At 36.2% G+C, this 72,089-nt stretch overlaps 3 long non-coding RNA genes across 7 annotated transcripts in view; 1 reads left to right on the top strand and 2 right to left on the bottom strand.

Annotated features, from left to right (window-relative positions):
* Nucleotides 1-11,008, bottom strand: part of LOC128548882 (uncharacterized) — a 15,382-nt gene extending 4,374 nt beyond the window's left edge. Inside the window, exons 1-2 of the long non-coding RNA XR_008367307.1 lie at nt 10,847-11,008; nt 3,102-3,268 (exon numbers count right to left, since the gene is read on the bottom strand). This is a non-coding gene — a long non-coding RNA (uncharacterized LOC128548882). The remainder of the gene's footprint in view (nt 1-3,101; nt 3,269-10,846) is intronic.
* Nucleotides 11,009-23,319: 12,311 nt separating this feature from the next.
* Nucleotides 23,320-53,971, top strand: LOC123540288 (uncharacterized). Of its 5 annotated transcripts, XR_008367303.1 has the most exons (12): nt 23,320-23,435; nt 31,138-31,365; nt 33,381-33,506; nt 36,444-36,586; nt 37,103-37,279; nt 39,880-40,000; nt 40,806-40,935; nt 41,170-41,354; nt 41,883-42,090; nt 44,938-45,066; nt 50,842-50,999; nt 53,202-53,971. It is a non-coding gene; the product is annotated as an uncharacterized LOC123540288 (long non-coding RNA). The 5 variants fall into 5 exon arrangements; XR_008367304.1 differs by lacking the exon at nt 37,103-37,279 and having other exon boundaries at nt 41,219-41,354; XR_008367305.1 differs by lacking the exon at nt 37,103-37,279 and having other exon boundaries at nt 50,842-50,989.
* A 12,252-nt stretch (nt 53,972-66,223) lies between these two features.
* Nucleotides 66,224-70,819, bottom strand: LOC128548881 (uncharacterized). The gene is made up of 3 exons (XR_008367301.1): nt 70,735-70,819; nt 69,348-69,585; nt 66,224-68,682 (listed from the first exon to the last, which is right to left on the bottom strand). It is a non-coding gene; the product is annotated as an uncharacterized LOC128548881 (long non-coding RNA).
* Between the last annotated feature and the right edge of the window lie 1,270 nt (nt 70,820-72,089).

The raw sequence follows: 72,089 nt of genomic DNA, 5'->3' as shown, positions 1-72,089 counted from the left end.
TCTTCAGAAATACAGAGCTGTCAATGCTGCAATTTTGTTGTGAAATTCACAATCCATGTCCAAAAGTGCTTGTTTTTACTATACAGCAAAGAAGGAGAAAATTATACCAGCCGGACACCTATATGGCAAATTCAGAAAGTGGAATATCTCAGCAACCTAGGGATTACAGTCATGAAACTTCACACACTAGTAGCTGATAACAATACAAATCAGTGGCTAAAAGGATATTTCAAGGTTTGTGAAATTTGAATTTTATTCAAATTTTAAAAATTCAGTAGTTGAATTTTCTTTGAAATTTGAAGTAATAGTTGTCTCCTCTTGATTTGTCAGTCTTCTACTATAGTGCAAAGCCACTGAACAAGCAGGAAGCTTTAAAAAGGCTATATAAAAAGAAGACACATAGTTTTTCACTTTAATTTTAAGAAAAAAATATAAATTTAAATTTCTTAAATTTTTTTAAAAAAAATTTCTATTTCGCATAGCGTCTCTTTTCCGAAGAATTTATAAGTATATATATGTGAACATGTTACATAGTGCCGCAGTAAGACCGTGGATGAAACAGTGTCGTATGTGTGGAAGCTGTACATTTTGGACCGGATGGGTTTATAAATGAGGCTATAGTCGGTTTCGTAACAGGAGTCGGGAGACTGATTGCTTGTTGGGCCTGGATCTCGAACGGTCACGGTGTTATTACCTGATGTTAAAGCAGTCAGCAGGCGTCTCATATATGATATAAAGAAATTGCGTGAATTTTCGTTCCTTGCGTATGAGACGCATAACTAATATTACACGAAATAATTATTTTTCTCATTTCAGTCAAATCCAATGTGCTACCGGCATTTTGGCATTGAAGGACATTGCTTACCGGTGTGCCGAGTGCATTTGTCGGCATTATTAATGTATAACAAGTTTTCTTTACACTGACAGGACATTGGTTGTATTACACAGGGAATTACATGGAGGTTGCTTCAGTGTGATAAAATAGTTGTTGTTGTTGTTGTTTGTGTATTATTTTATTTATTCATTTGTTTTTTCTGTTTAGAACATATTCCGAGCTTTCAGCTTCAGCCCGCATCAGGCCGTCGTCAGATACATTCTGCCTTGAATGGGATGCTTCTATTCTGATTTGCTTTTCAGGTTACAACGCAGGTCTGTGTTACTAAGAAAATATTTAACGGGGCTGATTTCCTGGGTCGGCCTCGTGCAGTTTCCTTAATATGTATTTGTCCTGGTACCGACTGGAAACACAACTTGACGGTATTTGTATTTCAGTTTTGCTCGATTCATTCTACTTCATTCTTTAGATAGGACTTTTCCTGTTGGGACTTTTATTCATGTTTTTCTGTATGTTGTTTTTCATAGCATTTATGTGTTTCAATTCTTTTAAATGTGCATTTCAGATACTTTGTTGTCTGTGCCTGAAAGAGGTTGTCTGGTAATAGTTATTTTAATATTCTTTTCACTGTTTCAGCTAACATATATGTAGAAAATTATTAGTTGCAGTGTTTTAATGACAGACTTCCTGTAAAGTTCCTGAACCAGTTGATATCAGAATGATAAAGAAATGATAGATGGTACCAATCTGTGAATATTATGTCACTTTTTTATATAGGTGTTCCTGATCACACTTAGAACTATACACACACACTCAGCTGTTTCTCAAGAAAGGCCGACACCGGTTCACAATCTTTCTTTGGTCATTTGCAGGCGATGAATTCCATATGTCAGAAGGAAATTTAGAATCGTACAACCAGTCAGCAGCTACCCATAAACCAGACCAACCTATTAAGTCGAGCGGGCAGAAGCTGTGATTCCCAGTGTAACACCGCAGAATGACGGCTAGTTTTCGGTAAGCGATTTACATGTTCCACCGGTGCATTGCCCTCTGGTCCTAATGTCTTTAGTCAGAACTGTAGCCTAAAATGTCAGTAACTGCTTGACAGTTTCAGGGGTACCCTGAGCTGTGTCTGGCTCCAGTTGGAGTTCTTGACCTTCCGCACTTGCCTGCTTCCAAGATGGCGCGGATCGGCTTTGCATTTGGCGTTTCAGGCATTGTTCGGCTTAGCCGAAGAAATAATTCATTTTAAGATAGGCTGTGATGTATTGATCTGTTTTACTTCCAGTAATTGTCATAAATATAATCACATATTGGTCTTTGCTTGTGGGTTTTGGTCTTTCAATCATTAAAAGTTTCATTTTTCTGCAATTGTAGTGGGTAAATTATGCATTTTTTACTAAAAATTGCATATTTTTAAAGTAAATACTCATTTTGATACATCATTTTTCAAAATAAATAAGCTTAAAGTTACATAAAACATACTATAAGCATTAACTAGTGATATCACAGTTGATTTCATGAAAATCTGATTGAAATTTTCAGAAGGAAGGCAAAATTTTGTAATGTGCCTTTTTTCTTCAAAATTCGGTTTCCGAGCCAATTTCTCCGCAAAGTAGGTCTAATGTTTGAAATGTTTTGCGGGACAAAATTTTCTTTGCGATGACAATGTCTTGTGTAACTTTTCTCGCAAAACCCTAAGTTAAAGATTTTATGGGAAAAATTTGGCTAAATTAAAAATTTGATAAGATTTAGGTGTCACCCGGTATAGAAGTACTTCCGGGTCGTTGTATCCTAGAAAGTAGTTCTTTGAAATTTTGAAGTTCCCAATTTAACGCTGTCCCTACTTTGACATGTTATATTCCAAATGTATTTATTGATACTGTGTACATTTTTTGTCATTTCTGATGTCTTTAACAGTTGTTTTATGTGTGTTTTTCAGGATTACATTTCTGTGCGGAAGGATTAAAAAACTACACCAGACTGGTGGCCATGACAGATGTCAGTGGGAAATTTAAATATGTACTAGATACTTTGATGTGTAGCAAAAAAGTTCATCGTTGATGGTGGTGTTTTTCTGTGATATATTGACTGGGATAGTATTACTCTTCAGAAATACAGAGTGTCAATGCTGCAATTTTGTTGTGAAATTCACAATCCATGTCCAAAAGTGCTTGTTTTACTATACAGCAAAGAAGGAGAAATTATACCGGGCCGACACCTTCAGTGATATGAGTTACATTATTTGGTTACCATGGAAACTTACAAAGATCATTAATCTGACAAGTTGTGTACAAGTTCTCTCCCCTCCTTTCCTAGTGATGATATCCCACTTCTCCGTCGTGCACACGATCTGTGTGGCATTTATCCGTTCCTTGGTCACCTGAGAGCCCCCGTCAACTCCTCAACCTTCATACTATATCACTTCAGTCTCTATAATGTAAATTTGTAAATTTTAAATCATATGTATCATACAAAGTTTGTAATGGAGTAAAACATTTTGTTTTTGACAGAATATTAACCCTTACCCTGATAAATTTCTATAATGAACTTGTCCATTTTTCGATTTGGACAGTATCATTAACTGTTAAGGGGACGCTTACAAAAGATACTGACTGAAGTGCTTACAAAAAAGATACTGACTGAATAGCGGACAGTGCAGACCATGATCAGACTGTACGGATTTGCAAGCTGATCTTGGTCTGTACTGGTCGCAAAGGCAGTATCATTTGCTGTCGGCAGACTAAAAGTTAAAATCGTTTCTTTGAAAAGGTTCTGGAAATGAGAATTTTCATATATCTCTGTAACAGCACATTTAACATGCCCAAGAATTTAAAGTTTAATTTTTTTACTTTATCAATGCAGCCATTAAGCATGTTAGTTATGGAATAAGCTGAGCCGCACCATGAGAAAACCAACATAGTGGCTTTGCGACCAGTATGGACCCAGACCAGCCTGCGCATGCGCGCAGTCTGGTCAGGATCCATACTGTTCGCTTTCAAAGCCTACTGCAATTAGAGAAACTGTTAGCGAACAGCATGGATCCTGAACAGACTGCATGGATGTGTAGTTTCAATAAGGCAGTAGTAGGAATTGGATGCCTTTCACAGGGACAAATACTGTAAATTCATCCTCATTCAAGGGGAACAACTCTTTGTGGATTAAATTGTTGCATTAATTCATGTAGTACCAGTGAATTTTACATCTTTTGCATTAAACCAATGTAAGCAGGTTTTTTGCTCATAGCAATTTTATGTAACTTAACCAATTTTTTTTTCTTTATGCACTAAACTCTTAACAAATCTTTCCTGCATAAATTTTATGTCACTAAACTCGATCAAATTTTTCAATGGTTTCAAATATTTCCTGCAAAAATTTTATGTCACTAAACTCGAACAAATTTTTCAATGATTTCAAATCTTTCCTGCAAAAATTTCATCCATTATATTCCCCTTATGTTATATTACTGCCATGTTATAAACAAGAGGGTCATGATGACCCTGAATCGCTTACCCGAGTAATATGACCCACATGTTTAAAATGACAAACTGATGCTAAAATATTAAAAAGTAGGTCAGTAGGTCACATTCATGGTCACTGAAAGTCAGTTTTAAGACTGGTGTACAAAACTGTACATGTCATCCAAATTTCAAGGTTGTATCTAAAAGAAACAAGAAAGTAGGTCAGTAGGTCAAGGTAACAGTCAAGTCGCTTGGGGTCATCAGGTAATTATGATTAAACAGTGTAGGAAATATGACCTGATAATTTCTGAAGTATTTATTCCTATATATCTCATATAACAAGGCAGGGCCTCTTTTCATCCCAGGGGCATAATTTGAACAATTTTGTTAAATAGTGGATCTGAATTTATTTTATCAGTCTTTAAACATTTGTGATATCATACAATATGCATGTATTTGACAATTCTTTTGCATTAAAATGTTTTTTCTGCAATAATCCAGTTATAATTATTGGGGATTAGATATTTATCAATGGCTAGACAGGTAGGACTATGTACAAGAGTGAGTAATTAAATAAGAAGTTTCAGAAAACCATCAGTAACATGCTTGAAAATGATCAGATCAAGACTTAAGGAGGTAGGTTACCTTCATATTTGTATGTGTGCATGCCCAGCCAGAAGCTAACTTGACGATTTACGACAGCGTTTACGACAAACCAAATGTGTCTGTATATCCATTCGTCAGAAAAGAAAACATGTACCTGTCTCCGATCTGATGATTAATGGTTTAATTATGCAGAAATAATTAATAAATTGCCACAGAAACGCTTCAAAACATTGTTGCTTTAAAATGACGTCATTGACGTCATGACGTTACGTGTCAGTTACCGCGTAAAATTAATAGCTTTTATTTTTAAAGTAAGTAATTCTGTACATTTTCTTTCTCTGAACTATTTTTAAACAGCCATTATTTACTGAAATATTTTTTATGTATCTTTCGCTCTGAATAATAATCAATATTTTGCTTCTTGTATATAGTTAAATTGAAATGTTATGCGGAATGTAAGAAAATGGATGATGGTAACCAATGTTATTGGGAATATAGCTGAGTGAAAGGTTACTTGATACGGCCATTTTAAAATAAAACTTGGGAAGTTTGATTTGTAGTACCCATTTTTCAGTTTCCGTTGATAGTTTGTTACTTATATATTAAAACTAAGCTCTAAAATGTTCAAATTTCTCTAGAAAATTGTGGTTTATTGAATTGAATTGATGTTACCATGGAAACGAAGCCCGTGACCTATATATCTAAATGTAAAATTCAAAAGCGTTAACACTGGTCTATTTAAGGAACACGGCTTCAACATTTTATTTTCATTTCATAAATATCCATAATAATAATAGCAGCATGCAGAACGATTTTTCCATAAAAAATGTCAGACGAGGAGTACTGCTGTAAGTATTTTAAGCTGTGAAATTTGTTTAAGTAAATGCAAATAACACGAAAATATTACTTACGTTAGAATTGAAATGTTTTAAAGCTACATTAAAAAGAAAGATTATCTTATTTAATTTTTTTTACAAGAAATTATGATAAAAAGCAAGATATAAGCTATTTTAAACATCTCTGTTGCCATGGTTACTTTAAACTTTGAGAAAAATAGGGTACCATGTAAAGTGTTTCGTATTTTGCTAATAATATTACCCAAATATTTCATGTTGGTCATTGACAGAATGGCAGTAAAGCCGTCGAAAAACCCGTTTTCATACATAGTTGTTTAAAAATGAGAGAAAATGCATTACCATGGAAACACAAGCCCCGCGACATATATATTTTAAGCTTATATTAGAAAGCTAACGCGCATACTAGTAAAATTATTAATTATGCAGACTTGTACGGATAACAATGAAACCAAAATGCACTGAAAACTGTTAAATATACGTATTTTACTTCTTCTTTCTATATAAAATACCTTTAGAGGGTCATGTTCTTCAAATCTGTATAAAAATTGTACTTGAAGGGCCAGAGATAAAAGAAATTGAAATTGTAGCAGTCAAAACATTAAATTGCACGAAATACAAAAAATTGCTGCGATTAAACTAATTTGAATTTACCCTGGTAACAAGGTAACCTACCTCCTTAAGTTTTACATTCGGTCTTAAATAATATATATAAGCAATCAACGCTAATTTTTTTAATTGTTTTTCATAATTTGAAATTTTAGGTACTATCTTTATTTTATGGCCAGTCTTTGACAATATTCTGTCTATTTTGCAACCCAGTAAATTGAGAGGAAAAACTGGGCTGTTACACCTGCTAAGTTTCTGATACCATTTTCAAAGGCCTATTGTTTGGACTTCCTATTTTCCAACCTGTTTATTATCAAGACTTCAGAATCTGCATACCTTGACATTAAAAGAACATTAATGAGTCATGCCATTAGAAAACCAACATAGTGGGTTTGCGACCAGCATGGATCCAGACCAGCCTGCGCATCCACGCAGTCTGGTCAGGATCCATGCTGTTCGCTAACAGTTTCTCCAATTCCAATAGGCTTTAAAAGCGAACAGCATGGATGCCCACTATGTTGGTTTTCCAATGGCACAGCTCATTTGAATATGCCACTGGGTGGACATCTATAAAAGGATACAGTGGATATTACATTTTATGGCTTAAACAAAGAAATCATAGTTTTTCTTTGTTTGTTCTGGGTTTTGTTCTGTCTTTTTTCAACAGTATTTCAGTTATGTAACAGCGAGCTGTTAACCTAACCGGTGTTCCTGGATTCTGTACCAGTACAATTCTCCGCAAGTAACTGCAAACTTTCACACATGACGAAGGATTTCAGACACAAAGTATTTTATCAAATCGTCACCAAGAACATGCCAGTTTTCCACTACTAAGAAGAACTTCTCATGCAGAAAAAGTTTCTTATTTAGCATATTACACTTACATTTTTAAAGTTATTAAATTATCAGGCCAGAAGAGGCATTTTCTTCACATGCATATTATTTTTGTTATTTGCAAATTTTAATTGGTTTTCAAGCCACTCTATCATAATTTAGGTCATATGGCAATTTGTCTAGACTTTAATGGTAAAGACACCAAATTGCTTCAGGCATACGCCCACACCAGGGTAGAACCACCTACCTTTGGAAGTCAGCTAGATGACTTCCTCACATAAAGAATTCTGCAGCCAATGCAAAGTAGTTTTGGACTTACAATAATTTTTTTTGAATTACTTCCCTTTTATGTTACTATAAATAGCTTATTTTGAAACTCAGAATCTTATGAATGTATTATACCCTAAGTAGCGATCTGCATTAATTCCACTTTCGTTTATACCGGAAGTAATTCAGACATTGACGAATTAAGACTGACTAGTTGTTTTGATCGCTTGGTGATCTTTTTGAATATAAAATATTTGTTATCTGCCTTCATTTACATATTATTTATATAGGTTTTATTTATCTTCTACAAGGATGTAGCCTCGTAAGTAAGATTCTTTTCACACACAAGTCATATTAAACGTAGCCGACTTCCTATCGGATGATCACGTGAAATACTTTAAAAATACAGGTGGCATTGCTTGCATTTTGATAATAGATTCAAGCAATAGCATGAACAATATTTTCAATTAAACAAGGTGTTTTAGACTGTGGAGGTGGGGGAGTCTAATAAAAGATTTATTTTGCTTAACTTTACTCTTTGTCTGAATACTGAGTAAATTCTACTATTTCTACCATACGAAATGCATTTATTGTCAAGTGGATGATCCGTTTAACAAGAGCTGTCCATAAGACAGCGCGCTCGACTTTTCTCGGTGCTTGACTCTGAATTTGAGCTTTGCCAGTAAATAAAAAATCCAAGTTAAAAAGGGGCATCTCTGTTAAAATTCAAACTATAGTTATGAGAATTGTGTCTCCTGGTGTAGACTGATAGTAAATAACTATTTTGAGTTTCAAGTCAAAAGCTTTTATAGTAACAGAGATATTTGACTTTATCAAAAATTTTAACAAAAAAATCTAAGTTAAAAGGGGCATAATTCTGTCAAAATTCAAATCAGAGTTATGGAGATTGTTTCTCCTGGTGTAGACATTTATGGTAAATAAGTATTTTAAGTTTCAAGTCAAAAGCTTTGACAGTATACAGAGATATTTGACTTTATCAAAAACTTTAACTAAAAATTCTAAGTTAAAAAGGGGCATAATTCTGTCAAAATTCAAACCAGAGTTATAAGAATTGTGTCTCCTGGTGTAGATTTTGATAGTAAATAACTGTTTTGAGTTTCAAGTCAAAAGCTTTAATAGTAACAGAGATATTTGACTATCAAAAATTTTAACAAAATTTCTAAGTTAAAAAGGGGCATAATTCTGTCAAAATTCAATTCAGTGTTATGGGGATTGTTTCTCTTGGTGTAAACTTTGGTAGTAAATAACTATTTTAAGTTTCAAGTCAACAGCTTTGATAGTAACAGAGATATTTGACTTTATCAAAAACTAACCAAAAATTCTAAGTTAAAAAGGGGCATAATTCTGTCAAAATTCAAATCAGAGTTATGGGGATTTTTTCTCCTGGTGTAGACTTTGATAGTAAATAAGTATTTTAAGTTTCAAGTCAATAGCTTTGATAGTAACAGCGATATTTGACTTTATCAAAAACTTTAACCAACGCCGATGCCGGGGCGAGTGCAATAGCTTTACATTTTCTTTGAAAAGTCGAGCTAAAAAATAATATTCAACACTTTAAGCATTTTCTTTTTTTACTCAAATACATCTGAAATTGAATTTGAAATCCGAGTCAATAGTTCAAGTGCTGTCTGATGATTTTTAATTATATGCGGTTCGCACCTACCGAAAACAAGGCGATTTGTAATATATATACATCAATTTGGGACCAACAAAATTTTCTAAAGGTAAGCAATTAGTGGTACTTACTACAGGTACCGATGTCATCACGAAGCGAGGTACAATCTCGGCATGCTAATATACAAAATGACACGTCTGACAGCGACAGAAGCCTTTTTCGCACGTATTTATAATGAAGGCAATTAAGATAAACGAACATACTGGTTCTTTCATTTGTTTTTTTTTTTATTTATTTCTTATCTTACACATTTTCCCGAATATTCAAATAGTGAAACAGTACTGGAATAGTCATGAAGGAATATTCGAATATTCGTTGCCATCCCTAGTTTTTTCCTATATAAGTCTATGTAAAACTTGTGACCCCCTGGTCATTATTTGAACAATCTTGGTAGAGGACCAAAAGGCAATGCTACATACCAAATATCAAAGGCCTAGGTCCTGTGTGGTTTAAGGTATTGGACCCCTAATAGTAATGTTTAAAAAAAGGCATTTGCTCGGTATATTCTTAAAGTTGACCATGTTTCACATTGTGTTGCAAATTTTAAACAACTTTTACCGTGCCGTTTTTTGTAAATTTTGTATAATTTATGGTATTTCCACACGCTCAAGAAGAGACAAAATTCAATCTGGTTGCCACTATCTAAAACATTTGCAGAGAATTCATTACAGCATTAATTTTGATAAAAGAAACATCAAACTATTTTTAAACAATTATAAAACACAAAATAAAACTGTAAAAATCTTTTTTTTTTCTAGGGTGTCTCAAGTAAAAGATTTAATGAGACAGAATTCTAACTCCAACATTGAAAAATTAAGGTCGAATCCTGTGGGTCTGTTTTGAATTTTGCTCACTTCATTCAAAAATAACCTTGGGGCAATAGTAAAACATACCTGCATTTCTTCCACAATATGTAATTTAAAGAATGAAGGCAAAATAGAGAACTTTTACCGCACGTAACTCAGTATTTTTAAAGATGTCTAACTCTATCCCTCAGGATTCAGAGGTAAATTCACATTGAACAGCAAAAAAATTGCTTATAAAATGAAAATTTTCCACTTTTGTACAATACATCCATAATTAGTCTTAAAAGAAGTAAAAACTTACTAGAAAAAAAGGAAAACATGGAAAAAAAATTGGTCCCAGTGGGATTTGAACCTACGCCCCCCTGAAAATTGCAGTCAAAGTAGGTTTATGGTAGGAATTGAATACTCTTCAAAAAGGAGATACTCTATTACGGGTCCAATATCTTAAGACAATAAAATTTTTAAAGGTTTTTCCTATATAAGTCTATGTAAAAATTGTGATCCTGCCTGGATGGGGCCTCTTTTCACCCCAGAGGCACAATTTGAACAATCTTCATAGAGGACCATGAGATGATGTCACACGCCAAATATCAAGGCTCTACGCCTTGCGGTTTTGGACAAGAAGATTTATAACGTTTTTCCTTTTGGTTGCCATGGAGTTTTGTTGCATGGAATTCAATTCTTTGAACAATTTTGAAAGAGGGCCACCCAAGGATCATTCCTGTGAAGTTTGGAGTAATTCTGCCTTGTGGTTTTCAAGATTTTTTTAGGAAATGTTGACAGACGGACGGCGCATGCCGGACACTGAGCGGTCACAAAAGCTCACCATGAGCCTTTGGCTCAGGTGAGCTAAAAATTATAACAGTATTGCATAGTACCTCATCTGAATCGAAGGGTTGTGGTTAGTGCTGCAACATGTACTTACTCATATCCTTTTTTCTGTTTCCTGAACGAACCGTCCGGCAACTGATACTTCCTGTTTGCTATTAAGTAACTGAAATGTGTGAAGGACAGGTCCTCAAGGTCAAATTTACTCACAAACCAAAGCTAGCTCCTGTAAATATTTAGTAAATACATGTGTAAAAGCATACATGTGATACGTCCCGGATTGTCCGGGATTGTCCTGGAAATTACATACTCGTCCCAGTGTCCCGGACAGGGTTGAAATGTACCGGAAAAATTAAAAATATAGGAACAAATAAAAGTAATCCCAAAAGAACTTGTTTTAAATTGTTCAATTTTTACACAAAAAACAGTCCGCGGTGTCACATTGTTTATTCCTAATCAGTTTCATGCCCTTGAGCCGGGCACGTGTTGATTAAGCCCGCTTTGATCACGCGATGATCTTTTGATGACACTGATTAAGTTACAGTCAGTTATTATGATGACACTGATTAAGAACTGACAGGATTATGCAATCAATAACTGTTTTATGAATTTATGATAAATTAGGAAAAAAAGGCGTAAATCTCTTTGTTTTTAGCACGTTGGCGGTAAAGCTACATGTAGCCTTTATGGAAGAGATTACTGAAAACGGTCAATTAAACGATAATTATTTTAAAAGGTTGTAATCATTTAAGATCTAGATCGATTGTCACACATATTCTAAATTAAAATGTTGAATGCTTTGAATATTGACCCGACTCCATATATTTTATATTGTCGATTTTTATCTACAAAATTTATTTTATTCCTTTAAGGATTCAATTTAATTATTAGATAAATAGATAAGATAAATGTTTAAGCTTTAGAATAATACCAAATTAGCTAGAATCTAAATCACGATGACCTGGTTGATTCTTCGTATACAGTAAGTCTCTTAATTCTGTTCACCTTGGGAACTCAATAAATTCACGTGCCGAACTATAGATGTGTATTACCTGTACATGTATTTACCTCCCTTAGAAAGCTAGATGACATTTGCAGTAAATGAATACAAGCGAGTGAACATTGTTTATCTCAGGAAACTACATGTAGTAGTATGATATTTTTGCATGAAACACGAATACCAATGTCACGGTGTATGTCCCGGACAAAAGGTAAAAATCCCGGAAATTTTAACTCAGAATCCCAGGAAACGTTCTGAAAAATTATGGCATGTATGGTAAAAGGTAAAATACATAATTTTGAAAATACTCTCTGAATGGTCTGAATGGTCTATACAGGTAAAGTTTGCATTTTGAAACTATGTTTGTCAGACCCAAAGTCCATTCAGTAATAATAGAGATAGAGTGAAAGTGCATCAAAACTTTAATCTGAAATTCTAAGTAAAAAGCTGGTACTGTGCAGACAAGGTCAAAATAGCTAATTTTGGCCCTTTCAGGGGCCATAACTCTGGAACCCATAATGGGATCTAGCCAGTTCAAGAAAGGAAACAAGATCTTCTGGTAAAACAAGTTGTGTGCAAGTTTGGTAAAATAAAATCATAATGAAAGCTGCTATTGTGCAGACAAGCAATTGTTGATGCAAAAAAACAGCAAATTCTGGCCCTTTAAGGAACAATAACTCTAGAACCCATGATGGGATCGGAGTTTTCGAAAGGAACCGAGATATCATGCCAATACAAGTTTTGTACAAGTTTGATCAAAAGTGCTTGCAAAATGTGGTCTCTATTGTGTTCACAAGAAATTGTGGATGGCCAGCCGGACAGACAGATGAATGACGGACGCAGGGCAATCACAAAAGCTCACCCTGTCACTATGTGACAGGTGAGCTAAATAAAAAAATATACCAAGGTTGGGTCGTATAGGCCGATGCCATTACCCGGTTGAGTAGGATAGCTCTCCTTATACTTAGTATAGTCGAGCTAAAAAAAACCATTTTGGCCTTTGACTTCCAAGTGCGACCTTGGCCTTTCAGCTAGAAGTCTGGGTTTTGCACATGACACAGGGTTTCATTCAGGGGAATATTTGTGTTAACTGATATATTAATCCTATTTTGCATGACAAAGTTACAGACCAGACAAGAAAAAAAATTCTATTAAATTTTGAAGTGTAACCTTGACCTATAAGCTAGGGTTCTTGGTGTTGCATATAACATCATCTCGTCAAGGTAAACATTTATGTTGAGTAATATTGTAATCCCTTGATGGATAGTTATTGACCGGACAGGAAAAAAACCCTGTTGACCTTTGACCCCTAATATTGACCTTGACCTTTGAGCTAGGGCTTGTGAAATACTTGGGCCAAGTAATATTTAAATTCCTTAATGAATGACAGAGTTATGAACTGGACACATCCTGTCTATGCCACGTAAACATTTGACTGCCAAGTGTGAGCTAGGGGTCTGAAAGTTGTGTATGGTACAATATATATTGGAAGAACATTAACTGATTTAATCAAATTGCAGGTACTTTTTGAAACAGTTGATATAAGAGTGTTTTGTAAAGAAGTAGCTTAATTAGATACTTTTGATTTTTAGATGGATTATATAGTTAAAGGTAAACAAAATGTCAACATTTTTATTTTTAATCTCAGTATTTATCAACAGATTTATAATCTTGATCAAATAAGTTTCATTATAACAATGTGAATTACTAAATTTATTTATTTACCGTCTGATTTGTTTGACATTACGTGTTTTACAGTTTAAATAATTGATTGTTTATTATTATGAGGTATATTTGTGCCAAGTAATCTTTTCATGGGTGGCAGAGTTATGAACTGGACAGGAAAAAGGCCCTGCTAACCTTTGACCCCCTATTGTGATCTTGACTTTTGAGCCAGGGGTCTGTCATGTGCATGATAGTTGTCTCATCATGGGGAACATTTGTTCCAAGTAATATTAAAATCCCTTCACAAATGACAGAGTTATGGACCAGACACTAAATTTTGAATGGACAGACAGATGGAAAAGTGCATCCTATAGTAGGGGATTAATAATTCAATGCATCAATGATTTATGGGAGATGCAATTTTCCAATATCAAACAAAAACCTTTGTATTTTTATGGACTGAACCATCGTCTTCTCCTAAGCTTGCCCTTTGTTTTTCATTGTGTTATAAACTATGTATTGCTTTTTCGTTTATCATAATAGGTTCCAGAGTTATGGCCCCTGAAAGGGCCGAAATTAGCTATTTTGACCTTGTCTGCACAATAGCAACTTCATTTATGATTTGATTTTAACCAAACTTGCACACAACTTGTATCACCAAAAGATCTTGATTCCTTTCTTGAACTGGCCAGATTCCATCATGGGTTCCAGAGTAATGGCCCCTTAAAGGTCCAAAATTGGCTATTTTGGCTTTTGCAGCCATATAGAGACTTCATTTATGGTTTTATTTGATACAAACTTCCAAAATATCTTCAACAACAATAAATCTTGGATTTCATGACAAATCAGATCCAATCATAGGTTCCAGAGTTTTTAGCTCACCTATCACAAAGTGACAAGGTGAGCTTTTGTGATCGCGTGGCGTCCGTCGTCCGTCCGTCCGTGTGTGCGTGCGTTCGTGCGTGCGTAAACTTTTGCTTGTGACCACTCTAGAGGTCACATTTTTTATGGGATCTTTATGAAAGTTGGTCAGAATGTTCATCTTGATGATATCTAGGTCAAGTTTGAAACTGGGTCACGTGCGGTCAAAAACTAGGTCAGTAGGTCTAAAAATAGAAAAACCTTGTGACCTCTCTAGAGGCCATATTTTTCATGAGATCTTCATGAAAATTGGTCAGAATGTTTACCTTGATGATATCTAGGTCAAGTTCGAAACTGGGTCACGAGGGGTCAAAAACCAGGTCAGTAGGTCTAAAAATAGAAAAACCTTGTGACCTCTCTAGAGGCCATATTTCTCAATGGATCTTCATGAAAATTAGTCAGAATGTTCATCTTGATGATATCTAGGTCAGGTTCGAAACTGGGTCATGTGCGGTCAAAAACTAGGTCAGTAGGTCTAAAAATAGAAAAACCTTGTGACCTCTCTGGAGGCCATATTTCTCTATGGATCTTCATGAAAATTGGTCAGAATGTTCACCTTGATGATATCTAGGTCAATTTCGAAACTGGGTCATGTGGGGTCAAAAACTAGGTCAGTAGGTCTAAAAATAGGAAAACCTTGTGATCTCTTTAGAGGCCATATTTCTCAATGGATCTTCAGGAAAATTGGTCAGAATGTTCACCTTAATGATATCTAAGTCAAGTTCGAAACTGGGTCACGTGCGGTCAAAAACTAGGTCAGTAGGTCTAAAAATAGAAAAACCTTGTGACCTCTCTAGAGGCCATATTTCTCAATGGATCTTCATGAAAATTGGTGAGAATGTTCACCTTGATGATATCTAGGTTAGGTTTGAAACTGGGTTACGTGCGGTCAAAAACTAGGTCAGTAGGTCGAAAAATAGAAAAACCTTGTGACGTCTCTAGAGGCCATGTTTCTCAATGGATCGTCATGAAAATTGATCAGAATGTTCCTGTTGATGATATCTAGGCCAAGTTCGAAACTGGGTCACGTGCGGTCAAAAACTAGGTCAGTAGATCTAAAAATAGAAAAACCTTGTGACCTCTCTAGAGGTCATATTTTTCAATGGATCTTCATGAAAATTGGTCAGAATTTTTTATCTTGATGATATCTAGGTCACATGTGCTCAAAAACTAGGTCACTTTGTCAAATAATAGAAATGAAGACGTCGTACTCAGTTCAACACTGGGTCATGTGGGGATAGGTGAGCGATTCAGGACCATCATGGTCCTCTTGTTTTTATATTTGATTACCTCCCCTGATTGTAGTCAAAATGGCTTTATATCAGTAAGTACTTATAGGACTTATTTGAAATTTCATTATTGTCATTAGTTGGACTGAGCCAGTCAGGGTAGATAATATGGACTGATTTTATGTCAAATTACCTCCCTTTATTTCAAATTAAAATGGATATGTCTCTGTAACTAATGAAGATACTGATCAGAAATTTCATCTATGTCAACAGATTTATTTGGCAGATCCTTCTTTTGTTCACCTACAATAATTTTCTTTTTAATTACTTCCCTTTTACGTTACAATAAATAGCTTATTTTAGTAACTTTTTTATTATTGCCCATAGGGAAAAACCGAGGCCATTTTTCTTGTGGTACAATATGGATGGTACCTCCAATGTTTAGGTGTATTTTGACATATCTGTACCTTGTAAGAATTTTTTTTTCTTTTTGGTTAAATTTCTTTCCTTTGTTGTTCCTGTCCTTTGGACTTAGATATTTTTTCTGAGGATATTCTTGACCTCAAGTGCAATGATAACAGGTGAGCGATATAGGGCCATCATGGCCCTCTTGTTTATTACACAAATAAAAAGACTGTTCAGTGACAAGAATGTTTATAAAGCTAATTTTCTTTTGTGTAACTTTGACAGAAATTGGTTGAATTCGATATTAAAGGGAGGTAATAGAATTAATAACTTTTGAAAGAGCCCGGCTCTGTGTTTTTTCTTATCTTTGTTCAACAGCTGCAGCTGAAATTTATACTGACTTTATACCAAAAAAGAAAAAAGTCTGTCAACTTGAATATTTTTTATTCAATAAGAATAATTAGTATTCCATGTTCTTTTTTGGATACATTCAAGATGAGACATTTCTACTGATACTGATATTGATTTTGATTTTGCTTAATAGCTTAAAACTATGTTTGCTTTGTGTTAGCCTAATTTCTGTAATTTTGGTCGGGTCGTCTCTCTTGCATGCTGATAACTCCATATTTTGCCTGGGTACTAATGACTTTCTAGCTCGACTATTCGAAGAAAAGGGGAGCCATCCTACTTGCCCCGGTGTCGGCATGAGTGCTAGCATTAGTGTTAGCATGAGCGTGAGTGTCACACCAATGTTAAAGTTTGCGTACCACCCCAAATATTTTCAAAGTCCATTGAGATATTGCTTTCATATTTTGCATACTTGTTTACCATCATGACCCCAATCTGTAAAAAGGAGGAGGGAACTCTATCAAGCATTTTGACTGAATTATGGCCCCTTTTCGACTTAGAATATGCTTATTGTAATGTTAAAGTTTTACTGATAGCTTATATTATACTATCAAGCACTGAGAATAGCCGAGCACGCTGTCCACTGACAGCTCTTGTATTTCATATATCAAGTTTTCTAATTGAGTAATTTAAGATATCTCTCCATAAGAAAATACTTTGGCCTTCCTCCTCAACTCAGTAGAATAAGTTGTAGGATCTACAAATATGAATCTTTCAGGCTACTTTTTCTTTTGGTGAATTGAAGTCTAAATGAAAAGCTTGCAGAAACATACAGTTCTCATAAAACGTAATTCTCATTATATGATATTATGTAGAATTTTTAGCTCACCTGTCACAAAGTGACAAGGTGAGCTTTTGTGATCGCGCGGTGTCCGTCGTCCGTCGTCCGTCCGTCCGTGCGTGCGTGCGTGCGTCCGTAAACTTTTGCTTGTGACCACTCTAGAGGTCACAGTTTTCATGGGATCTTTATGAAATTTGGTCAGAATGTTCACCTTGATGATATCTAGGTCAAGTTCGAAACTGGGTCACGTGCCGTCAAAAACTAGGTCAGTAGGTCTAAAAATAGAAAAACCTTGTGACCTCTCTAGAGGCCATATATTTCATGAGATCTTCATGAAAATTGGTCAGAACGTTCATCTTGATGATATCTAGGTCAAGTTCGAAACTGGGTCACGTGTCTTCAAAAAGTAGGTCAGTAGGTCAAATAAAAGAAAAACCTTGTGACCTCTCTAAAGGCCATATTTTTCATGGGATCTGTATGAAAATTGGTCTGAATGTTCATCTTGATGATATCTAGGCCAAGTTCAAAACTGGGTCACGTGCGATCAAAAACTAGGTCAGTAGGTCTAAAAATAGAAAAAACATTGTGACCTCTCTAGAGGCCATATATTTCATGAGATCTTCATGAAAATTGGTCAAAATGTTCACCTTGATGATATCTAGTTCAAGTTCGAAAGTGGGTCACGTGCCGTCAAAAACTAGGTCAGTAGGTCAAATAATAGAAAAACCTTGTGACCTCTCTAAAGGCCATATTTTTCATGGGATCTGTATGAAAATTGGTCTGAATGTTTATCTTGATGATATCTAAGTCAAGTTTGAAACAGGGTCATGTGCGGTCAAAAACTAGGTCAGTAGGTCAAATAATATAAAAACCTTGTGACCTCTCTAGAGGCCATATTTTTCATGGGATCTGTATGAAACTTGGTCTGAATGTTCATCTTGATGATATCTAGGTCAAGTTCGAAAGTCGGTCACGTGCCCTCAAAAACTAGGTCAGTAGGTCAAATAATTGAAAAACCTTGTGACCTCTCTAAAGGCCATATTTTTCATGGGATCTGTATGAAAATTGGTCTGAATGTTCATCTTGATGATATCTAGGTCAAGTACGAAACAGGGTCACGTGCGGTCAAAAACTAGGTCAGTAGGTCTAAAAATAGAAAAACCTTGTGACCTCTCTAGAGGCCATACTTGTGTATCGATCTCCATAATAATTGGTCAGAATGTTCATCTTGATGATATCTAGGTCAAGTTTGAAACTGGGTCACGTGCCATAAAAAACTAGTCAATAGGTCAAATAATAGAAAAACCTTGTGACCTCTCTAGAGACCATATTTTGCAATTGATCTTCATGAAAATTGGTCAGAATTTTTATCTTGATAATATCTAGGTCAAGTTCAAAACTGGGTCACATGAGCTCAAAAACTAGGTCACTATGTCAAATAATAGAAAAAACGACGTCATATTCAAAACTGGGTCATGTGGGAAGAGGTGAGCGATTCAGGACCATCATGGTCCTCTTGTTTTTACCTTATTATAAAGATATGTTTATACAACAAGATTCATATAGCACAGTTTAAGCAAGGGGTAGGGGCGGTGGCAATGTAACCTCAAGCTTGTTCGTCTTTCTGTCTGTCTGTCAGTCTGTCTGAGAAAATAAAATGTTACTTAATAAATATGAAAATCTGTAGTTTAAACATATTTCATTCCTCGTTATCATATGCATATTATATAGTACAAAATAACTGTACATGTATCAAACGAAATGGATCGAACTGGAAGCTTATATAAGTTCTGTTCTAATAAAATCTGTAGTTGATGCAAAATATTACACATACAAGCATCGAGGATTGGCTTGGAATTTAACAAAAACCTGCAGTGAAATACTGAAAATTAGAAATAATCTGCTATATAGTGAACTAGGACAATAAACCATTATGTGTCACAGTTTACCTGTAGTGTCATTATAACTGTTAACTTCTATCTGTAATAGGAAAACATATCTATAAATAGGAAGAGGCATGGCTATAAGCCGTACTCTAACAAAGTTAAGTTAAGTTAGAGTACATGTAATTAAGTCCTGCCTAAATATAGAATATTGTAAGGAAATGTTGAACTTTCAGAAACTGTTCTCTGTTTCAGTGAAAGTACGCTTCCACATGTGATAGTACCAACAAATGGAATGTAAACTTGTCAATCAAAACTAGTAACCGAATTTTTCATTATTGGTGATACAAAATAGAAAGCATAAGGGCCACTTGAATAATGAGGTTATTCACGTGAACCCCTAATCTCTCTATCACATATTCTAGAATTATTCTTGGTTTTACCTTGTCACCTTGGGTTTTTATAAAAGGTAATAATTAAACACGTCTGTCACAGTTTCAACCCAGTAGGTTTATAAAGACATGTACCAAGACTATATTGTGATATATCCTACCATTTTACTTTGATAAAGGTAGCAGTTAGTATGTAATTTAAATTGTTAGTAAGGCCTTGCCAAATTTAAAAGTTTTTCATTGGATTTACCGCTCGTATATTTTTAGAAACACAAATTTGTTTTTGGCTTGCGCTCGCCCAACTGAAAAAAATCAAGCCAAAAGTTGGTGCGCTACTTTTTACGGACGTAACAGTGTACAAATGCTTATAATTCCAGTCCCAGATTGTTCTAAAATGGACTTTAATCACAATAAATACATACTACGCACACATCATCTATTGTATATCGTACAGTGCTTTAGGGTATAGCGGAAAGGTAACTAATTTTTCCTGCATTCCAATTCAAAGAAATGAAATATAGTAGTGTTTTATGGTATATCAGACAGAAAACAACTTCAGTACATTTTTTTTCAATAACAGAAATCCATGTGTTTTTCTCTCCATGCAATTGTTTACATATATACTGATTAGGATATACAGGATAGTTTTGGTCATTTTTTCCATTACTAGTTTAAAAATCCACTAAACAAACTTTCCAAGATTTTTTACTATAAATGATAATTCATTCCCTTTTCAAAAACATTCAGCTTTTTAAAATCTACCTAAAACTTTTCATTCACCGACATTGTTTTACATGATAGATCTATATAGAGCGGGGTCGCCTATTACAGAACACTTAAGCAACATAATCATTATGTTCGGTAATGCATGCCAATACCTTCATTTTCTATTTACCAAAACAACGATTGGTATTTAGGTTCTTTTTGCATGGAGTCTCACATTTGTATGATTTTATATACAGCCATAATAAGACTGTTGTAACAATAGCCTAAGTACTCTATTACCGAACAAGGACTCCAATACCGAACAAATGGTATTCTAATTCCGAACAAGGGCTGTCTTTTTAAAAAATGCACAAAAAGACTGTAACATGAAAACATATTCCATAATAAGACATAGTTATGAAAACTACAGATGTATTTCATTTCAAAATTATAAAGACTGTGCACAGAACCCTGTGGAAACGGACAGTAAAACCTCAAAGTATATGCTTATTTCAAACTGCACAAACAATAGAAGGTTTGTTTTGTTACAAATGCTCTAACATTATCAGCTTGCCAGTCCCTCACTGATTGTCTCCAGTCACCCTTCAATGAACTAAACAGGCCTAAATCTAAAGGCTGCATAATGTGAGATCCGTACCTCTAGACAAGCCTGTTGGGGGTTTTCTAGGGGTACGGACCTCCTTTTTCTAGGGATTTAGGGTTATTTACATCTTAAATTTTGTTGAAAATGAAATAACAAATAAAACTTTTTTTTTAGTGTTTACTTAAAACTTGGATTTAAGTGATGTACAGATACCGGCGTTCACCCGATTGTTTACCTTCCCTTTCAAAACCTAAATAACCGAGGAACTCCAAATGAATATGTGCGGATTAGTTTGTTGATAGTAGATAAATGAGTGAATCTAACCGTTGAATAAATTATATATATGTAATTCAGCAGAAAAAAATAGGCGTAATAATAATAATTATGCATCTATTTATTTTGTTTGTTTTATTTTGTTATCTAACAAGATATAATGATAATCAGCACGGAACTGATTGTTTTATAATCAATATTAAGTAAAGAAATTGTTTGTTAAAACGTCCCTTGTATCTCGTAATGGCTAACAAATGTGTAGAAAACATAAATACCCTAAGAGTTAATTATCAGTAAAAATAGTGTTGTTGTTTTTTTTCAAACATATTTAACATTTTTTTTATAAATCTTTATATCTTTTTTTCTGCCAGTTCGAATCCTCGTGATTTATTCGGTGTTCCTCGGTTATTTACGTTTCGAAGGAAAATGTAACAAATCGGATGAAGGTTGTTATCTATAAACCACTTAGATCCAAGTTTAAGGTGAATATTGGTGAAGTCTTATTTGTTCTTTCATTTTCAATAAAATTTTAAATGTAAATGACACTTAATCTCTAGAAAAACGGAGGTCCGTACCCCTAGAAAACCGTTTACAGTCTTGTCTAGAGGTACGGATCTGTACCCTTAGACACTTCCTTTTGGAAAACATACTGACAGACCCGTAATATTCATAACATATATACATATACAGAATTGTTCAGAAGGGGTAGAAAATACTTTCTGTAAAGGTTACCTTGTTCGGTAACATGTATTTTTTCTTAAAACACGTACTTCAATTGTCCATATTCTATTTTATAGAAAATATCAAAGTTCTTTTTCAAACAATTTTTTTCTCTAAATTTGTTTCTTTTGTGTGTCTAACATATTTACCTAGGTACTCCAGGAAATGAAAACTGATTAACTGCTATATTTTTTAAAATATTGCAGTTTTTGGTCATTTTGACAGCTCTATAATGTAACTTTCACTTTCATTTTGCAACTTTTATATTTTTTAAAATGGACATTGTAACACTTTCAACACCTGGAGTACCTGGAGAAATATTTTAGACACTCGGTATTCATAAAAGTAATGACAAATTTTTCCGAAAAAGAAGCTGGATATCTTCTACAAAATAGTAAATGAACAGTCAAAGTGCATGTGATATAGGACAAAATGTGCTGTTTAATAAAATATTACCTGTGGTGAAAGTTTCTTCTACTTATTATGAATACTTTGGTATATTGTATAAAATTATGATCAACCAAGGTATAATTATGTGGTGTAAAAAAACTAAAACAAAAATTCACCCGAGGGGTGGTCTAAAAAAAAAGAAAGAAAAATATCAAACAGGGAACGCCACGCACCAAAAGCGCAGCCTCCTCAAAACGAACCCCCCAACACGCAAACGCGTGCACCACACACACACACACACACACACACACACTCAAAGCTTACACATCAGGACAAAACGAACGCCAACACACGAGGACAAAACGAACAAACAAAGGAACATACACACATACACACACAAACCTACACAAGAGGACAAAACGAACAAACAAAGGAACACAGTGGGGCACCGCCTTGGAACGGTCAGTGGCAAAAACACCACTGGGGAGCTTAAACCGGTTTATGGTGCGCACCCAACCTCACTCTTACCCCCACCGTGTTCCAAAGACATGGGACAGTGTAAATAAAAGTAATCCCCTCCAGGTGAATCTCTAACACACGTAATGGAAACAAAAAGGCATGACATGTAAAACACAAAAATGCTCGTGTATAAATATATAAAAAGCAAACCTTAAGAACCAAAAACGTATGTACTCAATGCCTTTTCAGAAGACAGAGCAACAAGAGAAACACCCTTAAGGGCCCGACGAAGCAGGCCAGAAGACAAATATCAAAACAGTTCAGTCCTGGTAGGATTTAAAAACTGCTCATCATAGAGTCCTCCCCCTCTTCCGTCAGACGCAATCAAAGAGGGAAGCGTAGTGTCCAACTGTAAACGGGTTGACACTAAACATGCGGTATGTCTCAAAACAGTTGGGTCGTAACCTCTTTTAATAAAACGTTTGATAATCTTTTCAAATACATTTGGAAAATTACCATGACCCAAGACTTGACAAGAACTTTAATCCTGGAGTAGAATAATATTAACGCACATTAATCTCCATTTCAGACCTTAACTGAGACTTTGTTTCAACATATTTAATCTGTTAAGAAAGTTTAAAGTTTAGAACTAGAGATTGAAATTGAAGAAAAAAACCAAATGTTATAAATTGCTTTGATTTTATTTCATATTCTGATTTTTTTCATTAGGTAAAGTGATGTATAACCTGCAAGAAGTCAGATCCACTTAAACCAGCACAGAAACCTGAACTGCAGCAAATAAAGGTAATTGAACATTAATTTAAAAGCAGCAACAGTAAATCAGGGTTTCATCTTGCTGTTTATGGGAAAATAGGTGACATTGTGATTATTTATACTCAAATGACATTGTTGTACGTTGGTTTACTTAGTGAGTTTGGTTTTCGGTGAATCAACACAAAATGGTCATATTGATAAGAATTGAACTGATTAGATTGATAAGTCTGGTTAGCATGGCTATTGCTGCAGGGCACAAGACTTGTCATACCTTCACTGGCATTTTTCGCAATCAAAATTACTATGAGAAAATACCATCTAACAAATTCTTAAAAGTTCCTGCATGAGCAGACTATTTATGTACTGTGAAATCATTTTTATTCGTGTAGGACGAATTTTCGCGTTCTTCATGCTAGAACCAATGCGCAAATTTAAGACCACGGTATTATTATTTTTTTAGCTCATCTGTCACATAGTGACAATGTGAGCTTTTGTGATCACCCTTTGTCCGTCGTCAGTCAGTACGTCCGTCCGTCCGTCAACAATTTCTTGTCTGCACGATAGTGGTTTCATTTATGATTTTATTTTAACAAAACTTGCACACTACTTGTATCACCATAAGATCTTTGTTCCTTTGTTGAACTGGCCAGATCCCATTATGGGTTCCACAGTTATGGCCCCTGAAAGGGCCAAAATGAGCTATTTTGAGCTTGTCTGCAAAATAGCAGCTTTATTTATGATTTTATTTTTACCAAACTTGCACACAACTTCTATCACTATAAGATCTTGGTTCCTTTCTGGAACTGGCTAGATTCCATTATGGGTTCCAGAGTTATGGCCCCTGAAAGGCCCAAAATTAGCTATTTTGAGCTTGTCTGCACAAATGCAGCTTTATTTATGATTTGATTTTTACCAATCTTGCACACAACTTGTATCACCATAAGATCTTGGTTCCTTTCTGGAACTGGCCAGATTCCGTTATGGGTTCCAGAGTTATGGCCCCTGAAGTGGTCAAAATTAGCTATTTTGAGCTTGTCTGCAAAATAGCAGCTTTATTTATGATTGGATTTTTACCAAACTTGCACACAACTTGTATTACCATAAGATCTTTGTTCCTTTCTGGAACTGGCTTGATTCCATCATGGGTTCCAGAGTTATGGCCCCTGAAAGGCCCAAAAGTAGCTATTTTGAGCTTGTCTGCACAATAGCAGCTTTATTTATGATTTGATTTTTACTTATCTTGCACACAACTTGTATTGCCATAAGATCTTGGTTCCTTTCTGGAACTGGCCAGATTCCTTTATGGGTTCCAGAGTTATGGCCCCTGAAAGGGCCAAAATGAGCTATTTTGAGCTTGTCTGCAAAATAGCAGCTTTATTTATGTCTCCCGTAGGAGACATATTGTTTTTGCCCTGTCCGTCCGTCAGTCTGTCCTTCCGTCCGTCCGTCCGTACGTCACACTTCATTTCCGAGCAATAACTGGAGAACCATTTGACCTAGAACCTTCAAACTTCATAGGGTTGTAGGGCTGCTGGAGTAGACGACCCCATTTGTTTTTGGGGTCACTCCATCAAAGGTCAAGGTCACACGGGCCTGAACATTGAAAACCATTTCCGATCAATAACTAGAGAACCACCTGACCCAGAATGTTGAAACTTAATAGGATGATCGGTCATGAAGAGTAGATGACCCCTATTGATCTTGGGGTCACTCCGTCAAAGGTCAAGGTCACAGGGGCCTGAACATTGAAAACCATTTCCGATCAATAACTAGAGAACCACTTGACCCAGAATGTTGAAACTTCATAGGATGATTGGTCATGAAGAGTAGATGTCCCCTATTGATTTTGGGGTCACTCCATCAAAGGTCAAGGTCACAGGGGCCTGAACATTGAAAACCATTTCCGATCAATAACCAGAGAACCACTTGACCCAGAATGTTGAAACTTCATAGGATGATTGGTCATGAAGAGTAGATGACCGCTATTGATTTTGGGGTCACTCCGTCAAAGGTCAAGGTCACAGGGGCCTGAACATTGAAAACCATTTCCGATCAATTTCTAGAGAACCACTTCACCCAGAATGTTGAAACTTCATAGGATGATTGGTCATGAAGAGTAGATGACCCCTATTGATTTTGGGGTCACTCCGTCAAAGGTCAAGGTCACAGGGGCCTGAACATTGAAAACCATTTCTGGTCAGTAACTTGAGAACCACTTGACCCAGAATGTTGAAACTTAATAGGATGATTGGTCATGCAGAGTAGATGACCCCTAACGATTTTGGGGTCACTCTGTGAAAGGTCAAGGTCACAGGGGCCTGAACATTGAAAACCATTTCCGGTCAGTAACTTGAGAACCACTTGACCCAGAATGATGAAACTTCATAGGATGATTGGTCATGCAGAGTAGATGACCCCTAACGATTTTAGGGTCACTCTGTTAAAGGTCAAGGCCACAGGGGCCTGAACATGGAAAACCATTTCCAATCAATAACTTGAGAACCTCTCGACCCAGAATGTTGAAACTTCATAGGATGATTGTTCATGCAGAGTAAATGACCCCTATTGTTTTTGGGGTCACTCCATTAAAGGTCAAGGTCACAGTGGCCTGTTCATGTAAAATCATTTTTTGGAAATAACTTAAGAACCACTTGACCTACAATGTTGAAACTTAATAGGATGATTGGACATGCAGAGTAGATAGCCCCTATTTATTTTGAGGTCATCCGATCAAAGGTCAAGGTCACAGGAGCCTGAAGAGTGACTTGAGAACCACTAGGCCAAGAGTGTTGAAATTTAGTGGGATGACTGGACATGCCAAGTAGATGATCCCTATTGCAGCCAGCCATCAGTGTCTCTTTGACTTTCGCTCCTGACCCCTATTGACTTCTTGCCTATAGGACTTTGCATTGGGGGAGACATGCGCTTTTTTACAAAAGCATTTTCTAGTTATGATTTGATTTTTACCAAACTTACACAACTTGTATTACCATAAGATCTTGGTTCCTTTCTGGAACTGGCTAGATTTCATTATGGGTTCCAGAGTTATGGCCCCTGAAAGGCCCAAAATCAGCTATTTTGACCTTGTACACAACTTGCACACAACTTGTATTACCATAAGATCTTGGTTCCTTTCTGGAACTGGCTAGATTTCGTTATGGGTTCCAGAGTTATGGCCCCTGAAAGGCCCAAAATTAGCTATTTTGACCTTGTACACAACTTGCACACAACTTGTATCACCATAAGATCTTGGTTCCTTTCTGGAACTGGCTAGATTTCGTTATGGGTTCCAGAGTTATGGCCCCTGAAAGGCCCAAAATTAGCTATTTTGACCTTGTACACAACTTGCACACAACTTGTATTACCATAAGATCTTGGTTCCTTTCTGGAACTGGCTAGATTTCGTTATGGGTTCCAGAGTTATGGCCCCTGAAAGGCCCAAAATTAGCTATTTTGAGCTTGTCTGCACAATAGCAGCTTTATTTATGATTTGATTTTTACCAATCTTGCACACAGCTTGTATCACCATAAGATCTTGGTTCCTTTCTGGAACTGGCAAGATTCCAGCATGGGTTCTAGAGTTATGACCCCTGAAGTGGTCAAAATTAGCTATTTTGACCTTGTCTGCACAATAGCAGCTTCATTTATGATTTGATTTTAACCAAACTTGCACACAACTTGTATCACCATAAGATCTTGATTCTTCTTTATACGCCCACAGGGACGTATTATGTTATTGCCTCAGGGGCCTCCGTGGCCGAGTGGTTAAGGTCGCTGACTTCAAATCACTTGCCCCTCATCGATGTGGGTTCGAGCCTCACTCGGGGCGTTGAATTCTTCATGTGAGGAAGCCATCCAGCTGGCTTACGGAAGGTAGGTGGTTCTACCCAGGTGCCTGCTCGTGATGAAATAATGCACGTAGGGGCACCTGGGGTCTTCCTCCATCATTAAAGCTGGAAAGTCGCCATATGACCTATCATGTGTTGGTGCGACGTTAAATCCAAAAAAAAAAAAAAAAAAAAAAAAAAAAAAAACATGTTATTGCCTCGGTGTCCGTCTGTCTGTCTGTGTGTTGGTTAGCAATTTCCCTCCGGCTCTGTAACTCTTGAACCCCTTGATGGATTTCAGAGAAACCTGACACAAATGTTCACTCATTGAAAGGATGTGCAGAGCGCATGTTTCAGATGGCTAAATTCAATGTCAAGGTCACACTTAGGGGTCAAAGGTCATATGACTTTGTTTTATGTGAATATTGCTCTGCATTTGCGTTGCATTGCAGTGCTTTTGTTTTTATTTGGCAGATCCTTCTTTTGTCTGCTTACAATATTTTTTTATTACTTCCCTTTTATGTTACTATAAATAGCTTATTTAGTAACTTTTTTATTATTGGTCGTAGGGAAAAACTGAGACCACTTTTCTGTTGTACAACATGGATGGTACCTCCAATTTTTAGGTGTATTTTGACATATCTGTACCTTGTAAGAATTTTTTTTTTTTTTGTTTTGGCTAAAGCAATGGTACTCAGGTGAGCAATATAGGGCCATCATGGCCCTCTTGTTTTCATTTATAAATTGAAAATGCATGAATTAAAGCCCGTGCGAAACAGTCCTTTTTTACGTTTTGCGCGAAATTTCATGCCAGCGAATTTAAATGATTTCGCAGTACTGTGAAATCATATTTTTTGTGTAGGACGAATTTTCGCGTATTTCGCACTAGGACTGATGCGCAAATTTAAGACCACGCTATTATTATTTTTAGATTATATTTTTTCATTACTAAAATTGAAAATGTTTGAATTAAAGCTCGCGTGAAACAGTCCTTTTTCACGTTTGCGCGAAATTTCATGCCAGCGAATTTAAATGATTTCACAGTATGTCATTAACTTTACTTAGAATATTTTATTTATATACATGTAATAGTCATATATATAATTTTATTATGTCTCCCCCAGAAGACATATTGTTTTTGCCCTGTCCGTCCGTCCGTACGTCACACTTAATTTCCGAGCAATAACTGGAGAACCATTTGACCTAGAACCTTCAAACTTCATAGGGTTGTAGGGCTGCTGGAGTAGACGACCCCTATTGTTTTTGGGGTCACTCCATCAAAGGTCAAAGTCACAGGGGCCTGAACATTGAAAACCATTTCCGATCAATAACTAGAGAACCACTTGACCCAGAATGTTGAAACTTAATAGGATGATTGGCCATGAAGAGTAGATGTCCCCTATTGATTTTGGGGTCACTCCGTCAAAGGTCAAGGTCACAGGGGCCTGAACATTGAAAACCATTTCCGATCAATAACTAGAGAACCACTTGACCCAGAATGTTGAAACTTGATAGGATGATTGGTCATGAAGAGTAGATGACCCCTTTGATTTTTGGGTCACTCCGTCAAAGGTCAAGGTCACAGGGGCCTGAACATTGAAAACCATTTCCGATCAATAACTAGAGAACCACTTCACCCAGAATGTTGAAACTTCATAGGATGATTGGTCATAAAGAGAAGATGACCCCTATTGATTTTGGGGTCACTCCATAAAAGGTCAAGGTCACAGGGGCCTGAACATGGAAAACCATTTCCGATCAATAACTAGAGAATCACTTGACCCAGAATGTTGAAACTTCATAGGATGATTGTACATGCAAAGTAGATGACCCCTATCGATTTTGGGGTCACGCCATTAAAGGTCAAGGTCACAGGGGCCTGAACATGGAAAACCATTTCCAATCAGTAACTTGAGAACCACTTCACCCAGAATGTTAAAACTTAATAGGATGATTGGTCATGCAGAATAGATGACCCCTAACGATTTTGGGGTCACTCTGTGAAAGGTCAAGGTCACAGGGGCCTGAACATTGAAAACCATTTCCGGTCAGTAACTTGAGAACCACTTGACCCAGAATGATGAAACTTCATAGGATGATTGGTCATGCAGAGTAGATGACCCCTAACGATTTTAGGGTCACTCTTTTAAAGGTCAAGGCCACAGGGGCCTGAACATGGAAAATATTTCCAATTAATAACTTGAGAACCTCTCAACCCAGAATGTTGAAACTTCATAGGATGATTGTTCATGCAGAGTAAATGACCCCTATTGTTTTTGGGGTCACTCTGTTAAAGGTCAAGGTCACAGGGGCCTGAACATTGATAACCAGTTCCGATCAATAACTTGAGAACCACTTGACCCAGAATGTTGAAACTTCATAGGATGATTGAACATGCAGAGTAGATGACCCCTATTGATTTTGGGGTCAGCCTATTAAAGGTCAAGGTCACAGTGGCCTGTTCATGTAAAATCATTTTTTGGACATAACTTGAGAACCATTTGACCTACAATGTTGAAACTTAATAGGATGGTTGGACATGCAGAGTAGATGACCATTGAAAACCATTTCCAGTCAGTAACTTGAGAACCACTTCACCCAGAATGTTAAAACTTAATAGGATGATTGGTCATGCAGAGTAGATGACCCCTAACGATTTTGGGGTCACTCTGTGAAAGGTCAAGGTCACAGGGGCCTGAACATTGAAAACCATTTCCGGTCAGTAACTTGAGAACCACTAGACCCAGAATGATGAAACTTCATAGGATGATTGGTCATGCAGAGTAGATGACCCCTAACGATTTTAGGGTCACTCTGTTAAAGGTCAAGGCCACAGGGGCCTGAACATGGAAAACCATTTCCAATCAATAACTTGAGAACCTCTCAACCCAGAATGTTGAAACTTCATAGGATGATTGTTCATGCAGAGTAAATGACCCCTATTGTTTTTGGGGTCACTCCATTAAAGGTCAAGGTCACAGGGGCCTGAACATTGATAACCAGTTCCGATCAATAACTTGAGAACCACTTGACCCAGAATGTTGAAACTTCATAGGATGATTGAACATGCAGAGTAGATGACCCCTATTGATTTTGGGGTCAGCCTATTAAAGGTCAAGGTCACAGTGGCCTGTTCATGTAAAATCATTTTTTTGACAAAACTTGAGAACCATTTGACCTACAATGTTGAAACTTAATAGGATGATTGGACATGCAGAGTAGATGACCCCTATCTATTTTGAGGTCACTTGATCAAAGGTCAAGGTCACAGGAGCCTGAACAGTGACTTGAGAACCACTAGGCCAAAAGTGTTGAAATTTAGCGGGATGACTGGACATGCCAAGTAGATGATCCCTATTGCAGCCAACCATTAGTGTCTCTTTGACTTTCGCTCCTGACCCCTATTGACTTCTTGCCTATAGGACTTTGCATTGGGGGAGACATGCGCTTTTTTACAAAAGCATTTTCTAGTTTCATTTCATATTGCTTGTGTTGTAATTGTGGTTATGGATCATATCATAACTTTGTCATGTTTTTTTTGTAAAATTTTACTCATTATTGTCAATAATCATTTTTATTGTACATATTTATACAGTGGACCATATTGTAAATTGACTCTGCCAAATATGTCATCTAATATACATAAAGTTGTTACTTATTTATCTCGGATTTGCATGTTTGATACTTGGGGCTGACCAACTACATGTGAATTACTTACAGTATTTTGGACTGAGGTTAAATGCATGGATGCCTTTGTCTGGCAAGATGAAGAACCCGTAGTGTCTCTAACTAATTGTTCCTCTGTAGTGTTGGTCATATGGGATATTTAACGTAAAAATCAAAACAGGCAGACATACTTCATTATTGACAGCATAGATGAACCACACGTTTTCATATGTTTACAGGTGTTAAGTCCTTTTGAACTGATTAGAGTTGACCTGATAGGATCTTTCACAACTAGTCAAGGGTCTTTACATCTTCACTGCAACAGACTATTACACAAAGTGGGTTGAGGCATTTCTTATTCCATCAAAGCAGGCCTCAGATGTTGCTAAATGCTTCCAAAAGCTTTTTCTAGACATGGTGCTGTGAATGTTGTCCTCATTGACCAGGGAAAAGAATTTGTAAACAGTGTAAGTATAGAAAAAGCAGTCATAGATCAGAGTCATAAACAAATTATTGTTACTATTAGGAAAAGAAGTGTACACAAAAATTTAAATGTGAAATGTTGTCAGGGACTAGGACATTTTTGTGCCCCCCCATGAGTGGTGGGGGCATATAGATTTGGTCTTTTCCGTGCATCCGTCCGTCCGTCCGTCCGTCCGAAGTTCGTGACACGCCTAGCTCAAAAAGTGTTTGATATAAATTCATGAAACCTTGCATGAGTCTTTATCATGATATGAACTTGCACACCTCCTATTTTTCGTCTGGCTCCGCCCCCTATTTTTAGAGTTATGGCCCCTGAAATAGTCAAAAATGCACATTATCACCTTGTGACGCGCCTAGCTCAAAAACTATTTGATATAGATTCATGAAACCTTGCATGTGTATTAATCATGATATGAACTTGCGCACCTCCTATTTTTCATTTGGGTCCGCCCCCTATTTTCAGAGTTATGGCCCCTGAAATAGTCAAAAATGCACATTTTCACCTTGTGACACGCCTAGCTCAAAAAGTATTTCATATAAATTGATGAAACCTTGCATGATTCTTTATCATGATATGAACTTGCGCACCTCCTATTTTTCATTTGGCTCTGCCCCCTATTTTTTGAGTTATGGCCCCTGAAATAGTCAAAAATGCACATTTTCACCTGGTGACGTGCCTAGCTCAAGAAGTATTTGATATAGATTCATGAAACCTTGCTTGTGTATTAATCATGATAAGAACTTGTGCACCTCCTATTTCTATTTGGGTCTGCCTCCTATTTTTTGAGTTATGGCCCCTGAAATAGTCAAAATTGCACATTTTCACCTTGTGACACCCCTAGCTAAAAAAGTATTTCATATAAATTGATGAAACCTTGCATGAGTCTATATCAAGATATGAACTTGCGTACCTCCTATTTTTCGTCTGGCTATGCCCCCTAATTTTAGAGTTATGGCCCTGAAATAGTCAAAAATGCACATTTTCACCTTGTGATGCGCCTAGCTCAAAAAGTATTTAATATAAATGGTTGAAAACTTGCATAAGTCTTTATCATGATATAAACTTGCACACCTCTAATTTTTTGGCTGGTTCCACCCCTATTTTTAAAGTTATGGCCCCTGAAATAGTAAAAAAATGCACTTTTCACCTAATTATGTGCCTAGCTCAAAAAGTATTAGATGTAAATTCAGGAAACCTTGCAGGAGTCTTTATCATGATGTGGCCTTGCACTCTTGGCATTCTTCTTGAGAATCTTACTCTTATTACAGAGTTATGGCCCTTGAAATAGCCAGAATAGTGGATTTTTTGTTTATGATGTTCATAGCTCAAAAAGTATAGGGCCTAGAATAATGAACCCTTTTCATAAAATGTTTGTTGAGGCTATACCCCATTAAGACTGCAAACATTTGAATTATTGCCCCTTATTTGTGACTAATGTACCAGTGGGGGGCACACCCTGTGTCCTACAGACACATTCTAGTTAATAACTTTTGTGCAGACCATTGTAAAATGTAGTATGAGTGTAGCTTGAACAATGGCTTACATCGGGTTTGAAAAGTAGTTGTTATACACATTTCATAAGATGGGACGTTAATATTTATGGAAACATCAGTGGTAAGGTGACGTCTGTAAAAAAGTTGTATTACCTATTAGTGGAACAGATTTCACTGGGTTATCACAGAACTTATTATCCTAATTGCTTTGGGCATAATGTCTCACTTAAGTTCAATAACCAGCCAGATTGCCATATGCAGTCTTGAATTATTGTTCTTGGATGGTCAGAAATTGACACAATTTGTCAAAATTCAAACCTTTTTCAGAATATCATTTTTTGCTATGTAAACATTGTTACACATAAGATAATAAAAATATTTTGAATTAATTACACTTGGGTCAGGTGTATTTTGAGGCAGTTTGACATTCTATATGTGTTTGTTCTTAGTATTTTTAGTTGATGTCTTGGTTTAACACAAGGTTAACAGAAATTTTCTTTTTCAGATTATAAATGCATTATTGCGGATGATTAAGGTGCGAGTCATTACATCAGAGAGCCCCATCTTCTTGCTCCCTTCTTACACAGCATTGTGGGATGCTAGTGACATAGACCACTGGCTATTGAAAAAGGTAAAGAAAATTATACGAAGTATAAGGAGAGCTATCCTACTCTCCCCGGCGTTGGCGTCTTTCCGCGTCCTCACCTTGGTTTTTACACTTTCTCTTTTTTCAAATTATCTCTGTAATTACTTGATGGATTTGATTCAAACTTGAAATACTTATTCCTCATCATCATCCACATCATCTGACATAAGTGCCATAACTCTGGCACCAATATTTCATGAATTATCCCCCCTTTTCACTTAGATTCTCAGGTTAAAGTTTTGATGCACTTTCACTCCATCTCTGTTATTACTGAATGGATTTGATTCAAACTTAAAATAGTTGTTCTACATCATCACCCACATCATATGACACAAGGTGCATAACTCTGGCACCATTTGTTCATGAATTATTTCCCCTTTTTACTTAGAATTTCAGGTTAAAGTTTTGGTGCACTTTCACTCAACCTCGGTTATTACTGAATGGATTTGATTCAAACTTAAAATAGTTGTTCAGCATCATCACCCACATCATATGACACAAGATGCATAACTCTGGCACAATTTTTCATGAATTATTCCCCTTTTTATGCCCCCAAAGGGAGGCATATAGTTTTTGAACAATCTGTCAGTCTGTCGGTCTGTCCGCAATTTTCGTGTCCGGTCCATATCTTTGTCATCCATGGATGGATTTTCAAATAACTTGGCATGAATGTGTACCACAGTAAGACGACATGGCGCGTGCAAGACCCAGGTCCGTAGCTCAAAGGTCAAGGTCACAGACGTTAAAGGTCATTTTTCATGATAGTGCATTCGTGTCCGGTCCATATCTTTGTCATCCATGGATGGATTTTCAAATTACTTGGCATGAATGTGTACCACAGTAAGACGACGTGTCGCGCGCAAGACCCAGGTCCGTAGCTCAAAGGTCAAGGTCACACTTAGACGTTAAAGGTCATTTTTCATGATAGTGCATTCATGTCTGGTCCATATCTTTGTCATTCATGCATGGATTTTAAAATTATTGGGCATGAATATGTACCACAGTAAGACGACGTGTCGCGCGCAAGACCCAGGTCTGTAGGTCAAAAGTCCTAAACTCTAACATCGGCCATAACTATTCATTCAAAGTGCCATTCGGGGCATGTGTCATCCTATGGAGACAGCTCTTGTTACTTAGAATTTCAGGTTAAAGTTTTATGCACTTCCGCTCTGTCTCTGTTATTACTGAATGGATCTGATTCAAACTTAAACAATTGTTCAACATTATTACCCTTATCATATGACACAAGGTGCATAACTCTGGGACCAATTTTTCATGAATTATTTCCCCTTTTCACTTAGAATTTTAGGTTAAAGTTTTGATGCACTTTCACTCTGTCTCCGTTATTACTGAATGGATTTGATTCAGACTTAACATAGTTGTTAAACATCATCACCCACACCATATGACGCAAGGTGCATAACTCTGGCACCAATTTTTCATTAATTATTCCCCCTTTTTACTTAGAATTTTAGGTTAAAGTTTTGATGCACTTTCACTCTGTCTCTGTTATTACTGAATGGATTTGATTCAGACTTGAAATAGTTGTTCAACATCATCACCCACACCATATGACACAAGGTGCGTAACTCTGGCACCAGTATTTAATGAATTTAATAATTTTATCTTTACCTCTCTTATTACTTTAAGTTGATATTTTCGAAGTAGGCTCAGGCTATTGTGCAATATCTTCATCCACAATTGGAGTCATTAAACACTCCAGTGACAGCTCTAGTTTCCTCAGATGTGCCCAGTTTCACTATCCAGCATCCAAATAGTTGAGCACGCTGTCTCCTGTGACAGCTCTTGTTTTTAAGCCCCTGCCACAAGTGGTGGGGGGTTATAGAAATGGTCTGAATCTGTCCATCCTTCTGTAACACTATGTGTTCCCACTGTATATCCAAAAACCCTTGAAGGATTTTCATGAAACTTGGGTCAAATGATCACCTTATCAAGACGATGCGCAGAACTCGTGTCGGCCATGTTGGTTCAAGGTCAAGTTCACAATTAGGGGTCAAAGATTTGAGCTTGTTATTTCCTAAACCCCCTTAAAAGATTTTTAAATTCATGAATGTCATCATCATGGAATATAAAATATACTTAACAACCTCAGTGCTTCCACTCAATACCATCAACCCTTTCACTATCCATAACAATGGTGAGGGATATAGCTGTCTTTCTGACTGCCTTGTTAATTTCAATGTCAGATATTACCTAATACATGTAAATAATATGCCAAATGTATACCAGTGATAAACCTGATGCATGGTTCAATGCAGTGGAAAAACCGCCTCGGTAGCCTAGTGGTAGAGCGTCGGCTTCGAGTGCGGGAGGTCGTGGGTTCGATCTCCAGCCGCGTCATACCAAAGACTTAAAAAATGGTACTAGCAGCTTCCTCGCTTGGTGCTCAGCATTAAGAGGGTAGTGCTAGGACTGGTCAGCCCAATGTCAGTATAATGTGACTGGGCGGGGTATACTGTCACGTGTCTACAGCGTGATATTCCAGTGAGGCAGCACTATAAAGTTGGGTATTGTGCTCACTGCTACAAGTAGACAATGTCATTTATATGACTGAAAAATTGTTGAAAAAGGCGTTAAACCGGAATACACGCACACAATGCAGTGGCATCAGTGTAGTGCTCACTTGATACACTTTCAAGGCATAAATCTATCCATGTATAGAAGAAAATACCATGCTTGAAGACCGAGCATACTTCTCACCAACACTCAAAATAATGAAGGCAAAACTGACTTAAGGGACATAATTTCTTTACTCTTTATTTACATTTTTCAAGTATGCAAGATTAAAAATTGTAGTAACAATGGATTTCGAAGAATTGAAATGACATACATTTAGAACAGATTTTATATTCCATTGACCTGTCAAAGCATCATACTAAGCAATCTGTGTTTGTATTTTAGGTGCAGTTTAGAAAGTACAGGTACAAAATGCCTGTAGATGTCAGCAACAATCATTTGGTACTTTAAGTAGCAAGTGTGAGAGACAGAACCATAACGGTTTCCATGAATGGAAGTAATGGAGACATGTCCATTGACCTGTGGAGGTATGTAAATTATGACAGTTTGGCAACAAACAACCAAACCTATGTCATTCCTGTATGCTTCAATCAGCTGTATCAGATTCCGTATTGAAAATGACAGGTGAGATAAGATAAGTTTATTGGAGTCTCATTTCCCAAGATATACATGTATATACTGTATATTATTAATATTAACATAAGATTTATCAAAGTCAAAAGGATAAAAAAAAAAAAAAATAGAAAAAAAAGCATTCCACGAACAGTTGTAAATGTGATATTAAGTGAATCAGGAATGATATACAGTGCAGCCTCTCCAGAGCGGCCCTCTCTACAGCAAAACCTCTCCACAACAGCATCATCAAATATTCCCATAGCGTAAATTTACTATCAATTTAACCTGTATAGAGCAACAACCTCTCAACAAAGGTCAATATCTGCATTTCCCAAAGGGTGTTGCTCTGCAGAGGTTGCACTGTATGTCAGAAGCAGGTAATGAAATGTACAGAGAAAATTGATGTGTGATGATTTATTTACCTTTAGCCTGCTGGCGGCAAGTGATTCTGCCTTTGCAACCATTGCAGACCAAGATGTTTAGGCTGATCGTGGTCTAAACTGTTCGCTGTTCAGTTAGTAAATTTCCAGTGAACACCCCTTCGAATAATAAATGGTATTGCCCTAATTGAATGATGGACCAGTCCAATTTAGAAATTTAGCAGGGTAAGGGTTAACTTATGTTATTATTAATAATGCTCAATGCAAAAAATCCATAGACCAGCAGGGATTTTTTAATACTACGTTTACAACAAGGAGAAGCTGATAAAAAAAAACAATTGCAAGAAAAAATCTTCTTTCAGATTTAATTCTCATGTTTTATTTAGTGAAATATCTCAGGATAAGGCTTTTTATAATAAATAATCCAGTACTGCTTTGATGATAGGGGATATTGTTAACCTGAGCTAGCACCTTGGGTCTTTTTAGCTCACCTGAGCCAAAGGCTCATGGTGAGCTTTTGTGACTGCTCAATGTCCATCGTGCGTTGTGTGTTGTGTGTCGTGCGTCCGTCAACATTTTATAAAAAAAATCTTGAAAACCACTGGGCAGAATTACATCAAACTTCACAGGAATGATCCTTGGGTGGTCCCCTTTCAAAACTATTCAAGAACTCTAGTTGCCATGGCAACCGAAAGGAAAAACCTTAAAAATCTTCTTGTCAAAAACCGCAATGCGTAGAGCCTTGATATTTGGCATATGACATCATCTTATGGTCCTCTATCAAGATTGTTCAAATTGTGCCCCTGGGGTGAAAAGAGGTCCGCCCCGGGGTCACAAGTTTTACATAGACTTACATAGGAAAAAGCTTTAAAAATCTTTGATATTTTGTATGTAACATTGCCTTGTGGTCCTCTACCAAAATTGTTCAAATTATGCCCCTTGGATGAAAAGAGGCCTTGTCCCAGGTGGTCTCCAATTTACGTAGACTTATATAGGAAAAAAACTTTAAAAGTCTTCTTGCCCGAAACTGCAAGGCCTAGGCTTTTGATATCTGGTATGTTTCCTTTCCTAGTGTTTCTCTACCAAAATTGTTCTAATTATGTCCCTGGGGTGAGAAGAGGCCCTGCCCTGGGGGTACCAAGTTTATTGTAGACTTATATAGGGGAAAAAATAAAGGTCTTTTAAATTTGTCTGAAAGTTCAAGGCCTAGGCCTTTGATATTTGGTATGTAGCATTGCCAGGTGGCTCTCTAACAAGTTTGTTTAAATTATGCCCCTGGAGTGAAAAGAGGCCTGTCCTGGGGGTCACTTGTTAAAATTATGAGTTATACAGGAAAAAAGATACTTAAAAAATTATCAGATCATATTTCCTAGACTGTTTAATTATAATTACCTGATGACCCCATGTGATCAGGGATCACTTTACTGTGACCTTGACCTACTGACCTACTTTCTTGTTGTTTAAGACAAGCCTTGAAATTTGAATGACATGTTTAGTTTTGCACAAACTGACTTTCAGTTACCATGAATGTAACCTACTGACCTACCTTCTTAATATTTTAGCATTAGTTTGACATTTGAAACATGTGTCTCATATACCTCAGGTGAGCGATCCAGGGTCTTCATGACCCTCTTGTTTACTTATGTTGACAGTATCCCATATCTCCCTTGCAGGTCTGTATTTTTAGCTCACCTGAGTACAAAGTGCTCAGGTTGAACTATTGTGATTGCTCACCGTCTGGCGTCTTTCCCTGCATCTATCTGCTGTCTGGCGTCCATCCACACTTTCCTTAAACAACATCTCCCCTTAAACCACCAAGCAAATGTGATGAAACTTCACACTGAGGGATGTTCCTTGGATGGTCTTCTTTAAAAATTATTCAAAGAATTGAATTCCATACAGAACTCTGAAAATCTGTAAAATTATTCTTGTCCAAACCAACAGGTCCTAGCACTTTTATATTTGTTATGTAGAATCATCAAGTGGTCCTCAACCAAGTTGTTCAAGTTATCCCCCTAGGGTCAACTATTTCCCTGCCCCAGGGGTCACATGGTTTATATAGACTTTTATAGAGCAAAACTTTGAAACTTTTCTTGGTCAAAACCACAGGGCATGTTGCTTTGATATTTTGTATGCAGCATCATCTAGTGGTTCTCTACCAAGATTGTTCAAATTATCCCCCTGGGCTCAAATATGGATGGCCCTGCTCTAGGAACACATGGTTTAAATAGACCAGTACAGGGAAAAATCTTTAAAAAAATCTTGTCTTAACCCATAAGGCCTAGAGCTTAGATATTTAGTATCTGTTATGCTCTAGTGGTTCTCTACCAAGATTGTTCAAATCATGAGCCTGGTGTCAGTATAAGCTACGCTCGGATGCTCCCTTGTTTTACATAGATTTATTTGTTTTTGAAGCAGTGGCAAAGAAATTTGGATCACAAGCATAATGTTTGATACAGATTTCAGTATTCATTTTGAATGACCTGCTGACCTTCTTTCCTGTTTTTGAAGCTACAGCAAAGAAATTTGTACCACCAATTTGATTTTTAATCAGATTTCAGTAGTTATCTTAAATAATCTTTACCATGACCCATTCACCAAGTATTTGTTAGTGAAGTTTTAGCCAAAAAAAATTGTTTAAGCAAGCAATTAAGCTCAGGTGAGCGATATAGGGCCATCATGGCCCTCTTGTTACATATTATTACATAAGAAGCCATGTAATACTATGCTGAGCAAAATAGGAACTGATAATGAATGGTTGGTTAAAGTGGTCATTTACTTATACAAGTTGACTTTAATCAGTGATGAATTTTGCTTTGTTACAGACAGCTCATGCAAATCAGAGATTCACATACTGAAAGAGATGAAGAACTTTGGCCATGGACTGCAGTCTGCACTGATGGGAACAGACAGGCAGTTGGCTCCTATGGAATATTTGTCCTTACGGTATGTTTAACCCTTACCCTGCTAAATTTCTATAATGAACCTGTCTTTTTTTCAGTTTGAACTCTAGTAGTCTACTATTAACAGTTAAAAGGAGTGTTTACCAAAATGATTCTGGCTGAATAGCACATGGATGGCACATGAATGTGCAGGCTGATCATGACCTACACTGGCCACAAAGGCAGTTACAGTCGTGTCCAGCATGATAAGGGTTAACTTGGCATAAATATCATGAGACAATTTGCCATGCACAAGACCCACACACCTAGCTCCAAGGTCAAAGTCAGACTTAGAAGTCAAAGGTTAACAGGGTCTGTTTTGTGTCAGGTTCATAACTCTGCCATTCATCGAGGGATTTGAATTTAATCAGTGAAAATATTCCTTTTTAAGAGACGTGTCATGGACAAGATTCTGACCTCTAGCTCTAAGGTCAAGGTCATGCAGAGGTCAAAGGTTAACATGGTCTGTTTCTTGCTCAGTCCATTCATCTGCCATCAGTGAAGTGACTTTAGAATTAATTGGCATAAAATTAATAAATGCTCTTGGGCATTTCTCACTAATAGTGACTGCTATAATTGTTCTTAAATTGTATTCTTTATGAATATTACATCAAGTGAAGACTGTAAATAATATTGTAAAGAGTTCTACTATGTTAATTTGTGAACAGTTCATTTATTGATGTTAAGCAAAATGTTTTGAAATGAATTGTACATTTCAGGATATAAATATATTGCTAATAAGATGACTTAGTAACCTCTTCAGTTTTAAGTACACATCTCTAAAATACTATTACAAAATTTCTTTCCAGGATTATCTGACATACTCTTTGACTGGAGACAGAAATAGTGACTGTAAAGAGGCATTCTGTATCCATGGCAACAATGGTCAGATTCAGCTGCAGAGATCTCTCCTTAACAACACTGCTGTCTACTACTGTGGTAGTTATACTTACCAAAATTTTAAATTTTGATTACGGAATATATGTAAACGACAATTTTTAATTTCTTGTAAAACTTGTAATTTATATGAATAATCTAATCATTAAGATTGCTCATAAAAGTTAATACATTTGTTTTGAATAATCAGTGCAAGTGATTTGAAAGTTTATATTAACAAAATCTTAAAAGATTTATTTACTCTATGTTTATTTGTGTATATTTTATAACTTCTAGTGCGGAGTGAATGTTAATGATAATGGTTACCACACCAATAATATTGCAGCGGTCAATGTTAACATCTTTATCACATGTGACCTTGCTATGCCTGTGTTTACCAGTAACGCATGATGGTGACGATGGAGGATGAAGAAATCAATAACAGTAACATCAAGGTTACTGCTATACGACACAGACGTATTGTAAGTACATTGTATAGTGTTACATCACTTTTTGTCAGGCCCTCTGGCAGTGAGCTCGACATAGTTGTCATTATGGCGGTTTGGTGTATGTGCCTGTCTGTTCTTCCGTCCATGTGAGTTTGTCCGAGGTGTAACTTATCCACGGATCAAGGAATTCTTAAATAACTTGGCAGTCTGCCACATCAGTTTATTCCAGCTGTTTGTTCCAGCTGTGTTCTGCAGTTTGTTCCATTAGTTTGTTCCAGTTTTATTCTGCAGTTGGTTCCCAGTTGCAGGAGTTATTTGTAGAATTAAGTATATCTTAAAAAGTTCGAATAAATACTGTCATTACTATGTGTAGAAGAATTTAGTGGTATAACCATCATGAGATAACATGCAGGCTGGATGTTTATTCATTATTCGTAATAGAAAGAAAGTAAAGACAAATGATATTTTAGCATAGTAATTTTACCTTTAGGTCAATTAAAAGACATTGTAATATTTACATTTACTAGTTTTTGTTGACATTTTTACCCATTTGTCACCTAGGTGAGCTGTAATGCAGGACTTACACCTGGTGTCCATACTGTCAAATATGCAGAAATAAGCATGAAATGGAGACAACAATGCCAAGATAAATCAGTATTGCCAGCCACAAGCACTGACACTTGAATACCAAAAAAATATTGGCTGAATAACGAACAGTGCAGATCATGATCAGACTGCACGGAAGACAGAATCAGTTGTGTCCATGATGGTAAGGGTTATAACTAACAATGCAGTAATACAGGAAAATGAAATTATGAAGATTACAAAACATACAAATATATAAATCGCCAGTTATACAAGAAAAATTGCAAAATTTGTTTTGTACATTTGAACTGAATAGTTAAGGAGGTAAGTTACCTTAATATTTGTATGTGCGCATGCCCAACTGAAAGCTTACGTAACAATTTATGACGAGGTTTACGACAAACTAAAACTAAATGTGATTGTATATCCATTCTTGTGGTTTAATAATGCAGAAATTATGATTAAATTGCCACAGAAATGCTTCAAAACATTGTTGCCATAAAATGACGTCATTGACCTCATGATGTTACGTGTCGATTACTGCGCAAAAACAACAGACTTTATTTTGAAAGTACGTAATTACATGCATTTTCTTTTTTTGAACTATTCTTAAGCAGCCAATATTTGCTGAAATATTTTTCTTTCGCTCATAATTACCAATATTTTGCTTCTTTTATATAGTTATATTGAAATGTTGCCAGAATGTAGGAAAATTGATGATGGTAACTGATGTTATTGAGAATATAGTTGGATGAAAGGTTACTTTTTTACGGCCATTTTCAAATAAAAATTGGGCAGTTTGATTTGAAATACCTATTTTTCAGTTTCTGTTGATAATTTATTACTTACATACTAAAACTAAGTTCTAAAATTGTTCAAATTTCAGTAGAAAATTGTGGTTTCTTGAATTAAAAGAATGTTACCATGGAAACGAAGCCTGTGACCTATATATCTAAATGTAAAATTCAAAAGCGTTGACACTGGTATATCTAAGTAACAAATCTTCAGCTTTTTATTTGCATTTCGACAATATCCATGAGAACAATAGCGGCATGCAGAACAATTTTTCTATAAAAAATGTCAGATGTGGGGTACTGCTATAAGTATTTCAAGCTGTGAAATTTGTTTAAAAAAATGCAAATGATACGAAAATATTATTTACGTTAGAAATAAGATGTTTTAAAGCTACATTAACAAAAAAGATAATTTGTTTTTATATCTTTTATAAGAAATTGTGATAAAAAGCAAGGCATAAGTGATTTTAAACATCTCTGTTGCCATGGTAACTTTAAACTTTAAGAAAAATAGGGTACCATGTAAACTGCTTGGTGTTTTGCTGATAATATTACTTAAATACTGTATTCCATGTTGGTCATTAACAGAATAACACTGAAGCCGTGGAAAAATTTTTTTCATACATAGTTGTTTAAAAATGAATGAAAATGCATTACCATGGAAACACGAGCCCCGTGACATATACATTTTAAGCTTATTTTAGAAAGCTAATGTGCATACTAGTAAAATTTTCAAATGTGAAGGCTTCTATGGATAACAAGGAGACCACAATACAATGAAAAGAGTTAAATATCCATATTTTCCTTCTTCTTTTAATATAAAATATCTTTGGAGGGTCATGTACTTCAAACCAAGATAAAAATTTTACTTTCAGAGACAGAGATTGTAGCAGTTAAAACATTAAATTAAATGAAATACAAACAATTGCTGCAGTTCAACTAATTGGAATTTAGCCTGGTAACAAGGAAACCTACTTCCTTAAGCTGAAAGACCTTAAATGTTTGACCTGTTCAATGTGACTTTGGCATCAATCGAGGGGTTGTGATCTTGCATGCCATGTTTGATTTAGTATTGTTTGTATTAATAGCAAGTTTCAAAATACTACCATGTACCACATAAGACTTAATATGTACCACATAAGACTTAATATGTACCACGTAAGACTTATGTACCATCATGTACCACATAAGACTTAGGTACCATCATGTACCACATAAGACTTAGGTACCATCATGTGCCACATAAGACTTAGGTCCCATCATGTGCCACATAAGACTTATGTACCATCATGTACCACATAAGACTTAGGTACCATCATGTACCACATAAGACTTAGGTACCATCATGTACCACATAAGAAGCCCGCCCGCTTAGCTTAGTAGGTAGAGTGTTGGTCTACGGATCGAGGGTCGTGAGTTCGATCCTCGGGCGGGGCGTATGTTCTCCGTGACTATTTGATAAACGACATTGTGTCTGAAATCATTAGTCCTCCACCTCTGATTCATGCGGGGAAGTTAGCAGTTACTTGCGGAGAACAGGTTTGTACTGGTACAGAATCCAGGAAAACTAGTTAGGTTAACTTCCCGCCATTACATGACTGAATACTGTTGAAAAACGGTGTTAAACCCAAAACAAACAAACAAAACCACATAAGACTTAGGTACCATCATGTACCACATAAGACTTAGGTACCAACATGTACCACACATAAATAGTAATAATTAAAGTTAGATGTTACAGTATTAATGTTTCTCGCAAACTTTTGCGGCCAAGATAGCCATAACAAATATTAAGGCAACCAAGGCACTTGCCTTGGTCATTTTTTCTGCCTTATTTGCCTCAGTCAATTTTTCTGCCTTGGTTGCCTGGGTTGATTTTTTTTCTTCTCTCATTTGCCTCAAGTGTATGAATACCAGCTTTTAAGAAAGAAACCAGTTTCTGAGAAAGTATTTCTCAAATAAGTTTGTTATATAAAATATGGAACAGGCAATAGCCTCGCGATCTCTTGCATGGAATCAGCCAGTAAATAAACAAAAAATAGTCTGGAATTTCAGTGGTTGGCATGTGCATTTAGATTAGTATTCTTCTATCTAATATTTTAACATAGGTAATTTAACTTTCTATGATTTGGAAACATTTTAGTCTGGTGGAGAAAATAGAGGATGTCACTTTGTTTCAGCTACAATTGAAAGTACAAAGTACAAACAATTCATGATTGTGAACCATGTTGTTTCAGATGAGAATCAGGAGCCTGATGTGTTGGTTGATGTTGATATAGAAGAGGGAGAGATTGATGATCATCAGGACCCACAAATGATCAGTCAGATCTTGTCCGAAGCTGACCTGGACATTAATGATACAACTAGTAAGTTTTCAAAAGTTTTGTTTCATTTTTATGCAAAGGATCATGTTTTTTAGCTCACCAAAGTCAAAGGCTCATGGTGAGCTTTTGTGACCACTCAATGTCCGTCATTGCCTAGGCCCTTGATATTTGGTATGTAGCATTGCCTAGTGGATCTCTAACAAGATTGTTCAAATTATGTCCCTGGGGTGAAAAGAGGCCCCGCCCTAGGGTCACTTGTTATATGAGTTATATAGGAATAAATACTTCAAAAAATATCAGATAAAATTTCCTAGTCTGTTTAATTATAATTACCTGATGACCCCAAGTGATTAGGGGTCACTTGACTGTGACCTTGACCTACTGACCTACTTTCTTGTTTTTTAAGATACAGCCTTGAAATTTGGATGACGTACAGTTTTGCACACCGATCTTAAAACTGACTTTCAGTGACCATGAATGTGACCTACTGACCTACTTTGTAATATTTTAGCATCAGTTTGACATTTTAAACATGTGGCTCATATTACTCAGGTGAGCGATTCAGGGTCATCATGACCCTCTTGTTCTAATAACTTGTTGGTATATAACCTTTATTAAATTCATACAATATGTAGTATCATAAATTTACATGTGAGCAGCATTCTAAGAAAATCTTAAATCGGGCTTATAAGGTTTAATCTTTATATAAGCCTTAAATTTTCCCGTTAAAAGTAGCTGAAACCCAAGTTTTGTGGGGATAGTTTTTCACAAAGTATTAAAAAAATGCAAAAGTTTAAAAAGGCATAAATGGCAGATGTATATCAATTCTAACATGTTGTTTACAATAATCTACCTCTTTAAAGAGGATTTTTCTAACCAAAGTTACAACAATATTCAGTCATTTGATCCAAGCAGATGTTGGTTTAAGCCGTGTGAGAGTTTGAGAAAACTGTTCAGATTATAGGGAAAAATGGATTGCCTGTTAGTCCTGATACAGGGTAGCACCTGGGGTCTTCCTACATATTATCAACATCAAAATGAAGTATTTCTGAAACAGAAAGTTGAAGCTTTATGAAATTTTAAATGATTCAGATAGACAGACTATATTGATGATGCAGAGGAGACTCAGATAGTGCCTCAGACCCTGATGATAATCGTAAAGATGGAAATGATGATGATGATGATGAAGAAAATGACAATGATGATCATGATGATGATGATAATGAAAAAGAAGATGATTAGGTAAGTTTTAAGACTGAATTGAAATGTGTGTAGTAGTATAAAGTAAGTAGTAGAGCTAATTGGTTATTGTAAGAGAAGTTATGTCTGTAACAGTGTTTTTTTATTTTAGCACCAAGTATTAATAGCTATTTTCTTCACATAATCAAGGTGGGAAATTATGAATTTCCTAGATTAACCCTTACCATGCTGGACACAATTGATTCTGCCTTAGCGACCAGTGTAGATCATGATCAGCCTGCACATCTGTGCAGTCTGATCATGATCTGCACTGTTCGCCATTCAGTCAGTCTCCTTTTGTTATGCACCCCTTTTGACAGTTAATGGTACTGTCCAGATTGAAAGATGGACAAGTTCATTATAGAAATTTAGCAGGGTAAGGGTTATGTTGAAGGCCTCTTTGCTACCAGATACTGACATAAGGCTACTGTTACATAAAAACTATCTTCTTCCCATAACCATTTGATACAGTGGTGGATTATGGAGTTCTTGGATACCAATATTGAAATGTCTCAAAATCAGCTAGAGAATTCTGAATTTCTTTGTTCAAGTAGAAGGCTACCGGTACATTACTGCCTGATACTCACCTCAGTGCACTGAGTTTATTGCTACCATACTTCTTCCCATAACCATTCGAAAAACACAAGAAAAGAAACCTTAACAATTTGTTTTCATGAACCCATTGATGAACTTCATCAGACCTTGTTGTTAGCAAGCTGCATCCTTGTATGAACTTCTCTTCAATTTGATCTAATGATTTCACTTTGCTGTCTTAGGGGCTACAAGAACTACATATATATATTTGACATAGAGTGTTGTTATTGCTGTTATACTGAAGATTGATGTATTGTGCTGTATATAGATACCTATACCAGACATAACTAAGTGTTCTGGTTCAAAATGGGACAGACATTTGATACTGCTTTATCCAGTAAAAAAAATTCCTGTCTTAATAAAGCAGACATTTTCCTAGTGAATTTTCAAAATATAATGTATTTATTGAGCTAATGGTTGAAATACTTTGGTACAGGCAGTAATTAATGCAAGTATAGTAAACAAACTCATGAACCTTACACTTTTGCAGACACTAAAACCAGCTGGCAAAAACAGAATATGGTCAGTGAGATAAAGCAGGAAGGAAAGAGCAGCTCATCAGTAATTGATGTCATAAAAAATTAGCTTCTGAGTTGGGTATGTGACTTTCTTGGCACATCTTAGCATTTAATCTTCTTACCAGGTAATGTGAGTTAAGGGCTTCGGGAGGTTTTTGTTTTGATTATTACCTTTTACAGAATGTATTGTATTTTCATCATAATGATATTTTTTCTTGATACAAATTTTTATGCCTCCGGCATCTACTGATGTGGGAGGCATATAGCGATCGTCCTGTCCATCCGTCTGTCCGAGTCCACGAATGAACATTTGTTGCGTATAGAGAACAATAGGTAACGGTAAATTCTATTCATTCCGTAGTGTTTATTGGGTATTTTTTTATAGCATATTGGGTACTTTTTAACAAAAGAAATACCCAGTAAAGGTCCATCTGTGGGAACTTCCGTCCGTTCGTCCGTCCATACAAGGTTAACCAAATGGGACCGTTTTGTCTAGTGTCAATACCCCTTATTAGAATGACTTGATACTAATGCAGATGTAACCTGTGAACATTCCTCATCTTCAGACATCACCTGACCTCAGTTTGACCTTGGCTTTGACCTCATTTTGGACTTAGGTTGCTTTATATGGGCCATCTCTTGGTTAACCAAATGGGACCGTTTCGTCTAGCATCAATACCGCTTACAAGAATGAATTGATACTAATACAGATGTAACCTGTGACCATTCCTCATCTTCAAACATAACCTGACCTCAGTTTGACCTTGACCTTGACCTCATTTTGGACTTAGGTTGCTTTATATGGGCCATCTCTTGGTTAACCAAATGGGGCCGTTTCATCTAGCATTAATACCGCTTACAAGAATGAATTGATACTAATACAGATGAAACCTGTGACCATTCCTCATCTTCAAACATCACCTGACCTCCGTTTGACCTTGACCTCGTTTTGGACTTAGATTGCTTTGTATCAACAAGGATTCCACTGGGGGCATCAAGCGTTTATTGAACGCAGCTCCTTGTATAATCTATAAATGAGCCGTGCCATGAGAAAACCAACATAGTGGGTTTGCAACCAGCATGGTACCAGACCAGCCTGCGCATCCACGCAGTCTGGTCAGGATCCATGCTGTTCGCTTTTAAAGCCTATTGGAATTAGAAAAACTGTTAGCGAACAGCATGGATCTTGACCAGACTGCACGGATGTGCAGGCTGGTCTGGATCCATGCTGGTCACAAATCCACTATGTTGGTTTTCTCATGGAGCGACTCAAATATGATATTGTTTAGAGACTGCATGTAGACTATTTGAAGGGATCAGATATGGAAGCGAATAGCTTTGATTTCCAGCCAGAGAGTGGTTTCTTTGGTCAGACATTTAACAATCATTTTGTCGTCCATGCTGACGAAATGTTTGGAGGTATGGATCAGTTACAATTTTGTTTTTAGTTTGTATTCTGCGTATGAGTGATATTTTCAGGAGTTTTGCACTACAGTCATACTGGAAAGAGAGCTACGGCTATATGTATTATCATTATAATATACCTTTATAAACTCTGTCAAGAAAACAGCTTGTATTTCAACGGTAAATACGAACAGGCAGAAAAATATCTGTATTGTACCTTTTGTATTGAATGTTGCTGGACTATCTTTATTTGATATGCATGACCGGACACAGATCTATGAATAATGCACAAAAACTACATTCAGTTAAATAACATAACACATATTGAAGATTTTGTTTGATAACAAAACAACAGAGCAAAGCACAGCAGGTGGATGTATGTAATAAAAGGGTCATTATCACAGTAGCTAGATCTTGGATTTTGTATTCAACTCTTGTTGAATTTGCCAGGTCAAATCACATTTTGCTCTAGTGCGCCTTGTGTATTTCGTCTTGACAAAATCTACTCTGGCTTAATACATGGTTATAACCTGCTCTTGCGTAAGTGCAGCTTAAAGTGGCATCTTGAGTGCTCTTCCATCATAGAAACTGGAATGTCAATGTCAAATTCATTTAATAACTTGATACGTCCTCTTTAAAGGAGATGTCTCCAGAGTTACTTTTATTTATTAGTAATATAACACGGAAGCTGAAAAAAGTGAATCATCGAGTCCTTTGCTATATTTGTCTATATAAATAGATTTATTTGCAGTCAAAAAATATATAGAAAAGTGCTGGTTTGTGTTTGTTTGTTACTCCTTAACCTTCAGCCTGCTGGTGGCAAGTGATTCTGCCTTTGTGACCTGTGCAGTCTGATCAAGATCTGCACTGTTTGCTATTCAGTCAGTTAATTTTCAGTGAACACCCCTTCTAATAATAAATTGTATTGCCCAAATGGAATGATGGACCAGTCCATTTCAGAAATTTAGCAAGCTAAACTGGAGAAAATTGTTTGCACAAATGAGATTTCTAATTATATGGTGTTGATTTACGGGTGATTTTGAATAAGAATTAGAAAATTTAATGTTGTGAAGTGTATTTGTAGGCATGACCCTGAAGTAAGAGTTTCCAAGATTACATGTGGTTTACATTTTACCTTACTTTAGCAAAGCAGGCAGTGAAGTTAAACACTCTTCTATCTACTTAGAAAGTTATACGGTAAAACACCGCTCGCTCAAGGTCTCAAGGGGATAAGCAAAATGCTCGAGTTATCCATGGTTTCGAGCGACCCAAACATTGACCAACATAAGAAGAAAATTGTTTGCTTTACCAATATCAATTGTCATCGCGGCCATTTGCAGACTAAACCGTGATGCGTAATAATAACATGCTTGTGACATTTGAATAAAACGTATTACAAACGTTATTTATAATAGACGTTTCAATACGTAAATTGTAAATGGCTCACGTGAAGAAACAACTAGGACTTTTTATTTTTATTTATCAACAAGTGCATATCAAAATTATCGTCTCACTTTTATGAAAAGGCTATATTATTTCCTTCACTTGCATGCAGTCTTCTCGATCCCGGAGAAAAGAAGATTTAAGTAATCAGTTATTCATCTATATCTGATCAATAAAACTTTTGTTTAACCTTTTATCAATAATTAATCTCATTATCAGATCAAATATACCGACAAACAAACATTTAGGATAGACCATGCAATTCTCACGGTGTGTGGAAAATTTTAATTAACCGATAAATTCTGCCCACCGAAGGTGTGAAAAATTTTGACACCTCTGCTCGAGTTTGCCAGAAGCATCAAAGAGTAAATTAATACACAGGGACCAGATGTCATGCTCGAGCGATCAAGTTATCGATGTTCGACCCAGCCGTGGAAATTTCGCATAGAAAATAGAAGGAAATCGGGCGGGACCACATGAATTGCTCAAGTGAGCCCGGGTACTCGAGTCATCGATGCTCGAGCGAGCGGTGTTTCACTGTAATGAAAAAAAGATAAAAATTTACTTCAGTTAAATCTAATTTATTTCTGATAGAAGAATGCTCTTGGTAATGTTCCAGGTTGCTGAGCTCACAAACAGCGGCAGAAGTACTACAGCATACAAACAGTATGAACACCACGGCAGGCCCGCACACACAAGACAAGGGTGGTCCTCTCTAACAGTGATCTGAGAATCATCTCGAGACAGGAGGATGATATCTTTGAGGAGTTGTTCCAGGTATGTAACATCCCAGTTATTTTGTATTTTTGAAATACAGTAAAACACCAGATAGTTGAGGCTGCAAGGGAATGAGCAAAAGGCTGGAGTTATTCCCGCTTTTTAACGATCCAGATATAGAAAATGTAAGGAAAACACCCGGGGACCACATCAGGTGCTGTAGGGGCCTCCGTGGCCGAGTGGTTAAGGTCACTGACTTCAAATCACTTGCCCCTCATTGATGTGGGTTTGAGCCTCACTCTGGGCATTGAATTTTTCATGTGAGGAAGCCATCCAGCTGGCTTACGGAAGGTCGGTGGTTCTACCCAGGTGCTCGCTTGTGATGAAAGAATGCACACATATGTCCATAACCTACATCATTCAAATTTGGACCACATGTATAGTTTCGAGTGGCAAGATGAAGCTTGACATGAGTTGACCTTCATCTTGACCTAGTGACCTACTTTCACATTTCTCAAGCTACAGCCTTCAAATTTTAACCACATGCATAGTTTTGTGTACTGAAATAAACTTTGATCTTGAGATTGACCTAGTGACCTACTTTCACATTTCTAAAGGTACAGGCTTCAAATTTGGACCACATGCATAGTTTTGTGTAACAAAATAAAATTTGACCTTGATTTTGACCTAGTGACCTACTTTCACATTTCTAAAGCTACAGCTTCAAATTTTGACCGCATGCATATTTTTGTGTTCTGAATTGAAATTTGACATTGAATTTTACCTATTACTTACTTTCACATTTCTCAAGCTACAGCCTCCAAATTTGAAGCACATGCATAGTTCTGTCTACCGAAACGAACTTTGACCTTGAAATTGATCTAGTGACCTTCTTTCACATTTCTCAAGACACAGCTTTCAAATTTGGACAACATGCACTGTGTTTTGTACAGATATGAAATTTGACCTTGATTTTGAGGTCGTCTTGAAATTTGGAACATTCAAAAATGGTGAGCGCCAAGATCACTCTGTGATATTTTGTTAGGTTAATAGGTTAACGGTCAAGGTCAGATTGAACCAGAACGATAGAACTTTTGTTTACAGCGAGCATATAATTTCTGTTCCTTGTGCAATTACTGAATGCATCAAGGGGGGCATTTCGTGTTCGACTAGCTGTTGTTTATAGTTTGATTTGATACACAAACTTGCAAAATATCTTTAACAACAATAGGTCATGTCATATTATTGAATACATCAGATCCAGTCATAGGTTCCAGAGTTACGGTCCCTGATTGACCCCAGAAAGAGCCAAAATTTGTTAATTTTTACCTTGTAAACATGATAGAAGTGACATTTTACATTTGATTTTAACCACATTTACACACAGCTTATGTCACAATAAGATATGAATTCCATTCGAAAACTGGCTAGATTCCATCATGGGTTCTAGAGTTGCTGCCCCTGAAAGGGGACAATTTTCTATTTTGGCCCTTTCAGCCATATAAGGTTTTCATTTATGCTCTGATTTGATACAAACTTGTAAAGAATGTTTACCTTGATGATCTCTAGGCCAAGTTAGAAACTGGTCATGTGGGGTCAGTAACTAGGTTACCAGGTCAAATCGAAGGAAAAGCATGTTAACATATTTAAAGCCACATTTATGACCCTATCTTCTTGAAACTTGATCAGAATGGTTATCTTGATGATTCCTAGATCAAGTTAGAATCTGGATGATGTTGACTCTAAAACCATGTCACCCGCTAAAATCAAAGGAAAAGCTGTATACACTGTAGAGGCCACATTCATGACCCTATCTTCTTGAAACTTGGTCAGAATGATGATTCCAAGGCCACCTTTAACAGGTGAGAGATATAGGGTCATCATGACCCTCTTGTTTGACTTTTGTATTCACTGTTTACAATCAAAGTATAGCAACTACAGAGTTCTCTGAAACTGTCACATCAAAATATATAGAAAACAAGAATATTATGTGATAGACTTCACAATAAGCACTAGAAAGTTTAATGTTATACATATATTTGTGTAAATTATACATTTAGTCTTTTGAAGTTTTGTAAATGTTTTGGATGCATGTAAACTTTATGCAATTCAGGTTTGTGAGAGGAAGCCCTCCTGCTGGCTTATAGGTCATTAATTTTATTCAATAAAAAGGTGCTACAAATATTATAGCTGAAGACTACTACCCCACCTGCAGTCAAAGAATGAAAATCAAATGGTTAATCTTAGTTCTCTATTTTTCAGCGACAGTTGGATGCAGTCCAGAGATCTAGACAGTTGTATGCAGTCAGATCTTGACAGTTGTATACAGTCAGATCTCGACAGTTGTATGCAGTCAGATCTCAGCAGTTGTATGCAGTCAGGAGATCTAGACAGTTGTTTGCAGTCATATCTTGACAGTTGTATGCAGTCCGGAGATCTCAACAGTTTATATGCAGTCAGGAGATCTCGACAGTTGTATGCAGCCCTGGGATCTCAGCAGTAGTATGCAGTCCGGGGATCTTTACAGCTGTATGCAGTCCAGAGATATTGACAGTTGTATGCAGTCAGGAGATCTCAGTTCTTTTTAGCTCACCTGAGCACAAAGTGCTCAGGGTGAGGTATTGTGATCGCTCACCGTCCGGCGTCCGTCCGTCCGTCCGTCCGTTGTACGTCCGTCCGTTGTACGTCCGTCCGTTGTACGTCCGTCCACACTTTCCTTTAAACAACATCTCCTCCTAAACCAACAGGCCAATTTTGATGAAACTTCACAGGGATGTTCCTTGGATGGCCCCCTTTCAAAATTGTTCAAAGAATTGAATTCCATGCAGAACACTGGTTGCCATGGCAACCGAAAGGAAAAACTTTAAAAATCTTCTTCTCAAAAACCAGAAGCCCTAGAGCTTAGATATTTGGTGTGAAGCATTGCCTAGTGGACCTCTACCAAGTTTGTTCAAATCATGACCCCGGGGTCAAAATTGACCCCGCCCCAGGGGTCACTTGATTTTACATAAGAAAATCTTAAAAAATCTTCTTCTCAAAAACCAGAAGCCTTAGAGCTTAGATATTTGACCTGTAGCATTGCCTAGTGGACCTCTACTAAAATTGTTCAAATCATGACCCCGGGGTCAAAATTGACCCCGCCCCAGGGGTCACTTGATTTTACATAGGAAAATCTTTAAAAAATTTCTAAAAATAAACCAGAAGGCCTAGAGCTTAGATATTTCACATGTAGCATTGCCTAGTGGACCTCTACAAAATTTGTTCAAATCATGGCCCCCGGGGTCAAAATTGACCCCGCCCCAGGGGTCACTTGATTTTACATAGGAAAATATTTAAAAAATCTTCTTCTCAAAAACCAGAAGCCCTAGAGCTTAGATATTTGACATGTAGCATTGCCTATTGGACCTCTACTAAAGTTGTTCAAATTATGACCCGGGGGTCAAAATTGACCCCGCCCTAGGGGTCACTTGACTTTACATAGGAAAATCTTCAAAAGTTTTCTAAAAATAAACCAGAAGGCCTAGAGCTTAGATATTTCACATGTAGCATTACCTAGTGGACCTCTACAAAATTTGTTCATATCATGACCCCCTGGGTCAAAATTGACCCCGCCCCAGGGGTCACTTGATTTTACATAGGAAAATCTTCAAAAATTTTCTAAAAATAAACTAGAAGGCCTAGAGACTAGATATTTGACATGTAGCATTGCCTAGTGGACCTCTACAAAATTTGTTCAGACCTTGTCCCCCGGGGTCAAAATTGACTCCGCCCTAGGGGTCACTTGATTTTACACAGGAAAATCTTAAAAAAAAATTCTAAAAATAAACCAGAAGGCCTAGATCTTAGATATTTGACATGTAGCATTGCCTATTAGACTTTTACAAAGTTTATTCAAATCATGACCCCTGGGGTCAAATTGACCATGCCCCATGGGGTTACTTGATTGTACATAGAAAAATCTTCAAAATTTTCTAAAAATAAACCAGAAGAGCTTAGATATTTGACATGTAGCATTGCCTAGTGGACCTCTACAAAAAGTTTTCAAATCTTGTTTTTAAAGTTACTTAAAGAAAATTTCAACTATATTTTCTCATAATTCTTTTGATTGATTTCTATTATGATCTTTTGACCTTGAAGACTTGTCCTTAAGTGCAATGATAACAGGTGAGCGATATAGGGCCATCATGGCCCTCTTGTTGTACTGATGGCATTCTCAGGATTCAGTCTCAAATAGAAATAACTTGGACTCCTTAAAAGCTTCTCTATAACTTGCAGATGTGCAGCCTGTGACATTCTTATATAGAAGACCTGTGTGTGAAATACAATGAATATGAACTGCCACTGTTCAAATTTGAAATGTTTCAAGAAATGTTTTTATCACAGTGAGACTGAAAATAAGAAATCATAAGGAAGTAAGCTATGGACATTTGAACAAAGACCAGTGACTTTTTGGTTTGGCACAGTCGAAAATAATGATGGACCACAAACTGGACACCCTGGAAACTGGAATAATGTTGTTTGAATAAATGTTTTTTTTCTTATTTGTTAAAAAATACCTTGCATGTCCTGTCTTAAAAATGTTGGTAGTTGTTTTTACCAAAGGCCCTTTAATTGACTTGGGTATTACTTAAATTTCATATTGTTTGATTGCTTTACATAAATTTTAAACTGATCAATGTATTGTGAAAATGATGCACTTGGAATTACTGTAGGGAATTTACCTTTGTCAGTCTTCGAATTTTGTTTGTGTCAGTCTTCGAATTTTTGTATGTCAGTCTTCGAATTTTGTTTGTGTCAGTCTTCGAATTTTTGTATGTCAGTCTTCGAATTTTGTTTGTGTCAGTCTTCGAATTTTTGTAATGTTGCACATGTTTTGCAGTTCTTATGAGATGTAGTTAACAACTGACAGTCGTTATATGTATGGAGGCTTGTTTTGTGTTGAAATATAAAGATCTAATTATATTCTTTCTTCAGTACATATTTTGAGTTAATATAAATAGAACTGTATAGACAGCAAAAAGTATTGATTGGCATCTTTGATTTTTGTGAGTCTGCTTTGAAAAATCACAATACCTCATCATTCCTAACAGTCTGATGTAACATCATAGTTTTTAAAGAAGTTACTGTGTAAAGAAATATAGATTTTGACATAAGATCAAACATTTGCAAAAGTACCAATATTGTGTCATGTATTGAGCTATATATATATGTATTATACTGGATCAACCATTCATGTACAATCAGAAGAACTATTTAAGGAGCTCACCTGGATGAAATTCCATGACCGAATTGACTACAAAAAAAGCAATCTTAGTAAATCTTTAAATGGGTCGAGCCCTGATTATCTTAAAGTTAAAATACTCTGAAAATAAGTTGTTAAGATCTTTTTACATTGTTGTTGTTTGTTCAATATGTTTATAAATGAAAAAGTATAAATGTCTAATGTAAATGATCCTGATTGTTTTTTTTTTTCAACCATTCATTTCAATGGAGTAAAAATTATTTTCAAGTGTTAACAGGCTTTGTCTTTATACATACATACCGGTTATTTTATCAAAAAGTTTCAATAAAGGTATATGACTTTATAATATTTTCAGCTAAAACAAATGGAAATTTAGGATTAGCCATTTCTCAGTAATTAGCTGGTAGAATTTCAGGAAACTTAAAATAAACATGAACCAACATACTGTGATGATGCCCATGAAGTTGTTTTTTTTTGATTGGTCGATTTCCTTTCGAGTTATTGCCCTTGATTTAATGAAAAATGCCCAAAAATGTCTGTCAGCAGCCATTTCTCAGTAACTGTCAGGTAGAATTTCATAAAACTTGAAATAAACATGCACCAACATACTACAATGATGCCTGTTAAGTTTTTTTATTATTGATCAATTTCCCTTAGTTATTGGCCTTTATTTAATGAAAAATCCACGTCTGCAGCCATTTCTCAGTAACAAGCAGGTAGAATTTCATGAAACTTGAAATAAATATGAACCAACATACTTCCATGATGCCTGTCAAATTTTTATTTTTTAATTGGTCAATTTTCCTTAGAGTTATTGCCCTTTAATTGTTTAAAAATCTACAGATTTGTACATAACAAACCAACCAGTTGATAGAATTTCATTAGACTTCTTTCATTCCATGGACATTTATTATAAACATGTGAAGTTGTGTACCCACACCTGGTCACCACCTTGCCTTGGTCACACCCTCTCCCCCTCCCCCCCCCCCCCCCCCCCCCCCCCCCCCCCAAAAAAAAAATCATTCCTTTTTATTATTATTTTTTTCAAACCTTTAGTTAATATTTATCAACATGATCAACATGCAAAGTTGTACTGTTCCCCAGACTCAGTCCTCCACCCTGATAATGCATCACCCACCCTCCCCCGACCACACACACATTTTTTTCTTGTTTGTTTTTTTTTTTTCTCTAATTTTCCATCAATATTTATAATCAACATGTGATGTTTTGTATCACCACTCAGTCACCCCCGCTGCCCTCCTCCCCACCCCCCACCACACACACACACACCAAAAAATAGCATTCATTTTCTGTTAAATTGGTTTTGACTAATGAAATTAATTTTAATTATTTGCTTCTTAGTAACATCCTTAACTTTTTGCCTGATATATTTTTTTTGCAATTCCTCACTACAAACCTTTTCAGCTGGGGATACCAATTCATCGAATTAGCTTGTTAATTATACATTAAATTCTATACTTCTAGTATTAAAACCAACTATGGGATGGACAAAGGGAGATCACTATACACAGATTTCTCTACCAGACAAAGGGAGAATACAAAGTCAATAATCTGGCTCTAGACAATCATTTGACCGATTTCCACATGTGTCCCACAGGCACATACATGTGCAACCAGAAACAACAAATAAACAAGATTTTAATTGTTTGACATCAATACTTTTATTCAGGCTATATAATAAGACAAAGTATGTGCCGGGGCTAGGCCCATTATACCAAAGGTCAAGGTCACCAAGGTGTTATACTTTGGTTAGTTTTAAGGTTAAAGTTTTTGGGCAACCTTCGTTTTTCTGTAACATCTTTGTTACTATTGCTTATATCTTACTGTAATACTGTAAACATTGTTCAGCATACAAACAAAGTCTGTGTTGGGGCTGGGCCTATTATACCCAAGGTCAAGGTCATCAAGGTGTTATATTTAGTCATTTTTAAGGTTAACGTTTTTCTGCAACCTTTGTTTTTCTGTCATATCTTTGTTACTATTGCTTATGTTTTACTGTAAGTTCACATGAACATTGTCCAGCATACAAAGTATGTGCAGGGGCTCGGCCCATTATACTCGAGGTCAAGGTCACAAAGTTGTTTTACTTTGAATTATTTTTATGTTAAATTTTTTTGAAAGTTTTGTTTATATACATATCTTTGGTTCTTTAAAAGATAATGACTTGAAATTAAAAGTATTTCTTTATAATATGTGTTACAGTCCCCATAACTCTAATTGTATTTTGGACAGAATTGAAACATTTTCGCCATGACTAATAATATATAGGGGAACCATGTTTTAATATGTCTCAACCACATGATCCATGTGAGCACACAATTAAGTCAATTTATTTTATCAAAAAGATCTGCAATCTGACTTCTGAATTTCACAAGAATGAAAGAAAGGAAGAAGAGAAAAAATGGAGAAGAAAAACATGGCGGAAAAAAAGAAAAATGGCTGGAAAACAAGATTTACCTAATTCTAAATATTTGAAAAGGTATAACAAGAGGGCCATGATGGCCCTATATCGCTAACCTGAATTTAATTGCTTGGTTAAACAAATTTCTTTGCTAATGCTTCAAAAACAAACAAACACTAGGTGAGAAGGTCATGGTCAAGATTCTTCAAGATAAGTACTGAAATTTGTTAAAAAATTATACAGGTGGTTCAAATCTCTTTTGTGTAGCTTCAAAAACAAGAAATTATCCAAGTCTGAAAAAAGGCCTATACTGTTGATAGATACACTGTAGAGTTGTCCTATTTGTTTATTCAAGTAATTATCATAAATCAGTGAAATAAAGTTTGCCATGATGGAGCATAATCATCAAATTAAAACACTCATTTCCTTTGATCGACAGTTAAAACGTGTTTACCTTCAATTCCATGAAATGATCCTTGTTTAACCCTTACCATGCTGGAAACAATTGTTTCTGCCTTTGCGACCAGTGCAGATCATGATCAGCCTGCACATCCATGCACTCTGATCATGACCTACACTGTTCGCCATTCATTCAGTATATTTTTGGTGTGCACCCCTTTTAACAGTTAATGGTACTGTCCAAATTGAAAGATGGACAAGTTCATTACAGAAATTAAGCAGGGTAAGGGTTAAAACTTAACAATGTAGTAATACAGGAAAAAGAAATTATGAAGATTACGGAACATACTAAAATACTGAGTATAAAAAAATCACATGTTATACAAGAAAAAGCCAGTAAATTTCTTTTAATAATAGTTAAGCTAAAAGAACTTAAATGTTTGCTGTCCATGTGATATAATTCCTTTGCATCTGAACTCCAATGATTTTATTCAATGACAATTCACAAAGTGAAATATATTATATAAATAACTAGAGCTATCACTAAAGGTGATGAATGTACAGTACATTGCAATTTGACGCACACAAGATTGCATAATTATGTGGACTGTATGTATATAGACTGTATGCATACAGTATAGTAACAAAAAACAAAGTCCCATAACTATGCAGAATATTTATCTAAAAGAACATAACATGCACCATGCATAACTAGGGTTGGTACTGATCACTTGTGTGAACTTTCATTAAATTGTGTGCAAGGGTTTGGAAGATTAGGCGCGTACAAAACTGCATATGCAGACTGTATGTACATAGTATGTTAACGAGAAACAGTCCCATAACTCTGCAATTTTTGTCGTTGAAAGAACCTAACATGCCCCATGCACAACTAGTTGCGAAGTTTCATTAAATTGTGTCAAAAGGGATGAGGAGAGATGGTGCGCACAAGATTGTGTCTATGTATATAGTATAGTAACAAAAAAACAAAGTCCCATAACTCTGCAAGTTTTTTTTCTGAAAGAACCTAACATGCTCCATGCACAACTATTGTTGTTACTGATCACTTGTGTGAAGTTTCATTAAATTGTGTCAAGTGGATGAAGAGAGATGGTGTGCACAAGATTGTGTCTACGGACAGACAGACGGACAACCTGAAACCAGTATACCCCCCCTTACAACTTTGTTGTCGGGAGTTGGTGGGGGGGGGGTACAATAATGATTAAACTTAGCTGCAAATTTTTGTTGGGTGGGGAGGGGGATTTTGTGAAGGAAATTATTCATTATTCTACAAAACACAAATTCAGCTTTCAAAAAAGTGAGTTTTATCCATCATGTACAATTCATATTTATGCCAATGGAAAACATACCAGTATTACAACACGTTTATACGCTTCAGCTGAGATTTGAACTCGGATCTCTTTCCATCAAAAGTAAAGTACCAAAGCTTCCAAACTCTGATGTTGAAACTAAGTTAGACTGATAATAATATATTTCCACATTTTTCATTTTTTGACGAATTTAATTTTATAGAGACAAAAGCCAGTCTATTTAGAGATTTTCACAGAGGAATGATGTTGAAATTATCATTGATCTGATATTGGACATAGAATATAGACTGGCTCAGTTCACTACATTTAATTATAAAAATGTAAAAAAGATATATCATAGTCTAGGAGCTAGTCTAAAACTAAGCATGTGATACAGATTGAAAACTCAGATTAGACTGGCATCAGTCGTTAGAGACATTAAATATAAAGTACCTGGCCATAAAATCAATACTCTCTGATACCACTTTCTGAACAAATTTACAATATCTCTTATCTCTGTCTCTAACACTGGACAAATGTGATTCTGAATTGGACAGATTTCATACACGCTAGTAATCACCATCTCATTACAAACTGTTCATGATGTAATGTAACCTTTGGCCGACTGCCCCAGCTTTGCTTTTATGACTTGTTGAGTATTTAGATAGAGAGAGAAATCAATTTTCACTAATTGTAAAAGATCCCAGTAAGTTTAAATAAATTTAAATTTGAAAATGCAGAATATCAAAATACTTTCAATTTAATTCTATTTATGAATTGTTTGAATCCTTGATAAGACAAAAAAAAACAGAGGGAAGAGACTGGAGCTTTTGTGACCGATCAATGTCCGTCTTGCGTCATCAGTCGTGCGTCATCCGTCCATCAACATTTTCTAAAAAAATCTTCTTCTTGAAAACCACTGGGCAGAATTAAACCAAACTTCACAGGAAGGATCCTTGGGTGGCCCCCTTTCAAAATTGTTCAAAGAATTGAATTTCATGGAGAACTCTGGTTGCCATGGCAACTGAAAGGAAAAACTTTAAAAATCTTTTTGTCCCAAACCACAGGGCCTAGGGCTTTGATATCTGGTGTGTAGCATCATCTAGTGGTCCTCTACCAAAATTGTTCAAATTATCCCCCTAGGGTCAAATATGGCCCTGCCCCGGGGGTCACATGGTTTGAATAGACTTATATAGGGAAAACTTTGAAAATCTTCTTGTACAAAACCACATGGCCTAGGGCTTTGATATTTGGTGTGTAGCGTCATCTAGTGGTCCTCTACCAAGATTGTTCAAATTATTCCCCTAGGGTCAAATATGGCCCCGCCCCGGGGGTGACATGGTTTATATAGACTTATATAGGGAAAACTTTGAAAATCTTTTTGTACAAAACCACAGCGCCTAAGGCTTTGATATTTGGTATGTAGCATCATCTTGTGGTTCTCTACCAAGATCGTTCAAATCATCCCCCTAGGGTCAAATATGGTCCCGCCCCGGGGATCACATGGTTTATAACGACTTATCTAGGGAAAACTTTGAAAATCTTCTTGTACAAAACCACATGACCTAGGGCTTTGATATTTGGTATTTAGCATCATCTAGTGGTCCTCTACCAAGGTTGTTCAAATTATCCCCCTAGGGGGTCCCAAGTTTTACATAGACTTATATAGGAAAACAAGAGGGCCAAGATGGCCCTATGTCGCTCACCTGAGTAACACACCGCAACAGTGAAAACGTGTTTGACCTAGACATTTCATGAGACAAATATTCTGACCAATTTTCATCAAGATTGGAAAAAAATGTGGCCTCTAGAGTGTAAACAAGCATTTTCTTTGATTTGACCTAGTGAACTAGTTTTTGCACCCCACATGACCCAGATTAGAACTCGACCAAGATTTCATGAAAACAAGGTTTCGTGAAGATGGGAGCAAAGAACGTGGCCTCTAGAGAGTAAACAAGCTTTTCCTTTGATTTGACTCCACATGACCCAAATTCAAAACCATTCAAGACTTCATGATAACAAACATACTGATCAAGTTTCGTGCACATAAAATGAAAAATGCAGCCCTTGTTGCCTACACAAGGATTTTCTTTGATTAAACCAAGTGACCTAGTTTTTTACTACAGATAACCAGATTCGAACACGACTTAAGAGTTCATCATGAAAATCATTCTGATCAAATTCCATGAATATCAAATACAGTCGAAACTCGGTATCTCAAACTCGCTTACCTTGAAATTCCGCTTAAGTCGAAGAAATTTTCAAGTCCCGTCAAATTTCCTTCTTTATGTATGCAATTCAACTTCGGTTACGTCAAAATTTGACTTACCGAGACTCCGGATTTGTCGAAAGGGATTTTCAGTCCCGTCAATAAAATTCAAGTGCATTGTAAACTCGGTAAGTCGAAGTGAGAAAAATATGCGATAAAATTTCACACATCTCATTGTGAATATGGTTTGTTTTCAACACATGTCCACCAGAAAGCCGTGATGCCGACATATCAAAGGTGCGGCGATTATCAAAGTGAGATGATGTCATACTTTTTGCACGTGCCATAATGAAAATTGTTTACCCTAAACATTAGATTTCTTTAATCAGCGGCTATTTGTTTTTGATTTAAATCAACTACACTTTGAATTAAAATCATTTTGTTTTGCGTTTTAAAATATTTATTGCAAAGTATATTATAGTTTTAGTGTGCCCAATAGCGGGAGATTAAAAAGGTTGTTAGAACCAACTTTTTTCATCATTTCGTCCATATACACCCCTCCTCATCACTCGAATTTCGGTTATCTCGAAATAAAAAGCACGGTCCCTTAAAATTCGAGATACCGAGTTTCGACTGTACATAATATCAGCCACATGTTTTAAATGTCAAACTGATGATTTTTAGAATTTTTTTGGAAGATTTTCCGATGTACAATCAAGTAACCCCTGGGGCAGGGCCAATTTTACCCCGGGGGTCATGATTTGAACAAATTTTGTAGAGGTCTGCTAGGCAATGCTACCTGTGAAATATCTCAGCTCTAGGCCTTCTGGTTTATTTCTAGAAAATTTTGAAGATTTTTCTATGTACAATCAAGTAACACCACGGGGCGGGGTCAATTTGACCCCGGGGTCATGATTTGAACAAATTTTGTAGAGGTCTACTAGGCAATGCTACACATCATATATCTAAGATCTAGGCCTTCTTGTTTATTTTTAGAAAATTTTTGAAGATTTTCCTATGTAAAATCAAGTGACCCCTGGGGCGGGGTCAGTTTTGACCCCGGGGGTCATGATTTGATCAAATTTGTAGAGGTCCACTAGGCAACACTACATGTCAAATATCTAAGCTCTAGGCCTTCTGGTTCATTTTAGAAATTTTTTGAAGATTTACCTATGTAAAATCAAGTAACCCCTGGGGCGGGGCCAATTTTGACCCCAGGGGTCATGATTTGAATAAATTTTGTCAAGGTCCACTAGGCAATGCTACTTGTGAAATATTTAAGCTCTAGGCCGTCTGGTTTATTTTTAGAAAATTTTGAAGATTTTTCTATGTACAATCAAGTAACCCCATGGGGCGGAGTCAATTTGACCCAGGGGGTAATGATTTGAACAAATTTGGTAGAAGTCTACTAGGCAATATTACAGGTCAAATATCTAAGCTCTAGGCCTTCTGGTTTATTTTTAGAAATTTTTTGAAGATTTTCCTATGTAAAATGAAGTGACCCCTGGGGCGGGCTCAATTTTGACCCCGGGGGTCATAATTTGGAAATATTTGGTAAAGGTCCACTAGGCAATGCTACAAGTGAAATATCTAAGCTCTATGCCTTCTGGTTTATTTTAAGAAAATTTTTGAAGATTTTCCTATGTAATATTAAGTGACCCCTCGGGCAGGGTCAATTTTGACCCGGGGGGGTCATGATTGAATAATTTTAGTAGAGGTCCACTAGAAAATGCTACATGTGAAATATCTAAGCTCTAGGGCTTCTGGTTTTTGAGAAGAAGATTTTCCTATGTAAAATCAAGTGACCCCTGGGGCGGGGTCAATTTTGACCCCGGGGTCATGATTTGAACAAACTTGGTAGAGGTCCATTAGTCAATGCTTCACACCAAATATCTAAGCTCTAGGGCTTCTGGTTTTTGAGAAGAAGATTTTTAAAGTTTTTCCTTTCGGTTGCCATGGCAACCAGAGTTCTGCATGGAATTCAATTCTTTGAACAATTTTGAAAGGGGGCCACCCAAGGATCATTCCTGTGAAGTTTGGTGTAATTCTGCCCAGTGGTTTTCAAGAAGATTTTTGTAGAAATTGTTGACGGACGATGTACTACGCACGACAGACGACGGACATCAAGCAGTCACAATAGCTCACCTTGTCACATCGTAACAGGTGAGCTAAAAAGTTTAAAAAGTCTTCTTGTCAGAAACCACAACACTTTGACCTTTGATATTTGGTTTGTAGCATTGTCTTATGGTTCTCAACCAAAATTGTTCAAATTGTACTCCTTGGGTGAAAAGAGGCCCAGCCCTAGGGGTCCCAAGTTTTATATAGACTTATATAGGAAAAAGCTTTAAAAATCTTCTTGTCTGAAACCATATGACGTAGGCTTTTGGTATTTGGTTATGATGCATTGTCTAGTAGTCCTCTACCAAAATTGTTCAAATTATGCCCCTGGGGTTAAAAGAGGCCCCGCTCTGGGGTCACTTAGTTATTATGTGAGTTATATAGGAAAAACACTTAAAATTCATCTGATTCTATTTCCAAGACTATTTAATTATAATGACCTAATGACCCCAAGTAATATGATGTCACTTGACTGTGACCTTGACCTACTGACCTACTTTCTTGTTTTTTTAGATACAGGCTTGAAATTTTGATGACATACTCAGTTTTGCACACAAATGGCAAGACTGAATTTCATTGACCATGAATGTGACCTACTCTGACTTTCTTAATATTTTATCATCAATTTGACATTTGAAACATGTAGCTCATATTACTCAGGTGAGTGATCCAGGGTCATCATGACCCTCTTGTTTAAAGATACCTTCAAATAATTTCTGTGAATGAATTAAATACAGTAAAATTCCTACTTACGACCACGCCGAAATTACGACCGCACCGCTAATACGACCGATTTTGCAAAGAACGGAATATTTCCTTCTTAAAACCAATGGTCGTTTGTCCGAAAATGCGACCAGACCGCTAATCCACTAATGCGACCACCAATTTCAGAACTGTTTGATTTTTTCACACTTAATTAATCATCGCAATTACGACCACTCAAATTTTTCTGTATATTACCGTGAATCGCCGCCGGAATTAACACATGCGACATCGTGTTAACACGTTAAGCGTGTACATTGTGTATTTATCCGTTAATTGCTAAGTCTGTAAATGTTATCAAAACAACATATCAAACTGTTTGATTGTCAGAAATTGTTATTTAAAGATGTTTGGTGTTTTACATCGCTATTTTAACATAAGAAATTGTTGAAAAAATTAATTTATTTGTAATTAGACGAATGCCCGCTGATCGAATTGACTGGATTAAAACGGATTTAATTAGATCTAAACGGTGTTTGTTTGTTATTATTAATGTAAGTACGTTTGGGATTTCAGCGGAGAATGAAGTTTGAAAAGGTTTGATATTGTTGTAATTGTCTTTAATTGAACAAAATTTAAATCATTATCAGTTAAATGCGGCCTTAATTAATACACAGTTTGATCCGTAAGAAAATAAAGCTACATATAAATTGAACACTGTGTTTGCCATTATTGCGTCTTGATTGTATTCCAATGTGTTTTTATCTGCCAGACCTTCCCCGTATAGCCTTGTCCACTAATCAGACCAGACCGCTAATAAGACCAGTTTTACAAAGAACCATGGGTGGTCTTAATAGCGGAATTCTACTGTACATTTTATCCAATATACCTCCAAAGTTTTTTACTTACGTCAAAGGGTAGATTAATCTCTGCAATAAATAAATCACAAAATTATTTTCCTATCTACAATCCCCATGCAGATTCATGTTATGTTAATTAGACTGGTCCCTGTGAATGGCATAGTAGATAGTTCCCTGTGAATGGCATAGTAGATAGTGAATAGAGAAAGACATGTTGTGCACCAGGGTGCTAAGTAATAACGTAACAAGTGGCTTGAAAACTGACCCAGTGGCAACCTTAGAAAATCATCTCAATCTGAAAGTTTATATGTCATATGTGTAGAGAAATTTTTCAGTCATAGTTAAAATTAAACCTGTTTAATCAATTAGGTTGTTTAAGGGAAAAACAATATGAGGAGAAACAATCCCCATGAATCTGTTTGAATTTTGACCGATTTATGCCCTTTTTTAATTTAGAACTTTTTGGTTAAAGTTTTTAATACAGTCAAATATCTCTGTTACTGTTAAAGCTTTTGACTTGAAACTACTTTCACAGTCTACACCAGGAGAAATAATCTCCATAACTCTGATTTGTATTTTGACAGATTTATGTCCCTTTTTAACTTAGAATTTTTGGGTTAAAGTTTTATATAACGTTCAATATCTCTGTTACTATCAAAGCTATTGACTTAAAATAGTTATTTACTATCAAAGGCTACACTTAAAGAAACTAGAAACTGCTTTTGTAAAAAAGCGCATGTCTCCCCCAATGCAAAGTCCTATAGGCAAGAAGTCAATAGCGGTCAGGAGCGAAAGTCAAAGAGACACTGATGGTTGGTTTCAACATTCTAGGTCAAGTGGTTCTCAAGTTACTTTCCGGAAATTATTTTACATGACCAAGCCCCTGTGACCTTGACCTTCAATAGACTGACCCAAAAATTGACAGGGGTCATCTACTCTGCATTCCAATCATCCTATAAAGTTTCAACATTCTGGGTCAAGTGGTTCTTAAATTATTGATCGAAAATGATTTTCGATGTTCAGGCCCCTGTGACCTTGACCTTTAACAGAGTGACCCCAAAATCAATAGGGGTCATCTACTCTGCATGATCAATCATCCTATGAAGTTTCAACATTCTGGGTCAAGTGGTACTGAAGTTATTGATCAGAAATGGTGTTCAATGTTCAGGCCCCTGTGACTTTGACCTTTGACAGAGTAACCCTAAAAACTAAAGGCGTCATCTACTCTACATGACCAATCATCCTATGAAGTTTCAACATTCTGGGTCAAGTGGTTCTCTAGTTATTGATTGGAAATTGTTTTCAATGTTCAGGCCCCTGTGACCTTGACCTTTGATAGAGTGACCCAAAAAACAATAGGGGTCGTCTACTCCAGCAGCCCTACAACCCTATGAGGTTTGCAGGTTCTAGATCAAATAGTTCTCCAGTTATTGATCAGAAAATGAAGTGTGACGTACATACAGACGAATGGACAGGGCAAAAACAATATGTCTCCCCCAGAAGGGGTGAGACATAACAATCCCCATAACTCTGATTAGAGTTTTGACAGATTTATGACCCTTTTACTGGCAAAGCTCTAATTCAGAGTCGAGCAGCGTGCTGTCTAATATGGATAGCTCCTGTTCTTGAACTGATAACTTTTAAAAACTGTAATAAGCTACATTTTTGTTCTGAAATACAAAAATGACTATTCTTCAAGCTAATATAGATGAATTGTCTATTTCTCCAAATGCTCGAAGTATTCATGGTATCAGTTTTTAAATAATGATAAAAATGGTACTTCTGGTCTGGTTAACATGCTGAAATATTCACATACACAAAGAATGAAATTCCTCAGGATGCTTACTTTTCCTAATATAAACCGAGATGTGTTACGTGTACATTTTTAACTGGATTCACGATTTTGTAAATATTTTCTGTGCAAAAATAATCACATTTGCAGTATTTGATAACAAATATTTTTATGAAATTAAGTTCAACTGCTGACAGAAAAAATGAAAATTAAGCGGTCAAAAGAACTCATGCAAGAAATATTTATATTGTAAATACACATGGTTTTAAGGAAATTTCATGAAAATATCACAGACAGATGAAAACGTAATGTACAATAATATGTAATTTATCCTCAATCAAATAACATACTCGGAACTACCCATGAAAACAGATGACACTTCTTTATAGCCTGTGCAAAGGTATAGATGTCCTATTATGCAGTTAGTCCACTTTTTCACCTTAGAGTCAAAATTCTTTGAATTTGGTCAAAATTCCAGTCTTATAAGCTAAATATTATAAAACTAACACTAGATGCCAAAGGGCAACATGTCGAGCCTGCCAGTTGTCAAAAGGACTGGGAGTGTCTTGATGGCTTCATCCTCCTACTTGAAGATACAGTGGCTGAGACAACCCATGAAGGTCCCGTACAATAGATGGGCATCAGTTGTGCATCCGACAGACAATCTCTGCATGAAATGCCAGATATCCAGTCTGTAAATAAGAAATTATCAAATGCTTGTATTTTTCATTCCAATGTAATTTTACTAAATTAATGCATCAAATACAAGCATTCTATGAAAATGCAATGTCCAGAATAGGTCTGTTAATGGCTGGAGATCTCCTTTATCATCACAAGACAATAATTATATAAGAAGATATTTCTGCTCATAGGAAAGTACTGTAAATACTGCATGGAAGCATTTGTGATTATATGTTAGATGTTGTATTCATAATATTCTGAAGTGTATGTGTATTAAAGATATTTCACAGACAGCATACAGGAAAATGGTTAATCAATTGTGTAATAATACTTTTTCCGAATATGTGCACATTTCATTTTTAGACATTTTGTAATCTAAAATTATCAAACACTAAATGAAAACTAAATGAACTATGTCACAGACACACTCCAGCCCAAAGAACATAATAGAAATACCAAAGAAATGACATTGAAAAGAACACAAGAAATAATCATTTCAACTATTCACTGTAATCTTTGATTTAAATAAAGTTGAAAACTATTGAAAAAGCTTGTAAAGGGGTTTTGTGTAAGTATAGAAAAGAATTACTTACCTCACTGTAAGGTATGGCCAGGTTTTAAAGTATTTTAAAGCTTGTAAAGGGGTTTTATGTAAGTATAGAAAAGAATTACTTACCTCACTGTAAGGTATGGCCAGGTTTTAAAGTATTTTCCAATATATGCAGCACCATAGCAGTCCCTATCAACATACAGGATCCGAGGAGATGGCCCTAAGGCATTCTGGTAGCGTGCACACAGGTCTTGTATCATGTTAGACAGACCATAGCCTTTAATTGTAGTCATGACAGTCATGATCACTTGTCCATGTTCATTTCTGACATTGGTTGCCCACTTACTAATCTTAGCACTTCTTCCTGCAAAGGTATTTTCATAACCTTCCATCAAATGAGATAACACGCTCCATAAAAGAAAACATTCTTTCATGCAAAAATATCAACATGCATGAAAAAAAGAAGAAAGGTGAATGTTCAAGCAGAAATAGGTAACAAGAGATAAATCTTACATTCAGTCTTTCTACATGGAATTTATTCAACTCATTGCCAGAGTCTGACATTTTATGATATATATTTATAATGAAAAGGTACTACAAGATCCTCTACTTCTAAATTTTAGCAGAATTAAATAATAATTATGTTATTATCTATTTTTGCATCAAGTAGTTTACATGGAAAATAAGGTTATTCTTAAACATTCACAGAGCGAGTTATCTGATGCATGTCCACTCTGGTGAGGGAACCATTGCATACAACCTTGGTTCCTGGATCCTTATGCAGGCAATGCAACTTGGCACCCCAGAGGTTAACCGGCATCCAGAGAAACAAAGGATGAGCAAAGAATCTCTGGACACAGTTCTTGGCCCTGGTGTAGACACTCGGCTGGAGTGGCTCAAATCTTCTCTGTCTTGAACTGGATCTTGTTCTTTTCAGTCAGTGCAAAGAATCCTTTCCCCTTGCAAATGCGCTCCCTTGTTTTTGTATCCCCTCCCTCTTAACTATGAATAAATACTCATACCCACTGTAACTATGGCTGCCAGAATCCTAAGGCGGTACAAGACTGTTGTTTTTTCCTACTTATATGTGAGCGTTTGTGTGCTTGTGCGTCTGTTTGTCTTGGGCGATGCCTTACAGTGTTGTTATATCTTACTTGTCTGTTTATCCATGTTAAATAGTTAGTTGTGGGTGGGTGTGTGTGCATTTGTCTTTCGTACATAAATGTCTGCGCTACTGTGGTTTACGTTGTAATGAAACTGTGATTAAGGAACATAGCATTCCCTTTGTATATTCATCCTTCTACTACTATCGCCTTCAACCCCCATCCCCCTTTCTACCCCTTCCTCCCTCTCTATTTTGCATAAAATTAGAATGTATTTGTTGGATTTTTGAAGCAACCCATCTATAATATTTTTCCATTACAGCTTCTTTTTGTTGTGGGCCTACTTTGCAAATGCGTGGCTCTTATGGCTTATTTGTGGTGCTCTATGCTTCCGAGAAATCTACCCTTACCTTTTATCTTTTGGATACCCAAACATAATTCACTCCACAGCTGTCAAGGTCAACTGCCATCCTTCATACAGCAGTGGTTTGTCTGTAACATTTATGTATTTCTGAATCAGTTGACTTCAAATATAGTGTCTTTACCATTAAGAGTGAAATTGCTACAAAAATTTATTAAAGACAAAAAAAAAAAAAAAAAAACAGATATAAAATACTGTGCTGTGATATGAAATGAATTCTTTTTCTGTACATTCATTGTACATATACATATGTGAGAACCATTTTTGGTTGAAACTTGAAACTTGAAACTTGAGAATTTTCTTAAACGCCTATTTCAACACACAAAGCATCTTCAATGGCGTTGTACACTCAGGCATTAAAAACAGTAAAAACAATTCATCAGTATTAACACAAAGTCTTGATTTGCTTCAGTGTAATTGCTGTAGTATGAATTTTAGAACAATGAATAGTAGTCTTTGAAGAAGTGAGTTTTCAACTGCTTTTTGAAGATTTTAACTGATTCACTTTGTCTGAGATTTAATGGCAGTTCGTTCCAAAGTTTTGGTCCAACCGTACTGAAGCTTCTGTCACTAAATGTTTTTTCTTGTTATAAGGGACAACGTAGCATCCTACTGATGATTCTGACGAACGTAGTGTACGTTTGAAATTTTACTAGACAAAAGTTCTATTAGATATTGAGGAGCATTACCAACAAGCAGTTGTACATATAAGTAAGGATCTTAAAATTGATTCTTGCCTTCACAGGTAGCCAGTGCAAGTCATATAATGCCTGTTTTGAACTATCACGCATCTTACGGTTGAGAACAAGTTTGGCGCACATATTCTGAATACGTTGTAATTTACCTACTTCACAATTAGCAACACCATAAAGAATAACATTACAGTAATCCAAGTGAGAAATTACTAATGACAAAACCAATATTTCAGTGGCTTCTTTGGTTAGGTATTTACGGATACTTTGGTTGTGGGTTTATCCTGCTACCAAAGTTTAAGTGTATTTCTGACAATCATAGCATCTTTATTTTATCTGAATCACATTGAAAGGATGTTCATGTGCTACACAAAATAGTCCCATTCATAAACAATGTGGATGAATTATCAATGAACAAGCAGTTCTTATTCTACCTGTATCCACTCACACTGACCATTTAGAAGATCTATCAATGATAAGTTATTCCAGCCTATGGTTACATCACAAACTAGGTCAGGCAGAGTTCATCTTAGATATGAGGCACAGTAAATTTGTATTTGTTTCTCATTCATGTATATTCATATTTATTCATAGACTGGCATTTAAACAGAAAATAAATCTACCGAAAAACCCGCAACCACCAGACATCTCA

This window comes from Mercenaria mercenaria, chromosome 15 (assembly GCF_021730395.1).
Source record: "Mercenaria mercenaria strain notata chromosome 15, MADL_Memer_1, whole genome shotgun sequence".
NCBI classification, from domain to species: domain Eukaryota; kingdom Metazoa; phylum Mollusca; class Bivalvia; order Venerida; family Veneridae; genus Mercenaria; species Mercenaria mercenaria.
Note: the sequence above shows the minus strand (reverse complement) of the source record. Positions and strands in the feature narration are given on the sequence as shown.